The following is a 60,948-nucleotide window of genomic DNA, read 5'->3' as shown; positions in this document are numbered from 1 at the left end:
TAAAAATGGCAGCTAAGGAATGGTGCAGAGCAAAGTTTGACAGATTTAGATCATCATTCTATGAATGGTCTATTGAACCTAAACTATGTTTAAATGCCTTATAATGATTGGAATGCGGGATCCTTTTCCCTGTAAAGTGTAATGCACTACTTCTGGTGCTTTTTTATTAGCCTTGGATGTAATGTTGTTCATACTACATGTTGGTTCTACTTGAGGCTGAGATGCTATGCCTCGAGCTCTAAGAGGTATATATATATCTTACACCTCTTTTCATTAATAAAACTTGCCCTTTTTAAAGAATTATACCTTTGCAACGTCAAATAAGCACAGCAACATTCTTGCAAGTGAGCCTTAATTAGTTGGACATGAAAAAAGAGAATGTGTTGAGGCTGCGTTTAATCTACAATGGGGGTGCTTGACTTCATGATAGAAAACAAGAATTTGGCCACATGGTACATATATATATATATAGCCTCCAATGCTCAACAAAAGATCTATGAAGTGACGCACCATGCCTGATCCAAATATACTCATGCTGACCGAGAGATGAAGGGACCAATATTCCAGGTTTAGAGAAAGCAATAAGGTAATATTAATCCGATGACATCGATCTGCACACCGTGAAGAACTATAAACGTCACGGATATTTTTTTTTAGTTTCGACAATATTATTTCTTGCAATAAAATATAGGAAGGTTATTGTCAGATATTTAATAAAAAATATATTTTATTAATTTTATAATTAATTAAATATTTTATTTATATTTTCAAGAATAATTAAGATATATATATATATATATATATATATATATATTTGGTTAAATTATTTTTTCTGAAAATATATGTTATAATTACTAAAATATTTTATTATTATGTTAAACATATTTTTTTTCATAAAATAAAAAACTTTATTATAAGATCAATAAATGATAAATAAACTATACTTAAAATATTATATATCATGCTCTTGTGACAAAATTCCTCTTATTATTTCTTCAAAATTTATGAGATTAACAATAAATAAAAATTGACATAGAACATAAGTTTTGAGAATAACAAAAATAATTAGAGTGTAAATGATGAAGTGATCATTAATTAAGGAGTGTGATAGTGGGTAGGAAGAAAAAATGTGTATATTTATTCACAAAGAAGATTTTTATCTCATCAAAATAAATATTCGTTATCCCTTCGATTGGAGTTAAAAAATATATTTAAAATTAATTAATTTATTACTTCATAACAAATAAATAATTATTTTTAAAACTAAAAAATCTACCCATGAACCAAATACCCCTACTCAACCACTTGTGACTAATTGCCAGCATGCATGGCTGACAGGAAATTAGACTTAATCTTTCCAAAGCCACACCATGTTTGCCAGAACAAGGGCATATCATCATGATCCTTATTCAAGACAGAGAACCCCGTCAGAAGATGAATCGAGTCTTGTTTCGATATAAACATCTCTATACATGAATACTTAAAAGAAGAAACAAGAAGAAAAAATTAGATTTTTTTTAATATAAATTAAAATTAGTTTGTGTAAGTTAAAATCAGCTTTTTGCATAAATTAAAATTATAGTTTTTTTAAAAATAACTCATGTATAAACTAATTATAGGTTTAATTACTCTATGATTATAAATTTTACTTTTTAGTTCTTATATTTAAAAATCTTTCTCTTTTACCGTGTGTTTAAATTGTAGGTAGGACAATCCAAACTTTAGTCTCAAGAAGCAACATCATCCATGTTTACGGATTGAAGTGATCTTGAACTTCATGCTATCGCAAGTGCACCGCATAAATAAACACAAACTAAATTGATAGTTAATAATTATTTGATATTTGATATTTTTTTGGTTCTTGAATATAAGGAAAAAATATGTATATTGGTCCAAAATAAATATAAGCAAATTAATTAATTTATCATATTTAATATAATATTTTAAAATATATTTCTAATGACATTTTTATATCAAATTTCAATGCAGAACAATTTAGAAAAATGTTTATTTTATAAATAGAATTAATAAAATTAAATTATATTAACTATTTTTTTTTAATTAGCCTAAATCATTATTTTTTACTTATAGTTGAGACTCTAGTAAAAAAAAATTCTCCCATGCAATGTCAAGTGTTAGTTCTATTTCTAAATTATCCATTTACTTCTTTTTGAACTTGTCCATTTAGTTTTCTCAATCATTATACCACAACCATCAAATTAGTAAGTTTTTACAATTTAATTCTAAATAAGTGTCTCAAATAAAATAAACGAGGGACAATAATGAATCATCAACTACTCATTCTTTCTAGCACTAGTGTATATATCAATTGGTGTATGATTATTATCACTTAATTAGTAGTTGATTTTGAGTTTTGAGTATGTTTGGATCTTTTATAAATGAAAAAACGTAAATTAGAAAGAAGACTTTATTTAAAATAACTTGTTAATTTTGTGGCCAATATTTCACACAACGTAATGACAAAAAGCTAGAGTTATTGATTATGTGATAATATTAAATTTTAATTTTTCTTAAAAGAATTAATCTAGGTTTTGAATTTTGATTATTATTTTCCTGTGTATCTCTGGACTTTATTTTCGACCTTGACATGTGAGGCGTACTCTCTATATATATTGTGCATTTTTCACATGAGGGAACAAAAAACCATATGGCCAAATATGATAGCTAGCTATTATCTAAAATCCCCCCAAAAAAATCTATGAGAAAAGTGTAACAACACTACACTTCCATGGGTACATATTGTTCCACACCGGTAGCAGTCTTAGTCTATGTTATGAATTAATTAAGCCTAGCTAGTCAAATGCCACAAGGAGTGAACCAATTTAATCATTCATTACAAAATAAGAGAATATTTAGATTTCAAAAGATTGATGTGGAAATAAAACCCAATTCCCTCTACCCATTCGAGAGAAAGTTGTACCTGACGCTTGTCTTATGAATCTTATCAATAAATTACCTCCCCTCCCCCCCTTTGAAAATCATCCGTATACCACATTATATGGTTCTCAAGATTTGGGTTCTTGGTTCAAATTTATGGCTCGTGTGGTCTAAACTAGATAGGTTAGACTAGGTAGATATACCCCCAAAAAAGAAAGAGAATCCGTGCTTGGGCAGCTATAAGATAAAAATATAAAAGCAAGAGGGAATGAATGAGAATATGTTAAAAAAGAGAAGGGTTCTTTCATTCTTCAATAGTGGAAGAAAAGGGGGAAAACAGCTCTAATTATGCTTCTATAATTAATATACAAGTTGATAATAGGAATGAATGATAATTAATAAACATTTTTGCGCGCACTAAGCATCAAGAAACAAATTCTCCCAAGTCTTCCATGTTGACAAAGTAAACCCCACTGGACCCATTATGAATTATTATATTTTATCTCCAATAAGAAAAGATTAATTAATTAATTAATTATTTTTTTGGACAGAAATCGGAATCTGATGATAAATTCTACCTTTAATCATTCTTCCCTTATTCCTCTTTCTTCCATACTACAAATGTGAAAAAAAAAGGAGAGGAAGGGTGGAATAGTATACCTTGGCCGGTGTAGCATCTTATTTTCCCTTGCCTTTCGAATTTGGCCGACGGAAGGAATGTTGAAAATTGAATGCTATAATCAAATAGCACGTAACTAAAGGGGATATATATAAGAATCGCATATCTACATGAGGAAAAGCATCATTAAGTTCTCCTTCCAATTTTATTTAACTACATTTCAAAACTTTAATATATGATATAGACGGATCGAGGTATTACTTTGGTGTTGGAAAGTATTAATTTCTTAATAAATTTTTGGAGATAAAATTATTTATGTTGAGGATCAATTTGTTTAGACATGCGCTTTCAAGAATTAAAATAACATAAATTATCACTTTAAGGACCAAATTTTATATCAACTTAAAATGGAACTACTGTGTTAGACAAAGCTTGATCACCATATATCTCGCTTAGGTAAATTTTTCATGTGCCTTTTCTATGTTCTCAATCCTTTTGAATTTATTCTTGCTGTTTTATGGAAATGGGTGTTATCCTAATTTAAGATAGTAAAACTCTTTAGGGTCAAATTATACTTACAAATATATTCACATTTATTTATCCCAAGAAGACAAGTTAGTTTGAATTTGTGACATGTTGTATGTGAAGCTGTCACTTGTTCTACTCAACCAATCACCTTTGTAACTTATTACACTATTGATAACTTTATATGACAGAAGAATTTTATCAATTCAACCATTAATTATAACTATATATACTCCCTTTATTCTTTAAGTAAGATTTTGTTAAAATTAAATAAAAAATAATAATCAAATTATTTATATTTTTATATATTTTAAAAGTATATATTAATTGCATCGACGTTAGTGTATATGAATGAAAATTTTGTAGATATATTATATTTAAAACAAACATTCGATCCAATGATAGATTTTAAAATTAAATTATCCAATTAAAAAATATTGTATGATGTAGTTATTGTCAATTACACCAATTACGAGATGAAAGTGTGAGAAGAAAAAATTTAAAAGGCATAATTGAAATAAACTATTAAAGTTAAAACTAATGTCTAATATTTACTCTTCTTATCTCTTGTGCTGTATCAGATAAATTGATAGATAAATAAATGTCATACATTATAATTTTTTTAAAATGTGAGGCAGGACTGTGTATTAATTCGCTTGCATTATAAAACTTGACAATTGTTCAACAAAACTTGTCGGGAGAAGAGCAGGTCAATAGATAGGAATGAGGAATAGGAGATTGAGAAAGTGTGTCCGATCTCTGCTTTCTCTAAAACACCGCCATTAGCTATCTTTGATTTTGTAAAGTTTTGGTACCAAAAATATTTAGTAAAACTGTTTATTATTATTATTATTATTAACAGATACAGAGTAAAGAGGGAAAGAGAATATAATGCTTTTGGTTTGGCCTTAGATGGTTATTTTACTCACTCTTTGGCCATATTAACGCCCCAAAGCACAAATGAAAGACAAAAATCATGCTATGTAGTAAGACATAACGAATCATCACCACCATCATCACGAGGAGGTGTGTGGATAAAAAAGAAAATCTAATTTCTTAAGCGTTCATTTTTCAGAATAGGGGTTTAGTACTTTAGTTGCATTACTATTTATATGCAACTGTACTGCTGTAGTGGAAGATGACAAACCAACCACAGATGTCAGGGTCTCCATTCTCCATATTAAAAAAAAAATTTCGCTCTATTGTATATTCTAATCAATTCCATTCTATTTTCTACCACTAATCCAAATATAGCCTAAAAGATTCTAAAACTTCATAAAAAAGAAAGGGAAGGTGAATGCCAAAAAAGTGTTGATTGATTCAAAAGGGTTAACAAGAAAATTAGCCAAATATGAAGAGGGACAGAGATCCCGTATGGTTTGCATGCATGTCCCATTGTTGTTGAAATGGTTTCACTCTGCAGCAGCAGCCTAAAGCATTCAAATATTCAATTCCTTCCACTTCACATGCCCACAACATAGTATATATTCGCAGTGCATTCATGAAAACACACACACACACACACACATATATATATATATATATTCAATCGTTTCCAACAGACTTCTTAAGATCTCAAGGGCATGTCACTCAGCAGTAAAGACTAAGCAACTAATAGGGCGGTGCTAGAAGTTACCTTTTTTATTTCGTAAATCAAATCACAAACTAAGCAACTAACGGGTATAATGGGCATAACGTACGCTATTACGTAAGTCCTCACCATTTCACTAGAGAACCAAAACACGACCTGTTTTGTCTAAAATATTTGGTGAAACCGTGAAACACAAGAAGAAGGAATATTATATTGTTGATTTTTTTATGAAGGAAATATGGAAACTTCGAAATAATTAACAGTCGTATTTGTAGTTGTACAATACTCATATTCATGTCACATACTTCACAAGGGCATCGATTACACTGAGTTCTAGTTTACATTATTTTTTGTATTTGCTTTTTCAAACGCTTACTCCAAAATTGGAAACATCACAATAATTAGTTAAACTATAACAAATTGCACACATACAAAGAAGCCCATAGAAGCAATAGGAAGGAGAGTAAATTGTATAATCTCTAGTCTTGTGAAACTGAAGAGAGACCAAGAAGGATATTGGAAAAGTTATTACTTGTTAAGAGGAATGTCATCATAAATATATTTAAAGATTTGGTTTTTAATCAAATCGAATGACTTCATCATGTAATTTATGCAGCTAACCTTATGTGATTGGATAAAACTTTTGTTATTGTATAATATTTTATTTTATCATACCAGATAAAAATTTCCACTTATTTTTTAAAGCATAAATTCTTTTTCTTTTTATTTAGGATTTGTGTATATATTAAATTCTTTTTCTTTTTATTTAGGATTTGTGTATATATTGTGTTTAGTTTTGTAGTAAATGTGTGCATTGTATGATAACAATACTGCATCTAATAATATTTAAAATGTGTATTTTTTGTATTTCTATCATATTTTTCATGTATTATATGCATGCTTTTAAATCTTTAATAGTTGAGAAGATTGTTGTAGTCTATAAATTACTGTTTGTTTTGTCTGTATGCAAGACTGTTCCTTAGGCCACCTAGGTACTGTACAAATAAATGGTGTCTTTCTTTATATCAATGGAGCATGTTTATCGTGACAAAGTGCTTGTTATAATTCACTCATAGCGACCTGTCTTAATTTTAGATCAACTTCAGAAATATTTAATGCATCCTTGCTTATGCAAGGAAAGCAGATTAAAGGAAGACAATAAAGGTGATATGAGGAAAAACGAATGGTTATAGCTACACTCCCCCTCTTCTTTTTTTATTACTGTTATTTGTGAGGATTAATCCGTTTAGTTGATTATCAATTAATATCTATTAAAATATACATCTGATTACTTATTTTTAGTGAGATTTTTTTTAATTATATTCTTTTTTATTTTTACAGAATTTAAATCTGAGACTTTATTTAAAAAAAAAATTAAGTTTAGTATCACTATTCTCTTTAAAATAAAATTGAGAATTGTTGAGAATTTCTAGTTTTTAGGGGAGCATGGTTCTGTTAGAATAATTCCGAGTTATAAGAGATGGTGGAACCCACCATCCATGGGAGTCCTAAACAAATAGTACTTTGGTACACACAGTGAACATTTTAGTTTGTGCTATATATAGATCCATGTGTGCTCCTCCTCACTACACAACGAGAAGCAAAGATAAAAGGAACTTCTTAACTTCTCTCTACACCTCAATTGTCACTACTATCACACTACCACCAAAACACTACAAATCTCTCACTTTCTTTGGCCATGCCAGAAAACTGCATAGCACCCAAACCAGAACACAATAACAACAACACTACTCACCCTGAGGAAGGACCACCTGAGATGACTGAGACTGTCCTTCCCATAAAAACAAATGAGCAATCTTTTCCAAAACTAGCTATGTTCCCCATAACTTTGAAGGTCATTCCCTTATCATTACTTAGTATATTATATATACCATTACATTGATTCTAAAAAAACCACCATAATACATATTCATTCATGTGGGCTAATTATTGTTTACTTTTTTTTTTTGCTTATGTTCTGTTCTGTTTCCATTTGCAGTTTGAGGAATTGGTGTACAATGTTAAAATAGAGCATAAGGGTGGTCTATGTTGGGGTAGCACAAGGAGTTGCAAAGAGAAGACCATACTTAAAGGAGTCACAGGCATGGTTTCTCCAGGAGAAATAATGGCCATGTTGGGGCCATCAGGAAGTGGTAAAACCACACTTCTCACAGCACTTGGAGGAAGGCTCAGTGGCAAACTATCAGGAAAAGTCACTTACAATAACCAGCCTTTTTCAGGTGCCATGAAAAGAAGAACAGGCTTTGTGGCGCAGGATGATGTGCTATACCCTCATCTCACAGTCTTTGAAACCCTTCTTTTCACTGCACTTCTGAGGCTCCCCAACTCCTTGACAAAGGAAGAGAAAGTGCACCATGTGGAGCATGTGATCAGTGAGCTAGGGCTGAGTAGGTGCAGGGGTAGCATGATTGGAGGCCCTTTCTTCAGAGGGATTTCAGGAGGGGAGAGAAAGAGGGTCAGCATAGGCCAGGAAATGCTCATCAATCCAAGCCTCTTGCTGCTTGATGAGCCTACCTCAGGGTTGGACTCTACAACTGCTCAAAGGATCATAACGACAATCAAAGGCTTGGCTTGTGGGGGAAGAACTGTTGTCACCACCATTCATCAACCCTCTAGTCGCCTCTATCACATGTTTGATAAAGTGGTCTTGCTCTCTGAAGGATGCCCCATCTATTATGGCCCTGCTTCATCTGCAATGGACTACTTTTCTTCTGTTGGTTTTTCCACATCCATGATTGTCAATCCTGCTGATTTAATGCTTGATCTTGCCAATGGTAATAATATTTCTTTCTTTTCAATTTAAGCCACACACTACTTTTTTTCAATTTATTATGGATTAAATTATTAGAGTTGGCTATACACTGATCCTATAAAAAAGTTTTACACTGTCATCCAATAATAAATCATCGTTGGGATGATTTTTAAGATAACTATTATAAAAGTCAACACATGGTGATTTGTGATTGGATACAGTGTAAAACAGTTTTATACTGTTACTATGAATGCATAGTCTTTATTCTCAAATTATTATTATTATTATTATGGAATCATGGTCAGGCCTATTGGAATTATATTTCTACTGTTTTTAACTGAGATGAATTATAATGAGTCCCCACTCACTCAATTATCTTAGTTTACTGAAATAATGGCAAGCTAGTTTAAACAGAACCATATTTGTGTGTGTACAAAGTCTTGACAATGATGAAAAACTGCAGGAATTGCTCCAGACTCCTCCAAGCTTCCAACTGAACAAAGTGAGAGCCAGGAGGTAGAAAAGAAGTTGGTGAGGGAAGCTTTAGTCTCTGCTTATGATAAGAACATAGCTACTAGGCTGAAAGACGAACTATGCAGCTTGGAAGTGAATAACTTCAAAGCCATTAAGGATGCTTCCACAAGTAGGTGTTCTAAATGTTTAGTTATAAACATTCATACGCATATCCTTCAAAAGTTAATTTTTGTTTATTAAGTCTTGAAATACATTTGTTGCCTAATAGATGCAGGAAATCACATAAAACCAGAGCAATGGTGCACAAGTTGGTGGCATCAGTTCAAAGTGCTATTGCAAAGGGGTCTGAGGGAGAGAAGGTTTGAAGCCTTCAACAGGCTGAGAATATTCCAAGTCATAAGTGTCGCTTTCCTTGGTGGACTCCTGTGGTGGCACACTCCAGAATCACACATTGGAGATCGGGTAAGAGTTTCTTCAAGTTCATTAACTTGATAAGTATTGACCAGTAAGAACAGAACATCATCAAGTAACTCTAAAGTTCTGTTAAGATATCATTGGCTCTTACTTTGACAGTATTGTTTTCCACTTTTCCTTTTCACATTCATGTAATCTTGTATTCATGTCCAAATCACATCATTTCAAAGTTTCTGCCATATGAAGTTCAAAATATGATGCGTTATTTTGTATTCATATTCCACTTATTTTATTTAGAACAAAACTTCAATACAATTTTTATGTGTTTTTAGTAAATTTTACAAATTAAAAATAGAGTTTCACCACCTCAGTAATTTATGTTGACATTTAATTCATATCTTTACTACACCAATTATGAGGGCGAGCCCTGGTGCAGCGGTAAAGTTGTGCCTTGGTGACTTGTTGGTCATGGGTTCGAATCTGGAAACAGCCTCTTGGGCAATGGGGTACGAAGTTTTTTACTACACCAATTAACCACATGAAATTCTAATTTTGACTAGAAAACAAAAACAAAAGTACTTAAACTATTGCATCCAAGTTCTGTACTTTTATTTATTAAGAGTACTATTTTTTTTTGTTTTTTTGTTTTGCTTACCTAAGAGGGATTCGCTATTAAATAAGAATCTTATAAAAAATAATATTCTTTAAGAATTTGATCTATAACCGACTCCAATGCAGATAATTTGGTTTTATAGTAAATAATTTGTTTGTTAACATTGTGTGATCCATATATTCTACCTCATCTAGTGGGATAAGGCTTTTGTTGTTGTTATTGTTACCTAAAAGCATTAAGAGAACTAGGGTCTAGCTCGGTTGATTGAAAGTGGTGTATTAGTGTAGTAAACCTCCGGTATTGTGATTAATTTCTATGGATAAAAAAAACATGAAGAGAATCTCACATGGAGCTGGTTTTGTAATGCAGATAGCCCTGCTCTTCTTCTTCTCTGTTTTCTGGGGATTCTACCCTCTCTATAATGCTGTTTTCACATTTCCACAAGAGAGAAGAATGCTGATCAAGGAACGTTCGTCCGGAATGTACCGTCTTTCTTCCTACTTTCTAGCCAGAACAGTAGGAGACTTGCCAATAGAACTTGCACTTCCAACTGCATTTGTCATCATAATCTATTGGATGGGAGGGCTCAAGCCTCATCCAGTGACCTTTCTCCTTTCCCTCCTTGTGGTCCTCTACAGTGTCCTTGTCTCTCAAAGTCTTGGCTTAGCATTTGGTGCCATTTTGATGGAGGTCAAACAGGCCACAACTTTGGCTTCTGTGACAACCCTTGTGTTCCTCATTGCTGGAGGCTACTATATTCAACAAATTCCTCCCTTCATAGAGTGGCTCAAGTACTTGAGCTATAGCTACTATTGTTACAAGCTTCTTGTTGGTGTGCAGTACAATGATGATGATCATTATGAGTGCTCAAAAGGGGTCTTGTGCAAAGTTGGAGAGTTTCCTCCAATCAAATCAGTGGGTTTGAATCACTTGTGGGTTGATGTGGCTATTATGGCCTTGATGTTGGTAGGTTACCGACTAATTGCATATTTAGCACTACAGAGAATGAGGTAGAGCTAGCTAAGATGTGTACACTAGCTACAGAACTTGGAAGAGTTTTGTACTAATTCAACTGAGTGAGGAATAATACTAGACTAGCTAGAATATTGTACTTCTGATGCAAATTATGTAATGAAATTTTGATCATCTCTCTCTCTATCAGTTCGATTTTTTTTTTCTTTAGTTTAATTTATATGTAGTAAAATGTTTTATAATATTAATTAATAAAAAATATGGTAAATATGACTTTTATTATACATGCTATTTAGTGATTGAACGATAAAAATTATTTACTTTTATCCTTTTAGCAATTTTATAAACACACCAGCTAAGTTCTAAGAGTGCTACTGTTCACATAGCATGAGAACTTGAAAGAAATTGTCCTAAATTCAACTGAGTGAGAAATAATACTATAATGTAAAAATTTTATAATATCGCCTGATGACAAGTTATGATAGGTATTACTTTTGTTATACATGACAACAATTTGTAATTGTACAAATATTTATAATACACCAACTTTTAAGTTTTATATTTTTTTCTGAAAAAAATATAAATAAGATAGATATGCTCAATACTATCGCATAGGATGTCAATGACATGTCAGGACAGTCAACAGAGACACACTTAGATTATTTTTGTATAGGTTCAAACCGTAAACAATTTTACCTAGTTATAACTATTTAATTAGTCCCTACACATAAAAGAACCCAAGGGATGCCCACCAAATGGAAAAAGTAACTTTAGACCGAAGTTGACCTATAAGAAAGATAAAAGTTTGTTCTAAATTTTTAACCACTTATGTCAACCCACAAATAACACTTCTAAGTTCTTTAGAATAAAACTTAGTGCCTGAAGACAAGGGATAAGCCACAGGATAAGAGGTAAAGATAAGAACTTATGCATTTAATCTGCAAGATAGGTCAAGGATTGCGACTAGACGCTAAGGCTCAGTAAATCAACTATTGATCATTATCAGGCCTTTGAAACCAAATTGTTGTTTCATATTTTCCTGCATAGGTTACACAAGAGGATAATTATGAGAATAATATCTTGCCCCCGAAAGGCACTAGTGACTTGACAAACAGATATTTCTAATGGAATGAAAGCCATCAAATAGTACTATGCTCCATATTCTGCTCAAAACTATGTCCTGAGAAAGTTGGAAGCATGAGTATATCTACGAAAATTGACCCAACCAATCCAAATATGTGGAAATGATATCAAGATTAGGAGCCTGATCATTGTTATGATTAACCATAGTTAATGCACATAAAGAGAAGTCAAATTAAAATAATTGGCGATTAAGTCTGATAGTGGGTGCATGACAAAGTGTTTTAAAAATCTAAATACAGAAGCACTTTCCACTCTAATTGATAGCTCTTTGATCATATTAATGTCCTTTCACAATATAATTAACAAAAAATAATAATGTTAAAGATAATTTTTTTTTATTTGAAATTCATTTTGTCACATTAATTATGCAAGTCTGCGTCGCGCTTCATTATGCTCGCATGCCACGATGACTTATGTCATTGATAAAGAAAAAAGAAAGTCTAATAATTCATTTGGTTCTTGTAGCTACAAAAATAGAAAAAGAAAATCTTTTAATTTCTATATGTAAAATTTTTATTTTAGTTTTGTTACATATTTTTAGTCTATTTTTTATTATTAATTATTAGAAAAAATAAATAAAATTGATAAAAATAAAAAAGAAATTATAATTTTTTTTATCAAATCATTTCATTATATTGATAATTCCAAAAAAACTGTTCATACTATCAACTTAGTATAACGAAGGTCGGGCAAATATACCCATTGTCTAGTGGTTGCATAACTTAATTTTTTACTAAGAAATTTTTTGATTTTACATTTAAATTAAAATAATTTCTTAAATTAAAGAATATTTAATAATATCAAAGTATATTGTCTCTTAATTTGATTAAAAAAATTAAGAGAAGCTAAAACAATTTGAAATGATATGTATAAAAAATAAAATTAATTAAAATTTATATTTATAAAAATAAAAATATGATATTTTAAGTATAAAGATTAAAATATATTATTTTATAATTATAAAGAACAAATTAAACCAAAATAATTTAATGGACAGCAATATCATGAAACAATTTTGGTGGAGTGCTATAAGTCCAAGTTGAGCCACTGGAAGCAGTTTATGACACAGCGTGCAAGCTGTCTCTCTCTCCAAAGCAATATCATATTTAAAAGAAAAATATCGTATTTCAAATATTAAACCATAAATGCAGAAAACCAAACAAATACGTAGTACTACATTAGCAAAATATCATATAATCATATGGAATAAAAATTAGAATAATATTATGTGAAAAATAATATATTTATCAATTAAATATTCAAAGCATCTATCATTTTAAAATATTAAATAATGTAGCATATGAAAAAAAGTAATATATTAAAGTGTAAATAAATAATATGATGATATTATTTTGATAAGGAAACAATAATTAGTGAATTGAAATATTACAAATCGTTAATTATTTCGTAATAAACTCACAATTTACAAGTTGAAAGAAAGTATATACAAATTAATATTTAGCTTTTTAAAAGTACATAAATTAAATACAATTTGTTTTTATTTTAAAATAAAATAAAATAAACTGTAGAAATACTAAAAAAATAAATAAAACGTTAAATTTCACTGCTAAGGTATAAAAATATAATAATGTGTTACGAAAGTTGGAAGCATGATTAAAACTACTAGTAAGTTGTGTTAAGAAAGTTGGAAGCATAATTATTTGTATGAAAATTGAGCCTACGAATCCAATGATGTGAAGAAGATGGCAGTTGGAAGCCTAACCATCATTATTATTATGATTAAGCTTAGTTAATGCACATAATAAAAGTCAAACCCAAATAATTAGTGAATAAGTTTTAAAGTGGGTGCTATCTAAAAAAAAGTTGTAAAGTGGGTGGATGCCCTATATGTAATTCTAAGAATCTAAGTACGGAAGCATGGTACATTTTCCACTATAAATTTTAAAAAATATGAGAGATCAGATTAAAAGGGTTGAATAATTTGTTAGACAAATGTGATATCTTTTTGTAAAAAAATGATTTTTACAAACAAATATGCAAAGACAAAGATATTGATTGTATAGTTTCAGTGAGTGAAAAACAATTATAATGAAAATAAATGATTATCGTTCAATGTTAGATAAGACAGAGTTTTCATAAAGGTTATCAAATAAACATGGGTGTGTCAAAGGCTTAAGAGAATATTAATCAAATAACTTAAGAGAGAAATAATAACACTTAGTTTATACTGATTTACTCAAATAGAGTTACATCCATTTCTCATTCACAAATTTGTAAAGGCTTTTACTAATCAAAGCTTGATTAAAAACAAATATTTTATCATGTCACTCCTAGTTACAATAATATTCTCTAGGCTACTACCGACACACTTTTAGACTTTCCCTGAATTTAAGACATTCCAGTATTGTTTAACACTAAGTTACTCCTGGCTTTCGTAAACAAATAATGTTTGAATGAATAAGTAGATTCAAATAACTCAACAGAGTGAATAAACAATTAAGTTCGAATACAATGAATAACTTTGCTAGGCAGATGATGAACTATTTAAGCATTGTTTTGTATTGTCAGATGACTTAACAGATTTTGCTTCAAATTGCTCTTGTTTGTTTTTCTCTTGATTTTTAGTTTGCTTGTAGCAGAACTGGTAGTTGCCTTTTATAGACTTCTGGGAAGAGATTCCTTATGGGATATGATCGTTGTCTCACAGTTAGAGACAATGTAACGTGTCACATTTTGGTTGGAGACAAAAAGAATAAAATATAGACAATAACATGTGCTTCTCTCCTTAGTGAAAATGACCCTTGAGGAATATTCTCTTGAATCCTTCTATTCCTTTCTATTTTGTTCTTAATTTCATATGAGAAATTCAAATGTTAGCATTTCAAAATAAAAGCGACAAAAATGAAATTGTGAAAGTTGTGTTCATGCACTTCCATTTTCGTCTAACATTGTTAAGTCTAAAGATATTCATGTCTTAAAGAGGAATCAAGACTTTTAATTATTATTTTGATTAAATAAAAATAAATACAAATGATAAAATTTATGTCTAATATGTTATCAAATCATGGTTTGTATTTCTACGTCTAAGTTTTCAAACGATACATCCGTATAAGACGATTTAACATAATATTAAGTAGTACATTTAAGATTTTTATTTAATATTATGTATGAGATTCTATCTAGCATAAGAAATTCTCTTAGGATCTATCAAAGTCCTATGAAGAATAAATGAAGCCCATAGTTTAGAACTATTGATCCTTATCAAAAAGCACCCTCTAGTGTATACTTGGTATGATGAAAGAAGTGACTTTCCTGCTAAAGTATAAGACATGTTAACCTATTAACATGGACTTTACATGAAGAAGGGACATGCATTTAATGCAATCATTAAATGCTCCAACGATCTTAAAACTTCAAATGAAGAACGGCGTAAGGTATCCAACCGTTGGGAGACAACAAACACTTGAAGATGAAGACTATAAATAGAAAAAGCTTTGAAGAAACAAGATACAAATTATCTTGCACAAAATATTCTTGCATTCTTTCTTGTAAAGCTTTCTGTAAATCACTGGATAGATACTAAGCTCTCAAAACACCTTGTAAACCTTGAGAGAAAAGACTAGAGTGTTGAGTGATTTATCTATCTATAAGATGATCACATATTAGTCATTGCGCAATCTTCCAACAAATTTTGTTGATTTTTTTAGAGCCAGCAGTGGTTAGGTAGGATAAAGAATATTGAGCTAAAGTTAAGTTTGGGTAGAGCTTGCAAGTGCAAGAGCCAGAAGTGGTAGTGAAAAATACTTGTAACTTTGTGATAAGTTAGTGGAAACTTGGTGGGTTGTCAAGAAATGGACGTAGTCCATCATTGAGGAAGCATCTCTCACAAGGCCACCAGGCTTCGCTGGAGAAGACTACCCTTATTGGAAGGACAAAATGGAGAAGTACATCAAGTCCACCTAGTATAGAATCTGGCTTATCATGACCAATGGGATATCCCTATTCCCAGACCTGAAGCTGAATAGACAAATGACGATCTAGCCATTATGGAGCTCAACACAAAAGCCATATGTACTTTGACATGTGCCCTACCAAAGAATGAGTGCAACAAGATCTGCAGACTAAGAACTACAAAAGAGACTTGGGATTCATTGAGCATAAATTATGAATGCACTAAAGATGTCAGACTAAGGAAGGCCACGACTCTAACCAAACACTATGAAAGCTTCATCATAAAGGATGAAGAGTTCGTGGATGATATGTTTAGAAGAATTTAAGTTCTTCTAAACAATCTGGAAGCTCTTATATAGACGTACTCCAAGGCCTAGATAAACTTGAAGGTGCTGGATAACTCCCCCAAAGTGTGGGAACTAAAGAGCACAACTTTTCAAGAAACAAGAGATCTGAAAAATCTTGCATGAGATAAGCTGCTAGGCATCTTAAGACTCTATGAAGTTCACCTTAAAATATGGAACATCTACAAAAGAAGAATTTTGTCGCCCTTAAATCTAAAGAGACAAGCTTTAGAAGAAAAGAAAATAAGAGCTTGTCTAAAGCTTTAAAAGTGTAGATGTAGGAATCTGATGGATCCATAAATGATGAAGTGACCCTTATGTCCAGAAAGTTCAAAAAGATGATGAAGAAGAAAGGAAAGTTCCAACACTCCTCTAGACATACAGATTCAAGATTTATAAAGAAAAACGAGGAAAGCAAAGAGATTATCCAATTTGATTGTCGAAAGCTTGGACATATTAAGGCTTAATGTCCCAGTTGAAAAAAAAAAGATACTCTGGGGACAAGAAAAAGAAAAGTTTGATGGTCACCTGGGATGACTTAGATAGTGAGAAGAGTAGCAGTTCAGATGATGAATAAGCCAACATTTATCTCATGGCAGATATAGATGATAAGGTTAAGGTAAAAACTTGTTCTGAATCTAATATTTCTTCAGAATTGTCATATAATTTCCCTTTAGTGCAAAAAATTTAAAGAAAAATTCAATGCTTTTACTTCTAAAAACATTGAGCTAAGGAAATCAAATGAAGATCTGAAAAAGATGATCCAAACTCTAAAAGAGTGTTTGAGTTTAGCTAGTAAGACCAATAAAACTTCCATTATTGAAAAACTAAGGAAAGAAGTAGCATGTCTTACTAAAGATTTTGGGAAGTTCTTGGAAAGTTCATAGACTCTCACCACTCTTTTGAAATTCCATCAACATCCTCGTGATAAGTCTGGTCTAGGCTTTCAAAAGGAAACAACATCCTTCAAGTCATAGTCTGTTTCAGACAAATGTGACTTTTGTGGTAAGTTTGGACACTCTAACTTCAAATGCATCCATAAGAAGAAACAAATGTCTAAGAGTACTAACTATATTGGATCCAAAAATATATGGGTACCAAAATCTCAAATAGTACTTATTATAGATATCCTTGGTAGTTGGACTGTGGATGCTCACGACATATGATAGGGGAAAGATCTATGTTCATAGACCTAAAGCCACATGAGGGAGGAGCATTTTCCTTTATAGGCATAGGTAAGGAAAAGATCTCTGGTATAGTTAAAATTGGTATTCCTTCTCTAGCTCTCATATACAATATATTATATGTTGAAGGTCTGAAGTATAATTTGCTTAATATAAGTCAATTTTGTGATAGTGATTATATTGTTTCTTTCAACAAAGACAAGTGCAAAGTCAAGACAGAAGATGACAAGTCTTTCTTTACTTCCAAGCAACACAATAGTCTATATGAAATTGATCTGATAGATCTTAGTCAACAAAACATAACATGTATGTTATCCAAAGAAGATGAAAGATGACTTTGGCATAAAAGACTTGGGCATGCCAACTTAAAAGCAAATTTCAAAACTATCCAAAAAGGATTTAGCTAAATTAAGGCCTAAGATCTATTGGAAAACTCATTTTCCTGGTGAAGCATGTCAGCAAAGGAAACAAATCAAAACTTCTTTCAAATCTAAAAATATTGTTTCCACTTCCAAATAGTACACCTGTTGCACATGTAACTATTTAGACCAACTAGAATGTTGTTTAAGAGGAAAGAAGTATGGCTTTGTCATGGTTAATAACTATTCAAGATATGCTTGGGTATACTTCCTTGCTCATAAGCACAAGTCTTTCAAGGTCTTTACTGTAAAAGAGTTCAAAATGAAAATGGCTTTTGTATCCCTTTTATTAGAAGTGACCATGGAACTAAGTTTGAAAATACTAAGTTCAGATCATTATGTGAAAGTAATGGTATTTTCCATAACTTTTCTTCACCGAGAACACGTCAAGAAAATGTGGTAGTAGAAAGGAAAAATAGAACTTTACAAGAGATGGCTTTGCTCTATGAAAATCCACTTCCTAAGCACTTTTGAGCAAAAGCAGTTAATATAACTTGCTATGTTCAAAATAGAATATTGATTAGACCATTGATAAAGACTCCCTATGAACTTTGGATATGAAGAAGACCCAATATTTCATACGTTCATCCATTTGGATGTGTGTGTTTTATACTGAACACTAAAGATCAACTTGATAAGTTTGATTCCAAAGTGGATAAAGGGTTTTTCTTGGCTTTTCTGATACATCTAAAGCATACAAAGTTTTTAATACCAGAACTTTAGCTATAAAGGAATCCACCCATGTTAAATTCAATGAAGGACTAACATCTGATAAGAAGTTATCAAGTCTTGAGGATGATTTTGTAGATATGCAAATATGATCATCTGTAACCCCTAAGGAAAGAGAGATCAAACAGTCTGATGAAAATTTTCCTCAAATTGAAGGATCCTTAGATCATCAGCCACAGACGAAGGACTAAAAATTTGTCCATTATCATCCACAAGATCAGATCATTAAAGATCAGACTGAAGGAGTCAAGACCAAATCATCATTCAAAGATCTTGCTTCATGTGCTCTTGTGTCTGAAATAAAGCACAAGAACATAGAAGAAAGACTTACAGATGATGACTGGATCATTGCCATGGAAGAAGAACTTCACTAGTTTACGAGGAACAACGTCTTGACTCTTTTTCCTAAGCCTCAAAGCAAAAACATCGTTAGAACAAGATGGATATTTAAAAATAAACTAGATGAACAAGGAAAGGTGGTAAGAACACAAAGCTAGGTTAGTAGCTTAAGGCTATAACCAACAAGAACTGGAACCTTTGCTCTTGTTGCTAGACTTAAAGGTATAAGAATTATGGTTTCCTTTATTGCTCATAAAAACATAAAGTTTTTTCAAATGGATGCCAAAAGTGCTTTTTTAAATAGCTTTATTGAAGAAGAAATGTAAGTCAAACAACCTCATGGCTTTGAAGATCATATATTTCTAGACCATGTTTTCAAACTTCAAAAAATTCTATATGGTCTGAAATAGGCCCCTTGTGCTTGGTATAACAGACTGAGCTCTTTTCTTTTAGAAAATGGTTTTATGAGAGACGAACTAGATACAACTTTTTTTAGAAGAGAAGTTGACAAGGATTTCATTATAATTTAGATATATGTTGATGATATTATATTTGGAGCTACTAATGAATCTTCATGCAAGGATTTCTCTGATATTATAAAAAATGAGTTTGAAATGAGCATGATGGGAGAACTTAAGTTCTTTCTAGGGCTTCAGATCAAGCGAGACAACAAAGGTATCTATATTCACCAACAAAAATACATTAAGAAACTTCTGAAGAATTTTAAAATGGAAGATGCAAAGCCCATGAAAACTCTGATGCATGCTTTCAATCCTTTGAGCAAAGAGAAATCAGGTAAACTAGTAGATCAAACGATCTACAGAGGTATGATTGACTCTCTTTTGTATATGACCTTTTTAGGCTTGATATTATGCAAGGTGTATGTCTGTGTGCTAGAGTTCAGTCTGATCCTTGTGAATCACATATGAAAGTTGTGAAAAGGATCTTACATTATCTAATGGATACCACTAACCAATGTCTGTTTTATAAGAAAAAACAAGATTTCAGGTTAGTAGGATACTATGATGCAAACAATGCAGGAGATAAAGTAGAAAGGAAGAGCAAATGTAGAGGATGTCACTATATTGGACCTTTTTTGATATCTTGGGCAAGCAAGAAACATAACTCCATTGCTCTTTATACAGTTGAAGTTGAATACGTGTTTGTTGCAAGTTGTTGTTCACAACTATTATGGGTAAAGTATCAACTAGAAGATTACTCTAGATTTGAAAATAATATCCCAGCATATTGTGACAACACTAGTGCAATCAACCTATCGAAAAATCTCATACAACATTCAAAGGCTAAGCATATTGAGATAAGATACAATTTCATTCGTGATTATGTGCTAAAAAGTGTTTTTGATATAAAATTTGTAGAAATAGATCAACAATGGGTTGATATCTTCACTAAGTCTTTGTCTAAAGAATGCTTGGTTTGTATAAGGGAACATTTAAATATGACTAGATTATGAGATTAATGAAAACTTTTTCTTGTAACGATATAATCGTCTTATTCTCTTATCATTAATATGTTGGGACTAATGTTTGTTGAAGTGTACAAAAATGGAACATTTTTCAAAGACATAGTGTGTATATATATATATATATATATATATATATATATATATATATATATATATATATATATATATTATAACTTTCAACTCGATAATACTTTCTTAAAATTTATTGTTGAATTGAAAATTCCTTTCACATAGATTGTATATGTAAAATTTCATTTAATCCAAAATCATTTGTTACTTTTTTCATATAAATTAAAATCAACGTAATATAAAAATTTCAAAATGTATTAAAATATGAATCATTTGATTAATTTCTCGTTGTTGTTCAATTGTGATAAACATAAATATAATTTAACGGTTAGATCAATAAAAATTATACTTTAAATAAAGTTATAAAAATAATATAATAATTATAAAAATTACACCATTGTAATTATATTAAGTTTATACCAACAAAAGCTTAGGACTTGCTCATGTTGACCCCGTGGCAGCCCCGGGTCTTCTAATTGTCCTTCCACGATGTGGAGAATTTCTTCTAGAAGACATTTTGGCTCCTCGTCTAGTTGAAGGAGTGTGATGTATGGTTTGTCTTTTGGAATAGGCTCCTCCACGGAACTTATACTCCACCCAAAACTAGACGAATCTGGAACCATATCGGAAGTATAAGTAAACCCATTCAGGATGGGTGGATTCCTTGCTCAGTGAGTAAGCAAGTCTCCAAACCAGAGTATAGAACATTTCTGAAAAGCACTCTACATGAGACAAAGATAATAAAACATACCAAGTAAAGGAATAATTATTAGGAATGAACAGAGAAATTGTTGGAACCTAGGAAGATGAGGAGATAACGGTCGAAATCTTCTAACCAAAATAATCTTAATCTGTTCATTCGATCTGCACCCCTTAAAAAATACAAACGAGAAAAAACTTGTTTGTTGTAAATCGATGGTTGGGTTTACTAATCAAGAAAGACATGTGGGATTGGGGGACATCTATAACTAATAAAGACGAACTACAATTAAATAAATCACTACACACTATCTATCCATCTGTTTCCATCTAATCAAAGACAGTTCCATTCGATCTTAACCAATCTTTGAGAGAGGAAGTTTCATATAATCGAAAACTACAAAGAAAAGAAGCCTTAGACTCGAAAGCCTTTGTTGGCAATCCTTATTATATATTATATATTATAAATGAAAGTATTCAATTTTGACTTTCATTTATAATATAATAAGCAAAGCATGACTTGTTCTTTCTTATCAAGTTACAGCTGATAGGGAATACAAGTTTAAATGCCATTAATTAAAATTCCAGGTTTTAGGTTCCTTTTAACGATGCACAAAATTCACAATTAAATTGCATTAACGACACTCATATAACCAATCAAAGTACTAAGAGAAGAATCCCCAAGACACAAACGCATACAAAATCAAATTGAAGCAATAAACCACGTTGTCGTTGCGCGAATCGAACTGTGGCTGAGACATGGAAACAAACGTCGACCTCAGACTCTCGATCCCCTTCCCATTTCTCCCTCTTCCGTCTCCCTTATCCTCTCATCTTCGTTGACTGTCCAACCACTCCCGACTTGTCACTTTCGGCGTTGACGAGGTAACATATCTCACCTTATTTGTTTTTCTTTGTTCAAGTGAAATTTTATTTTCTGTGTCTAGAAACATATACACAGCACAAACAAGTTTTTGGTGTGTATTTTTTAAAATTTCATACTCGATAAGGTGGACCACATGAGCAATTTTGTACCAGGGAGGACAAAGTGGGTCCATCACATGATGTTGAATAAGTGTCGCCCACAACTTTTTCTCATAGGTAAGAGAGCTTTAGCGGCTGCGGAAAAGCTAACAAATGCACTGGCTGAGGATGACAAGCCTCTTATTGCTGACCCCACTTTTTTTGTTGTTGTTGAGGTTGACGAGTCGTAAGATGATGCAGCATGGATGGACCACGGTCTTTGGAATACTAGACCACCTTATGAAGAAGGTCTTGCTGACCAATTTATGTTGGCATCCTATGCGGATCACATTGCTCCATGATTGTGGGAAGGACTGAACATGCTACCACTTAAGCTTCTCAGTAATGATTCAAAGATTATTGACACATCGACCGCTCTAAAGGTTCTAAGGTATGTTCAAGAGCCTTTGGCACATGCACAATATGGCATAGTACATAAAGCCATATTGTCTACCTTTTTTTAACGATGGCACAGGGACACATGCTCATTTCACCTTCTTGTAGGGGAAATGCTCGTTACACTAGATGGTGTGTCATGTCTTCTACACTTAGCTTCCTATTGTTAGGAAGGCTTGTTGTCATGCTCCTTTGAATCTGGATAAATTTTTGTTTCCAATGAATTGGGGATAAAAATTTATGACTATAACTGTGAATTGCAATTTTGGTATAAAAATAATCTTTTGCCAACATGAGATTGACGTTTGAGTAACTCAGAATTCCGAACATTTTTAAGATATTAATTTGTTCTACGAATTTCTCTTTTAAACGATTTTATTTATTTTAATAGTCATGGATCAAGTTTTCAAAGTCATGAATCTCAATTTCGATTGTTTAAATAGTGGAGATCCAAGTTGAAATTTCTAGACACGAGGCAAAGTCTTTTTGGGAACGTGTTAGCCCATATTTTTGATGAGCTAAAAATATGCTCTAAATACGAATTTTGCCAGATTATGTTCGAATCGAAAAGAAGGAAGAGTCTATTGAAAGGGATTCACAGGTTCGAGGAAGTATTTACGAAGTATAAGGCTAAGACAAGAAAGAGGGCTTCGAACCATTGGGCGAATCGAGCTGGCATATGGTCGAATCGAAGTCAAGGCAACAAGATTTCTGGACTTAGCGCAATTTCTGACAAAACTTCACAAAATTAGTTCGACTTCGAGCGAAATGGATAACCGTTCTAAGGAGCAGTTATGTGCATGAAAGGTGTACGTAGCAGGACACTTGGCATTAGGATAGTGTTCGACCGTTAGGGCAGTTTATTTTCGAATGTCTATATATAGCAGTTTTTAGTCAGATTTCGGGGTCGCAAATCATTTCTACAAAATCCTTATATACTCAAAGTATCCAGCGCAGAGAGAAACGAGTACGCAAGGAAAATGTATGATTGTGAACCATTTTAAGTTTCTGTAAACTTTACATTTCGAATGCAATGCAATTTACGCTTCGCATTTATAATTTCTGTCTTTTAAATGGTTCATTCGATCGAATGAACTCGTTGAGCCTTTTAATTCTGCAATTTACCTTTCCCTTGTCAATTTACTTCCAGCATTTCGATTCTTTCAAAGAATTTTACTTCCTGTAAGTCTCAAACCAGTGAATGTTTGTTGCAATGATGAACATTAAAGGCTTTACATTTAAAGCAAACACATAAATGACATGCTCCTGAGATTCACTAGTTGGTCTCGCAAGCAATTAACTTAGACTAGCGGTTGTTTACCAAATTACAGCGTAAACAAATTGGCACGCCCAGTGGGACCGGTCAATCGTGTGTTTTGGCTTTAAATTATTATTAAAGTTTTATTTAGTGCAGTTGGTTTATTGCATTCTTAATTGTTTTGATCTTGTATGCATTTAAGAAGTGGGAAATCTGTTCCACACTTAACAGAATTCAAAACTCGTACAAGGATGGCTAGACCACCCCCAAGTAATCGAAACAATGACCTTCCAAATATGGAGGGGCAACCAACGCAGACATCTGTCAGTAATGCCAATATAAATTCCGGCATAGGAGCAATTCCTGACCAAACTGTTGGCACGATAAGTTCGACTGCTTCGACGGTTATGAATCAGACAGGGGTAACTTCTCCCATGACCAACATGACGTTGGCAAGTTCGACCACGTCAGCGTCTGCTTTTGCCCCATGGAATAACCCTAGTTTAGGGAATCCCAGTGGAAGTCCCTTTCGACCGCTTCAAAACCCTCTATATGGCATGCCTACATCTTTGATGGCAGGGTTGCAAAACTCTCAACCAAATATAGAGAATCTTAATATGTCCTCTCCATCAGGGTCTGTAGCGGGCAATCAAGGTAGGATAATTCCTCAACATTTAACCAATACATCCGTTTTGTCACTCAGACAACAAATGGATGAAAGTAACCATGATATGGTTAACATGTTAACACAACAAATAGGAACTGTTATTAACCCCTTAATTCAAAATACAAATGACAGTTACCAAATGTTAACAAATCAAATAAGTCGAATTGCTGACTTTTTTGGGGCACCACCCATACAGCAACCACTAATTCGACAGATCCAAATACAGACGCCTGTCCAAGAGATACAAATGCCTAACAATCCAGGGATGCAAATGGCTCAAGCACCACAACCATTGGCTCGCATAGAGCCACCAGCCCAACAGGTCGAACCAAACCCTGGTATAGTATTGGTAAATAGAAACCAAAATGCTGATGAAGTAATAGGGAATGTTCAACAAAACCGTTTCGATAGGCAGAATAACCTGGCCCAAATGGTCGAAACAATTCTAGTACAAAATGGTTTGAACTTGGGCTTACACAGGCCCAATTTTGTGTCCGCATTATCTGAATATGTGTTACAGACAGAATTACCAAGGGGTGTGAAAATCCCTAAGTTTACTAAGTTTGCAGGAGAGACAAATGAGTCCACTGTCGAACACATTGCTAGATATTTGGTCGAGGCAGGGGACTTGGCTAATAATGAAAATTTAAGAATGAAATATTTCCCTAATTCCTTAACTAAAAATGCTTTCACATGGTTTACAACCCTTTCTCCTCATTCCATACATAATTGGAACCAATTGGAGAGGATTTTCCATGAGCAATTTTATATGGGACAGTCTAAGATATTAAAGAGTTAGCCAGCGTTCGACGCAAGGCACCTGAATCAATTGATGATTATTTGAACAGATTCAGACTCTTAAAGGCAAGGTGTTTCACCCAAGTCCCTGAACATGAATTAGTCGAAATGGCTGCTGGTGGCCTAGACTATTCGATTAGAAAGAAATTAGATACCCAGTATTTAAGGGATATGGCTCAATTGGCTGATAGAGTTCGACAACTCGAACGATTGAAGGTTGAAAAGGCTAGAAATTCTAAATTCCACAAGAAGGAAAAGGTTGCATATGTCGAAACCAATGACAGTGACCAGGAGTTCGATATTATTTATGAAGATATCGAAGACAATGAGGTTGATTTAGCAGAATTAAAACCTGGACCTCCTTATGTTTGTAAACTCCTTAGACCTTCCAATGGAAAAAACCCTGTTGAACCTAAAAATGATAAATTTGTGTCTAAAACTTATACATTTGACATAACTAAATGTGATGAAATATTTGATTTATTAGTCACAGATGGCCAGATTGTTGTTCCTAAGGGCTTGAAAGTACCCCCAATCGAACAACAGAAGAAAAGGGGTTATTGTAAATTTCATAATTTCCTTGGCCATAAAACCTCACGTTGTGTTCTTTTCAGGGATTTGGTTCAAAAGGCTCTCGACGAAGGAAGGCTCAAATTTGGTGAGAAACCAAAGGTTGTTCAGGCAAATGCTGAAACATCCAAAGCTGCTGAAACTCTCTATGCAGAACCCCAAGAAATAATGATGGTCGAAACAATGGAGTTGTCTCAGGTGCAAGTTCAGGGCATGTCTGAAGAGGATTACAACGAACAAATGAAGGTTGTGTATCCTCAGGCTGAGGAGGATTTAATTGATTTCTTGAACAGATGCAAACTCGAAAACAAGATTGTGATGCTCTGCCCTCGCTGCAGTGCAGTATGTGATAGGGAGGCTACTGAGGGCCTCAAAGAATACCAAGTTGTTAACAAGGGGGCAAGGCAGAACCAACGTTTCGATAAAGGCAAAGGAGTTATGGTGCAGTCGAACACTAATCAGAAGTCTGGTCGAAGGAATACTTTCTCTCCTCCTGGTTCAGTTCCAGTCGAAAAATGGATGCACCAGGGACTCATAAGGTTCAACAAAAGGGCCATGGAAGTAGGTGGTTCGAGTGGAACGAAGCAAATTGGCCCACAGGAGGCTAATAGGTACTCTTATAGGAACAATTACAGAGGAAAGAATCCTATGACGAGGACCCAATGGCGTAGGTTCCAGCGTCAGAAGAAATTGGCCCAACAGAATCTGCAAACGGGCCAGTATAAAGAAGTATCTAGGAGGCCAGTAAAAGAGAGACTCCTGCCTCCAGTGGATGAAGATAAGATGGAGGATGAGGATTTACTAGATTCTGAACCAGACTTTGATGTCATTTGTGTGGTATCTATCTTGCCATCTGAATATGATGTCCAGTCTGAAGTTACTGAGATCGAAAGTGAGTTCGATCATTTTGATATGGCTGACCCAAAGCCAGTATGTTACTATGTTATGAACAATGGCTGTGTGGAAGAACAATTAGCTTATTTCGAAAAGCCAGATTTTCAGATGAAAAGTCATCTCAAACCTCTTTTCATCAGAGCAAAAGTTGAGAATATTAGAATCAACAAAGTGCTCATAGATGGAGGAGCGGCTGTTAACTTAATGCCTCGATCTATGCTCCACAAGATCGGGAAACATGACACTGATCTATCTGCCCACAACATTGTGCTTTCGAATTATGAGGGTAAAACTGGCTATTCTTTGGGAGCCATTCAAGTAGATGTTGCTGTAGGCAGTATAGTTCGACCAACTCTATTCCTGGTGATACAGTCTAAGGCTAATTTTAACTTGCTATTAGGAAGGGAATGGATTCATGGAGTTGGGGTTGTGCCATCTACCCTCCACCAGAAACTCATTATCTGGAGGGAGGATGGGATTGTTGAAAATATAGAGGCAGATCAAAGCTTCTATAAGTCAGAGGTTGATAATGTTACTGCACAAACCTTTGACAAAAAGTTGGCTAACATAGCACCTTGTGGTGACAAGGAGGCTGTTGTCGAATCAAGTGACAATGTTATCCACTCTGTCAAACTCCATCCTACCTATGGGTTTATATGGGAGAGGGAGGAAATTGATGCTGTTCCCTCTGAAGATGGAGTCATTCCACCAACTGGGTAGAATATATATGAAGATTAATATGACTGAGGCCACTGCATGGGCCAGAATTACGGCTTATATGGCCGAAAATAGACTAAATACGGCCTTTGAGGCTGAATCTCAACAAAATATGGCAGTTGAAGCCAAGATCGAAGATCATGAAAACAAAGAAACAAAGGATCGAAGACTGGATTGTATTTATGATGATGAGCCGCTGGGTTTTGAGAAAAATCCCATAAGTAAGGTGCCAAAGATGCAGGCTCAAGATCCTTTGGAGGAAATCGACATTGGAGATGGCTCGATAAAAAGGCCAACCTATATCAGTGCCAATATCACCTCAAGTCTAAAAGAAAAGCTGGTGCTTCTTCTTAGAGAATTTAAAGACTGTTTTGCTTGGGATTACCACGAAATGCCTGGGTTAAGCAGAGAAATGGTCGAAATGAAATTACCGATTAAGGAGGGAAAAAGACCAGTAAAACAACTACCAAGAAGATTCGCACCAGAAATTATGTTCAAAATTAAGGAAGAGATCGAAAGGCTGCTGAGGTGTAAATTCATCAGATCTGCCAGGTATGTCGAATGGTTAGCAAATATAGTCCCTGTCATTAAAAAGAATGGAACTCTTAGAGTATGCATAGATTTTAGGGATTTAAATAATGCTACACCTAAAGATGAATATGCGATGCCAGTAGCGGAAATGTTGGTAGATTCAGCAGCTGGCTTCGAATTTTTAAGCATGTTAGATGGTTATTCTGGTTATAACCAAATATTTATTGCTGAAAGTGATGTGTCAAAAACAGCATTTCGATGCCCTGGTGCTTTAGGCACTTATGAATGGGTGGTTATGCCCTTTGGGTTGAAAAATGCTGGGGCCACTTATCAAAGGGCCATGAATTCCATGTTTCATGATTTTATTGACACATTTATGCAAGTTTATATTGATGATATAATCATCAAATCCTCCTCAGAAGATAGCCATTTGGATTACCTTAGGCAATCTTTCGAACGAATGAGGAAACATGGATTAAAAATGAATCCATTAAAGTGTGCTTTTTGTGTGCGTGCAGGAGACTTCCTTGGTTTTGTGGTGCATAAAAAAGGCATTGAGATAAATCAAAACAAGACAAAGGCTATTCTTGAGACGAAGCCCCCTTCGACCAAAAAACAGCTTCAGTCTTTGCTAGGAAAAATTAACTTCTTGAGGCGATTCATTTCGAATCTAAGTGGCAAAGCTCAAATTTTTTCGCCATTACTTCGACTCAAGAAAGATGAACCATTCAAATGGGGTGAAGAGCATCAAAAGGCTTTCGATGAAATTAAAGAATATCTGATCAAGCCTCCTGTGTTAATGCCTCCTAGTCGAAATAAGACTATGAAGTTGTATATTGCTGCGTCTGACAAGACCATTGGTAGCATGTTGGCTCAGGAAGATGATGATGGCATAGAACATGCAATTTATTATCTTAGTCGTGTACTAAATGATGCAAAAACTAGATATACTGCCATAGAAAAACTTTGTCTTTGTTTGTATTTCTCTTGTGCAAAACTTAAGCAATATATAAAGCCTGTTGATGTTTATGTGTATTCTCATTATGATATTATTAAGCACATGTTGTCAAAACCTATTTTACACAGTAGAATTGGAAAATGGGCTTTAGCATTAACAGAATATTCTTTAACGTACAAGCCTTTGAAATCTGTTAAGGGTCAAATTGTGGCTGATTTTATTGTAGATCACTCAGTGATCGAAATGCCGCAAGACTATGTAGATATAGAGCCTTGGATTTTGTATTTCGATGGTTCGAAACACAAACATGGAACTGGAATTGGAGTTTTAATAATATCCCCCAATAAAGTTCCAACTAAATTCAAATATAAAATCAAAGGGCTTTGTTCTAATAATGAGGCTGAGTATGAGGCTCTAATTACAGGCCTTGAAATTTTAATTCGCCTGGGGGCAAGAAATGTTAACATAAGGGGTGATTCAGAGTTAGTGTTGAGACAATTAACACAAGAATACAAATGTGTTAATGAACATTTAGCAAAATATTTTCTTATAGCAAGTTCTCTTCTGAATCATTTCGATTACATTAACATTGAGCATATACCTCGACAAGAAAACCAAGAAGCAAATGATTTAGCCCAAATAGCTTCAGGGTACAAAATGTCGAAGGAAAAGTTAACTCAGTTGATCGAAATAAAAGATAAACTGGTGTTACTGGAGCCATTAAGCACTAAGTTGCCAATGCCAAAACTTGTGGGGGCAAGTACACCACAAAATAATGAAGATGAAAGCATGGATGATCTCCAGGGAAAAATTCAAATTTTGGCCATTGACAATATGTTAGATAATGATTGGAGAAAGTCCATTGTTGAATATTTGGAAAATCCAATAGGTAATGTGGCTCGAAAGATCAAATATAGGGCTTTAAATTACGTGATTGTGGGAAATGATTTGTTTAAAAAGACTGCAGAAGGAGTGTTGCTGAAATGTCTAAGTGAATCAGAAGCATACTTGGCAGTTTCCCATGTTCACAGTGGGGCTTGTGGATCACATCAAGCAGGCCATAAAATGAAATGGCTTTTATTTCGACAAGGTTTGTATTGGCCTTCGATGTTAAAAGACTGCATAGAATTTGCTAAAGGCTGTCAGGAATGCCAAAAGCATGCAGGGATACAGCATGTACCTGCTAGTGAGTTACACTCCATAATCAAACCTTGGCCTTTCAGAGGATGGGCTTTGGACCTAATTGGTGAAATTAAGCCTGCTTCTTCTAAGAACCAGCGTTATATTGTAGTTGGTATCGATTACTTTACAAAATGGATCAAAGCAGTCCCTTTGCCAAATGTTGATCAGGAAGCAGTAATTAGTTTCATTCAAAATTATATTATTTATAGGTTTGGTATTCCCGAAACAATTACCACTGATCAAGGTTCAGTTTTTACTGGACGAAAAATGAAAGAATTTGCCCAAAAAACTGGCTTTCGATTATTAACCTCAACACCATATTACGCGCAAGCAAATGGTCAGGTCGAAGCAGCCAATAAGATTGTAATTAACTTGATTAAAAAACACATTGCCCAAAAGCCAAGAAATTGGAATAAAACGTTAGATCAAGTTTTATGGGCATGTAGAAATTCTCCTAAGGAATCAACTAATACTACCCCATTTCGACTGACTTATGGGCACGATGCTGTACTTCCGGTCGAAATACATTTGCAATCAGCTAGGGTACAAAAACAAATGGACATTCCAATCGACCATTATTGGAAAATGATGTCAGATGAGTTAGTTGATTTAGATGAGGAGAGATTAAGAGCATTAGAAGTTTTGACTAAACAAAAAGAAAGAGTTGCTAAAGCTTATAATAAGAAAGTGAAGTCAAAAACTTTTAATGTTGGAGATTTAGTTTGGAAGGTTATCCTGCCCATGGATAGTAAGGATCGAGCCTTGGGCAAATGGTCCCCAAATTGGGAAGGACCGTTTAAAATAATTCAGATCTATTCGAATGGTGCTTATGAATTAGAGGAATTAACCCCTCAGAAACGTACTTTGAGTATAAATGGTAAATATTTGAAAAAATATAAACCAACACTGCTCGAAGTTAAAATAAGCATAGAATGAGAGAAATACTGGAAACATAAAAATGGCGATAACAGTAAATTGCCACAAAAGGGCATGTGTCAGTATTACATCAAAAGTAGAATCGAAATACAGAATTCGAAATAAAGAAATTATAAGTTCTACTAATGCATGACCAAGTCCTCATATAGTTTCTTCAAGGTGGCCATCTCTTTAGTTAAGACCTGGTCAGCACTCTCCATAACTCTCGCCTCATCTGCTACAGCTTGAGATGCGCTAAAGGCCTTCAGGCCTTCCCTCCCTTTTTCAGCAACCAGTTTCTGAATCGAGTTAGCGGCCTTCTCCTGGAGTTCCTTGCGTGTGGCCTGCTCTGTCACAATTTTTTGCCTTAGATCATCGACCTGAGACAGCAAATCCGTAATAGTTGCCTCCCAGGAGGAGATGTTATCATCACAGGCTTTGATCTCAGAAGATCCTTCTTTCGCCTCTTTGGTGAGACGTTCGACTTCATGTTGAGCAGCTCGGGCTTTCTCGAGCAGAAGGATATGTGCCTGTTTCTGGGCATCTAGTCTGGCGCCATTTTCGCGTTTTTTCTGCACAGTACTTGCAAATTGGTCAATGATGGCTTCGATTTGGATAACTTTGCCTAGAATCTCATCAGAGGTAAGGGGGTTGTGCAATTTCTTCAAAAAGTTCAGGTGCCCAAAGGCAGCAGAGGGGTTCTCTTCAATGGATTTAAGCACATCTTCCCGTGCGTATTCCATGGATAACTTCAAGAGCAGAGAATCTTGGCGTACTGAAGAGTTTATTTCAGCATCAGATGAGGACGAAGCACCAGGAATCTTTTCACTTGAGGAGTTGGCTTGACTTGTGTTCAGCAGGAGTCGAAAGGCTGCAGCAGGGTCTTCGTCTTGCATTTGAATGAATGTATCTTCTGCGATCCCTATGCTAGCGGAAAGCTTAGATGTTGAAGACGCCGGGTAAATGTCCGAACCTCCAGCTTCAGCCTCTTTTATGGCCTCTTCATCGAAAAAGTTTTCTTCGGATGAACTTTTCTGACTCGATCCATGAGGATTACTGGATCCAATGCCTTGACCTTCACCCTGTTCCTCAACATTCACTGCATCCGTCTCAGGAGCGGGAGATGTTCGAGCACGTGAGGGTATTTCTTCTACAGAAACATTTTGTTGTACCTGATTCGAATTGTCATGGAAAAAGGTTAACAAATAGTTTCGTATAAGCTATGATTAAAATCACATTAAGAGGATGATACCTCGACGGCAGGTTGTTCTTGTGGTGAGTTCGGTTGCTCGACAGGGTTGCCCATCTCAGCAATAGAAGGAGTAGCCTCTACTTCAGTGCCGTCAACATCGGTCGAAGGTGGTTGGACGTCAACAGGTTGATTGTCACCTTGTTCTTTTGAGGACTTGGTCTTTTTCTTTTTCTTCTTGATTGGCTCACCACCCTCGACAGCCACAGGAGGTTCAGGCTCGACCTGCTTTACCTTCTTTTTCTTCTTAGGCATTTGAGCCTGGGAATTGCCTGTCTCTGTTTGGTCAGCAGATTTGGTCGAAGTCGCAGGTAACTTTCTTTTTCTTATAAGAGGTCTTTCCTCTTCTTCCTGTGTTATGAGGGTAAAGAAATGTCAGAATATAGACTTGAAAGAGAGTTATAATATTGACATTAGAAATAAAACTTGCATCTTTCTCTTCGTCTAATTCGACGACCGCATGCTTCGAGCGTTTTGAAGTCGTGGTAGTCTCAGTGCTATCATCTTTCTTTTGACTCTGAAAAAATAAAGAAATATGAGGCAAAGACGTTAAGAGTAAAAGATAAGTTCAGAAGAGTTACCTTCTCTTCTTGTTTCCCTTCTTGGATCTTCACCCCAGTGGGTTTCTTGGGTCTCACATCAGCTCGAGACGTTTCAGTGCTTTTCTTCGTCATGATTGTTTTGCCTGAAAGTAAGAATATTAGAAAAGGCAAAAATACATATCAATTTAGAAAGTCAAAAGTAATTTAATACCTCGAGCTTGAAGGTTTGAGCGAATATTCTCGACCGTTGGTTGTGTAAAACCACTCTCAAGCCTGGAGATCATGATAGTAGTGTCTCCAATTGAACGGGTCGAATAATATTTCTCCCACCAGGTAACAAACCCCATGGTGCAGAAGTGGGAATGGTTGAACTCAAAAGGATGCAGGTTATAGTTTTCATCAAGAGAAATCTTCAAAAACTTCTTGAAAGTCTTTTCCGAAAGATTGGCCCCTCTTATGACGTCTCGAGGATCTTCGAACAAGCTTTTAGGGCGGATTTGCGAGAGGCCAAATTGTCTTGAAACCAAATTAGGCTGGTATCCAACCAGGCCTAAATAGTTCGATTGAACACCTGTACGACAAGACAGGATCTGTGGATTCAAGTAAAATGACCATATTTCGTTCACTTCTTCTTCATTGTCCGGATCGACAGCTGGGAAATAGTCAGTGAACCAGGCCGGGCCAACCTCTCGACTAATGAATGGAGCATGTTGGGGAAGAAACTTGTCAAAGCTCAGAAAAATCCTCATGTACTTTAGGAACAGCTTTTGTGAGTTTTGATCTAAGGTCTTGGGTGTTAATCGAAGTGCTCTCTGGCCTTCGATCGAGCGATTTGCAACTTCTTCAGCATAATCTTGTGGGATTATTAATCCCATTTCTTGTTCGAAAGTGGCATTAAGCCACAACTGGAGAAGCCACATAGGCCCAGATACTAAGAAGGAAGACCCATCCTTCGATTTCTTCAGATCATCGCATGCCTCACCAAGCGATTCGTATAGCACTGCTAACAAGAGGCGTCCAAATCCAAAGTTCTGACCTTCATGAATTTGTAATGCCATTGGAATAAATCTTTTGGCTACTTGCAAGGATTTCGTGCAAAAAACATAGTGAGATAGCCACAGGGTTAAGAAGGCTACGTGCTCTTCATCAGAAACCTCCTCTTCGACGGGTCCTTTGTGTTCAACTATATATTTGGAAAAGGTGTTCTCCTTATATACTAGCTTGATATTGTCACTAGAATTAGTGGGGTCATAAGTTTCTCCGCTAGGCCTAAGGCCTGTGAGGGCGGCTACATCTAAGAGAGTGGGGGTCATCATACCACATTTAAATTGAAAGGTGTTGGTAGAAGACTCGAAAAAGTGCATAGCTGCTATCAGCATTTCTGGTCGATATTCAGGACCAGATCGAGAGAATTGTATCAAATCAAAGATGCCATATGTCTTCCAGAAATCCTCATACGCTTGTTCGACTCGATCAAGCCAAGGTAGGTAATCCCTATGGGCTATTGACGGGGCGGATCGAAAGAGTTTGTGGGGTTTGCTTAAACAATTAAAGTTGTAAGGCTCACTATCAAAAATCCTAGGTTCGCAAGTTGGGTAGCAGGGAAATACCTTGTTCATTTTACTCGAAAGTGATGCTTGGTCTGGCAGGGGTCCACCGAAAGCGTAAACTGTTCTTTCCACTGCGAAAGGGATCATCACCTCCGATTCCCAGGTTTCTGTGTGTTCGGCGTCACCATGTGGTTCTGGAACCACCTTTTCTCCATCAGTCCTGACTGTAAAATGGTGTCATTTCCCAGCAAACGGAACTGCTTGTCCTTGCGACATTGTAAGAAATCTGAAAAGGGATGATTTTCTCGTGAAGGGTTTGGTAGCTGTTGGAATCAGTAAGTAAGAACTTGGATTCGCAAAGAACAGTGGCAAAGTTCAGGGATACGGTGAGGTTGATGAAGAAAGGAATAATAGTTATCTGAAAATAAGAAAGCTTCGCCGGAGATAATGGATACGAATTAGAAGAAGAAGGGTCTCGGAAGCAAAGAAGAAGAAAGGTTTTTTAAGCAGAGAAGCTGAAGGGTTTTTGTCTGGAGTTCTGGCGCTATTTATGGAGTTTCACTTTAAAAAAGGGAAAAACAATATAATAAGAATCAAGGGTCAAAAATCAATCACATCAGATTTCCCTTCCGACTCCCCAGCGTGACACGTGTCCCACTCTGCCTAGAAAGGTGGAATTAATGATGGGTAGTGGGAGATCGAGGCGACGGTTACCAGTAAACGTGCCATCGTGTCACCGTTTCAGGAAAATTGGTAGAAGAAGAGAAAAAATGTCAACTTCTCATCTTCCTTCGATCTCGAATCGAAGCAGACATTTTTTGGGGGCAATTTGTTAGCCCATATTTTTGATGAGCTAAAAATATGCTCTAAATACGAATTTTGCCAGATTATGTTCGAATCGAAAAGAAGGAAGAGTCTATTGAAAGGGATTCACAGGTTCGAGGAAGTATTTACGAAGTATAAGGCTAAGACAAGAAAGAGGGCTTCGAACCATTGGGCGAATCGAGCTGGCATATGGTCGAATCGAAGTCAAGGCAACAAGATTTCTGGACTTAGCGCAATTTCTGACAAAACTTCACAAAATTAGTTCGACTTCGAGCGAAATGGATAACCGTTCTAAGGAGCAGTTATGTGCATGAAAGGTGTACGTAGCAGGACACTTGGCATTAGGATAGTGTTCGACCGTTAGGGCAGTTTATTTTCGAATGTCTATATATAGCAGTTTTTAGTCAGATTTCGGGGTCGCAAATCATTTCTACAAAATCCTTATATACTCAAAGTATCCAGCGCAGAGAGAAACGAGTACGCAAGGAAAATGTATGATTGTGAACCATTTTAAGTTTCTGTAAACTTTACATTTCGAATGCAATGCAATTTACGCTTCGCATTTATAATTTCTGTCTTTTAAATGGTTCATTCGATCGAATGAACTCGTTGAGCCTTTTAATTCTGCAATTTACCTTTCCCTTGTCAATTTACTTCCAGCATTTCGATTCTTTCAAAGAATTTTACTTCCTGTAAGTCTCAAACCAGTGAATGTTTGTTGCAATGATGAACATTAAAGGCTTTACATTTAAAGCAAACACATAAATGACATGCTCCTGAGATTCACTAGTTGGTCTCGCAAGCAATTAACTTAGACTAGCGGTTGTTTACCAAATTACAGCGTAAACAGAACGATACTCTACTTATCCTTGTACAACTTGGTATATTTATCAAAGGGTTAACACCGATGCTGACATGCATTGAAGGTTGAGCCCACTAGGAAGATCCTGGATGCACTACAATTGGATCTGGTCATCTAGGCATCATACGATGATCATAAAGAGGTCCAACTACTTCACGAGATTTTATTCTTAGCTAGCCTCCTTCCATTTGACACCATATTCAATGCCTATCTTCCTAAGAAGGTCTTACTCTAATTCGACCATGTCTAATTTTCTAGGGGATTCCCCATGCACCTCGTCTTACATGCCATATTCCTTCTTGCAGTGATGCATACCAACATTATCAATGGTGGGCAGATAATGTCTTTTCTAGCTATTAAGCTTCGGGGATTATGTGTGGTTGTTGATGCTCTATGGATGTGCACTAATGACTATATGGACTAGTTTTACACTTTCTCATCCATACATCTCGCCTCAACCAGAGACCCTCCCCATATACCTCACCAACATACTACACCAGACAGACACCTAGGTAGAGGATTAACTTATTATTTTTAAGTATGTATCAAGAATGAAAGATATCATATTAAGAATGAAAGAAATGAACGATAGTTTTCGAATTCATTCACCAAAGTATTACAAAGGTGATTTATTTATATAAATATAGAGAATAACCAACTTCTAGTAACTCTTACTAACTAACTTCAATAATTTCTAATAACATAACTAAGTAACTATTCACTTAACTTCTAATAATTCATAGTAATTAACTTCAACCGTTGCTTAATCGTGATAGTATGTTTATATCTTTGTCTCTTCTATTATATAACTGTATTGTAGTTGTAGTTTTTTTCTTTTGTACATGTTTTTTCTAGGCATCAGTTAGGATCTTCAGACCATATTAAATTTGAGGTCAGTGACCGCTGACGTTGAGGCATATGAGGATATTCAACGAGCATTGAGGAAGGCACAAGACCAAAGCATTTTTGGAGCATGCACACAGCAAAGGAGGAATACTCGCCCTTGACTTCCTATTTTGTATTTAGTTCTAGATTATATTTATTTTATATTTTGTATTTCTCTTTCTTATTATCTGTGAAAATTTTAGAATGATTTCTACTACATTCTCATATCCATCAATATTTATCAAGCTCGCATCAATCTAGATTCAACTCTTTTAAAAACAAAAGAAATAACAAATAATAAAAATAAAATTATACTTAAGTACGCAAAGGAAATAAGTTTTTAGTTTGTATGTCCATTACCTATATAATCAAAATTTATTTTCTTTGTGTAGTTGAGGAAATAAGATTCAACTCTTTCATTATGTTGTCGTGGATGTGAAAAATTACTATACAATAAAAACTTATTTGCATTGTATATTTTTACTCAACTACCTAATAAAAATAAGTTTTCGTTGTACAGATGGTCGACATAATGAATCAGATTCTCTGCATGTCAAAGTAAAAGAAATTGCATGGTCTTCGAAAGATATATTTCTTAAATAAGTTTTCTTCTACATAATTAAAAAAAAAATCAAATTGAGACTCCGTAACCTCAGAAAAACATCTTTCGTGAAGTAACCAAGAAGTCGAGGAATACATCGAGCACTTAGCATCTTCCACGTGGCACTCTGTGCAATTGACAATTGCCCGCGGCAATGACGCGTAAGGATGCGTTACGCATTTATTTTATTCTTGTTCTTGTTCATGTTCCTTATCTTACGAGTCAATACAAAAGCACACTATTTATACAAGATCCCCAATTTCTCTATTTTTCCTCCGTTTCTATTGCAATTTCTCAATTACTACGTCGTATTCTGCAAATTCAAACTGGTGAGTTCCCTAGTTGTTGTTCATCATGATCACTTGTGTTGCTTCCTTAATTTTTTTACATGTAACTCTTTTGAACATATCAAATCATGGAATTATGTTACGGTTGTTACATAGTTCTCTAATTGTTCACTATGATCAATTCATCATAGATTGTGAGTGTTTTCAATTTTCGTGTTTGATCAGTGGTCAACAAACACTTTGACCACTGATTTTTTTTTTCTTTTACATGCATGCAACATTGATTTCATTATTGACATGAATTTATCAAAGTTTTTGCAACTTTAGTACTGAATTGGAGATTTCCTGTTTTGTGATTTTGTGTTTTCACAATTTTACCTGACTCTGTTAACATGATTCCTAATCATCATGATCAGGGTCTTGGTTTTCTGAAAGATGGGAGGTGGCAAGGACAAGCACCATGATGAATCTGACAAAGGAATTTTTTCACAGCTTGCTCATGGGGTAGCTGGTGCAGCACATGGTGGACATGGGTACCCACCTGGGGCTTACCCACCACCACCTGGGGCATACCCTCCGCACCAAGGGTACCCTCCACAACATGGGTATCCTCCGGCTGGGTACCCTCCACATCAAGGTTACCCTCCTGCTGGTTACCCACCAGCTGGTTATCCTGGTTCATCTCATGCACCAGGTATATAAATATATATATATATATATATATATATATATATATAATTTTTCTTTTCATTGTTTTTGCTTTATTACATCTTTGGGTTACTCATTATTAGTCATTACTTATTACAAATTTACAATCACTTGACTGATTGAGTTCTGAATTCTCTTGTAGTTGTAAAATTTGTGATGCTGCATACTTGGAAGCATTGCTAATTAACTAAACAGTGGCGTCTTTGTAAATTACATATAACATATTTCACCAACAAACTGCAGTGAAAAGGGATATATATTTACTGTTGATTTAAAGTGTCTCCTAAATTTAACTTGCTTTTAATCAAGGGTAGATACATTCTTTTTTCTTACTTTAATATATGTTCACTCTAAGGAAGGAGACAAATCCATAATGCAATTACATACAAAGATAGGGATTGTTTGGCTACAAAAACAAATTCATGGGATGAGAAAGATTGACTTTAATTTGAATCTTTGATGGTGGTAATTAGAATTGAGTTTCTTGTAGAGACATTGTTGTCTTCTTGTTTGCATTTATCGACAATCTCTTAAGTAACTTTTCTTTTTTAAAGTAATGTATGATATGGCGTTTTTTTTTTTTAACTGCGTTTGAAACTTGTTTGTGCTTGTTGAAGTTCTCTTAACTATTAGTTTGATTTATGCATTGGCTATTGGAAAAGTTTTGTGCTGCTGGCTATGACAATGTGTTGTCCTTGGAAGTTTTTAAACCAAGTTTTCTGTTTTCCCCACCAGGTTCTCATGGGCACGGCGGCATGGGAGCAATGCTCACCGGGGGTGCTGCCGCGGCTGCTGCTGCTTATGGTGCTCACCATGTCTCTCATGGCTCCCATGGCTCCTATGGCCAATATGCTGCACATGGTGCTCACATGCCCCATGGAAAATTCAAGCAGCATGGAAAGCACGGCAAGTTCAAGCATGGAAAGCATGGCAAGTTTGGCAAGCATGGAAAGCATGGCAAATTCGGCAAGCATGGTGGTGGGTTCAAGAAGTGGAAGTGAAGAATGTGTATCTAACTATGATTCTAAAATGCAGCTCTGTGTAGAGCTTAAATCTTTATAATAAACCATACTTTGGATGATGAAATCAATCGATCTATGAGATTATGATACTTGACCCCTTGTTTTCTTTTTTGTTTTCTGTTACTTCGATACTTTTGGGCTTTGGCATTAGCAAAGATAAACGGTTCTGTTTAGATGGTAGAAGTTTTGAACAGCAAAACACACGGGCACTGGATCAAGAGCAAGTCTCAAAGAACCATAGGGATATTATGGACTGCAATTGCACATCTGGAAACCGAATCGTTCTCTTTTTCACATATACAGTTTCATGGAGTTCATATGAACAAAGATAGTTGAACAGAACAAATGTAGAACTCTCAGGACAAGTATTTAACCATTTGTCTAACTTTTTGACCAATTGCAATCAACAACAAATCCTTTTATATATAAGTTTAAGGGTCATACACTTTTTAACGGTGTAAAATTATTTTATATGGTAATCTAATTATTGTGATTAGATGATAGTGTAAGATTTATATTGTCATTGTATAATTTTTTTCTCTTTATATATTACATGAAATTAATTAATATGAAATTTGTTATACAAGATTTTTTTTTTTAATGGAAAATTTGCTATACTGATGGGAAATATCAAATGATTCCTATCAGTTTGATAGGTTAAATACGTTTTAGGAAGAAAAAAAATACAATTTAATCGTTGAATGAATTTCAACCAATTCAACTGTTGATAAATGTGCCAATTTTATGTGTTATGTGACTTAAAATTGGATAGTCTTCTTTGTATTAAGAGTTCTTCGAAGTCAAAACTAAAGTAAAAAAAAAAGGGAAAAAGTCATGCATGAAAAGGAAAATACCTCAGCTTTCCAAACAATTTGGTAAAAAGCCTTAAAAAAACTTATTTTTCTAACATGCAATGCATTGGAAATTCACTACACCATGGTTGTCTCCTCCCAAAGGCAACCTTGGGGGCTGAGTTCATAAAAAAGAACCCCTTTACCACAAGATTCAGTGCACACATGAAAAAGAGAGAAGAGGAAAGCACACTCCCAAGCTTTGCAAAACACAAAACAAGGCGAGTGTAGAATTTTTTAGTTGGCTCTTCCTTCCTTCTTTGATGCTCACAATTTTGGTGTGTTTAAGGGAGGAAGATGAGTGGCATTTGCTTTCTCTTGGGTCGGCTGAAGGGTGAGGTGAAAGAAGAGACCAACTTGTGCACTAAGTAGAATTGAAACATAAAAAAAAAGTGGAGTGGGCGGGGGAGTGAGGTTGAGTGTTCAAGTGGATAGAATTAATTTACACGGTGTAACAATGTGAAATTATTTTTTCTAGTGATAAAAAATATTTTTTTACTAACTTTAAGAATTAAATCTAAACAAATAATTTTTTTAAACTTAACACTAGAGGAATTTATTATTTATGTAATTAAATAGATTTAAAAGATCATATATATATATATATATATATATATATATATATATATATATATATATATATATATATATATATTATTTTTCTTAAAAGGAATTAAATCAACAACCAAATATCATAGACAAAAATAATTTGCGGGAAACACTTATAGACTATTAATCACAAAAAAAAACCAATTATTTAAAACATTCTACTCGTAGTAAAATTAACTTAACACTATGATTCTAATTACAGTCCATAATCAATCCAATCAAAGACAATTACTCATAAACAATAAATGCACACAAACATTAAGTTGTAATTTTTATGGTGTTATAATGTGATTCAACTCCATGATATCCAAAAACCTTAGAAAGACAAGCTTGAAGCAAAGCTTGATGCAAAGAAGGTTGTTGAAAATGTTGAAGCTAAAAAGAAGCAAGACAATACAGTCCAGGCTGAAGGAACTGCAAAGGTTGTGGATGATGCTATTGTTAATGATGTCCTGATTGATCTCACATGTCAACATGATCATGCGTGCAATGGTATCCAATGCAGACAACGCTAATGAGGTTGTGCACACAAGTCAACATGATCATGCGTGCAAGTAAGTTGACACCTCAAATGAAGCTACTTTAGTGGAGGAAGGCTTGCATGATGTAGTGGTAGTTTACTCCATCAATTTTGGTGCTACTCCTATCAACTACACACACTGCTCCAACTTCCTTAAGTGAAGATTGAGTACAAGAGATGAAAAGTCACACCATCGATAATTTTGTCGAGAAACAAAGACGGGAGAATAAGTAAGTCGTTTAGGCAATCTATGCATAACACTATCAATGCTCAGTTCAACAATCTTGGAATTCTGTTATTACACGATCTTCAACAAGCTCAGTTTAATATGTTGGGAGTTATTGCGACACCTATCGTCCAACCCCCTCCACCTATCCAACAGTCACCTGCCATTGAACAACCTCCACCAGCAAGTATTTAACCTGCCCATGTTGAACCAACACCCACTACTCCAAAAAAGACATTTAACGACGGTTAAAAATAACTTTCAACGACGGTTAAGAATCATTTTTATAGTCAACATTGTTGAAAGTCGATATCATTAACGACGGTTCTAACAAAAATCGTTGTTGAAAAATTGACCTTTTTAAGACGGTTTTTACATCAAAACTGTCTTAGAAAATATTTATTATAAGATGGTTTTATAGCAAAACTGTCTTAGAAAATATGTTTTTTAAGACGATTCTATTGTAAGAACTGTCTTAAAAACATATATTCTAAAACGATTTTTATATCAAAATCGTCTTAGAAAGTAGGCATTTTAAGATAGTTCTTAAATCAGAGTCGTCAAAACCGTCTTAGAAAGCATACAACAGATTTTGACACTAGCCTTTTGAATGCATTTCAACCTAAATAAGCATCCCCTCAATAATCAACCTAAATATACTAAATGACTACGAAATTACAATAATCAAACATTAACCAAAGCATCCCCTCAATAATTCCATCATTAGTTTTTTCAATTTCAGGACGTTGTTGTCAAAGAAATGGAGAAAAGAGTTATTAAGCCAAAATGACACGCATTTGATGATGGATCAATGACCTACCTAAATTCACCAGTAGAATCTTAAATAATAACCAATCATTTATTTTTCATTAGTCAGTAGTCATATAAGGGGGTGTTTGGTTTGCCTGTTTTCTGTTTTCATTTTCACTGAAAACAGAAAATGGTAATGAAAATGTGTTTGGTTGGATTTTTGAAAATATTTTCAGTGAAAATGAAAACATAAAACAATCAGAAAATGAAAACAATAAAAATTCATTTTCAGTATTTTCAGTTGAAAAAAGGAACCTCATTTTGGATAAAATGAAAATGAGATGACAATGAATCTAATTTTAAGCAAATTTAAAAATACAAAAAATACAAGAAGTCAATATCATAAATTTTCAGTGTTTTTATTTCCTAAAAACAGAAATCAAGAAGTCAAACAAAACATATTTTCAGAATTCTAATCTTTTGAAAATGAAAACAAGAAATGAAAATGCAAACCAAACACACCCTAAGGGTGGCGAAGTCATAAAATGTGGGATTTAGTCTCTGCTACCTTGGATGATTCCATTTATTTTTCATTTATTCTTGTTTTTTCACTAATTGGTGTGTCATTAACTCATTATGTGTGTCACGGATGGTTCAATTTATGATTAAAATAGATTTTTCATCTTTATAAATAAATATGCAAATGATCAAAATTTGTATTTCTAAAATTTTCAGTACGTTTTTCGTCCTTATAAGATTGAAATGTATCTTTTTTTTACCTGAACTAAGTTTGGGTAAATCCAAACCTATGATGATAACTTTTACATTGATTATGTATATAACCAATATAAACATGACATTTTTTACATTTATATATGTAACAGATGTAAAAAAGACATTCAAGTAGGTTTGAATTTTCGAACCTTGCTCCAAACAAAAAAAAAAATAATACATTTTAATTTTATAAGAACGAAAAATATACTAAAAATTTTATAGGGATAAATTTCGAGTATTTTGATATTTATGAAAAAAAAAACATATTTTAACCTCCATTTATTCTTCACGATATTTTCCACGTGGAAGCTTAATTCTTATATAAACATGGGGCATCTATCCTATTCTTCTTCACTGGCTATATCATTTCACAAGGATGACTTGAACTTAATTATTTTATTGTATATTGCCATATTCTTCTGGAACCAGCAATGTCATGCAAAATGTCGTTTCTTTCCATGATCAAAGCATGTATATATACTATCACATTTATTAATGTTGTCTAAAACAAATAAAGAATTTTGTTTCCTCATGAACTCTTGATACAATCTTTTTCTTTTCTCACCAATTATATCAAGAAGAATAGGAATGACGTTGAAAAAAAAATTCGTGGATTCCACTAAATATTAAATGCCTTGAATATATTTTAGGTCCATATAAATTATCTAATTTTGTTTTGAGCCTCTAATTATTATTTTTATTGTGTTAAGTCCCTAATCAAACAAAAAATTGTTTTTAGCTCTTGTTAGTTTGTTTTAGTCCTTCTAATATAGCTATTTTTTTTTTTGATTCCTGATAAATTAACGAATTTTATTTTGGATTTCTATTAAATATTTTTTAAGAAAACCAATGCAAAATGAATAAAATTTTATAAGGATGAAAATAATATATATATATATATATATATATATATATATATATATATATATATATATATATATATTGGAATGACTAAACAAAATAACAAGAATTAAAAAAATTATTTTATTAGGGTCTCAACACCAGAAAATTTTTATTAGGAACACAGAAACATATCTAACTCATTAAATTCTATTCGCTAAATAGGAGATGGAAGTTGCATTCATAGTTGTACAACTTGGTTCGTCCTGGTCGGTCGAATCGGTCCAACCGGGATTTGATGACCTAATCGAATCGGTTCTACTATTGGATCGGTCACACAATTTAGTGACCAAACCCATCCAGTTAGGTACCAGATCTCGGTTGGACCGGTCTAAAAAATAAATAAATCACCTCTACGAAGTCGTTTTGATGTTTTATTATTATTAATTGTTATTTTGGATTTTAAAGTATGAATGAATTTTTTTTAATTAAATAATATTAATTATATATTTATATATAATAGATACATATATAATTTTAAATTTTTAATATATATAGAATCAAATCGGACTAATTAATGATCTATGATTCACTATTTTAACCGGATTGGATTTCACAACTATACATTCATTATATAATGAAATTTAATGCTGTCTAGTACACTGGCGTGTGAAAGGGGAAAGTAGTTTTGCACCATGCGAAAGTTTATATGGACCGTCCGATAACTACTCAATATTTGGATGGCTAGGATTTTGTTGCCTGAACCGGGTGACATGGATTTCATGAAAATAACAATAACTTGATATTAAATTGTTTTCTATTTAACTTTCTTACTTGGTAGACCTTTTGTATTGGCTATTTCAATTTTATGGAGTTTTTTTTATTTATTTTATATACATTTGTCACCAAATAACTAGTCTGCACTAAAACCAGGGCGCATTGCTTGGTGGAGATGCTGCTACTACCTCTGTTCAGGGTCGGTCCAACAATAAACAAGATCTAAAATAAATTCAATAAAAATTATTTAAATATGTTAGGCCTTTTTTCTAACATATATGATATATGACTTTTATTTTATTCATGTATAAGACATTTTTTTACTTTATAGATATTAATGACATTTTTTTGTTGATGAACCTCAAGTATAAGTTTTAATTGTTTTATCCTTAAGTCGTTCTGTCTCTCCTATTGCTGTATAAGTGCATATGCTGCTCACCATTTGTACCATGACCACTATACTCGTGCTCCTTACATACCACATTAAAAATTCAATCAGCAACTCAAACCAACCTCAAGCATGGAAAGTTTAGCAAACATGTATGTAGAGCAACCATGACCCTAAATGCTACTGCCTATTTTTCTATAAAAATTAACCATTTTTTTATGTTAGATAATCATTTATCAATACTTTGCTTGACACCTATATTGTTATGCATCGAAGGATTCTAGAAATTAATCCTCAAAACATGGAGCCACAGATAAATTTACTGGATCATGTGTTCACATCTAAAGTTGCTGCTAACAGCAAAAATGCGATGACTAATGTTTAAAGATAAGTTAATGAGAAGAATATAAATTAACATAAACAAAATCAATAGACGGTGCAGCCAATCAGATAACTAAAGCACATGTCAATGGACAGCAGAAAATCAAACACCATTTATTTTCTGTTCAAAATAAAATATGGAAGAAAAGAGTGATACAATTGAATGTCTCCAGTATTTAATTACAGTCAAATAAAAGATCTACTAAGACATCAAAGACCAAAAAGTGCATCCTCTTAAGAAATTCCCGGCCTCCATTTCTCTTGACTGCAATATATTGATAACATGATACAAAGCCAAAAAAAAATTCTAAATTGTTACAAAAGAACCAATTGTCTAATCTCTATGAATATCTTACATCCTCAATATGGATACAGATTCTTCACTTGTGAAAGTTTACAATCTTTGTGTTGACAATTAGTTGGAAATTAAATCTCCTTTGGATTTATGTCTCTTATTCCCCTATCCATCAATGTTTTAACAAACACAAATCTAAGTTGATTTCAATACGGTGGATGATCATCCTCAGAAGTTTGAGGAGGAACTGCTTTCCATCCTGGTTTCTCATCCCAGTACATATCATAATATATATGACCAGGACTGTGATCTGGCACACAGCACCATATGCCCACATACCGCTTAACACGATTTCTGAATTTTTCTTCCCTTTCCTGGAAAATAAATGCATGGCATCAGCACATAGTAACATTTTTTTTTCTTTGTAGTTGGATGCTAACTCAACAAAGTAAAACTTCAAATGAAAAAAAGCAAAATGTCCCTGCCTTGTCAGTAAAACCTGTGAATGCATCTTGCACTGTAGAGAACTTGATCACTTTTACATCCTTGAGTGACGAGAATACTTTCATAAACTGCAAATACAGGTAGAAACAACAGTGTTAAATGGACAGACATGATTAATACCATCAAGTTTACCAGAATTTCATTTATTGTTTTGTTCCGAGTTTCATTTCTGGTTTATTGGTTCTCTGGTTCCTATCAAGGACATTCTGTATAATCATGGCAGTGTACTTTATAGGTTGATTTAGAAAAATTTAAACAGAAATTAGTATTAAATAGATAGGCATGATAATAGATATAATGATATATAATTAAATACCATTTCTTCATTGCTGTGCTTGGGAAATTTAAGTACTCCCCCAACAGTGGTATCATTTGATGCTGATGCATCACAATCTTGGGTTCCATCTTTACAGAGCTGAACATCAAGCCAAGACTTTTTTACCTGAACTCAAGAACCAAAGGCAAATAAGTTTATTTTAACTGACATAAATCAAAGCAAGAACCATGATTTAAAATGGATGTAAAAGACATTTATTACCTCTGATGGAAGAGAAGGATTATCAAGTATTGAGTACTCTCTAAAATCTATTTGAGGACCAAACTCTTCTTCAGGGAGCTTTTTCAACATGACATTCACCTACAGTAGAGTGCATTTCCATAGCAGCATAAGGAAGTGACTGATAAAATGTTATAATTATGTAAACAAGGGAGAGGTGGGGAGAAAGAAAAGATGGGGAACACATTAAATATTGCAACAAGAATTGAAGAAAACACAAAATTCAAACACCATATAGAAATAAATAAATTAAAAAACATCTAATTTAATTTTAAGTACACTCTTGAGGTAGCAGCAAGTTTAAACATGAATCAAACACCCAAAATAAATTATCTGATTTATTGAAGTAATGGAATGGGATATATAGAGCAAACAAAAATTCATATGGATAAATTTCTGCACTTTGAGCCCATTCAAGGTTTTCTTTTGAGCTTCATGAAATGGTATGGGCATAAATCAATATAAAGAGAAATGTTTTGATTTTGAACACACATTCCACTCCCATCAGAGGCTATTCACTTTTATTCAATATCATACAGCAGTCACGGACGCTAATTTATATATCATCGTGAATTGAATTTCAATGAATTTTAGGTTCAATTATTCTTCTAAAGTTACTTTTCAAAATTTACTTGTGCATTTTGTGGGTTACTTTCAGAGCATTAGAAGATGGAAAATTAGAGAAAAGATTTTCCACAAAATTGCGGTGAAATACCTTTGAAATACTAGTTTTAACTCCAATCATTAACTTTCAGTTCTGCCCATGTTTATGTTTTCCACAGCTACAATTATGACAAAAAATCTTCAATTATCTCTCATTGACCTACAGACCAACGGTGGCTAGACGCATTCCTGATTGATTAACCTTTTTTGAATGGTTTCCCTTATTCACTGATTAAAGATCAGAGCTCGAAGCCTGAAAAAGGTCTGAGGCCATGATTGAAACCGCTGTCCAAATACAAACCATAGGTGCCAGAGCTGCTACAATTGCTTCACCAGTAGCTGCTGTAGGTATTGGAAATATATGCCTTTTCGTCTTGACTTTCCATGTTCTTCTTAGGTTCATTCTCCCTTTGGATTTAGAAGTGAAAGTCTTTTGCTTCTATCTAACAAGGCCCAAGTTACAGCAGGCTCTTTCTATTATGAAATGGTTCATCTGTATCTATTTATTGGATAGTTAAGTATATAGGATTTGTACCTTCTTTGATTTGATTTTACTTCATTCCCCCTTGACTATGCTTCCGCTCGACCCAAGCAGCTCTGGAGTCAGCTCAAGACGGACATAACAGTCCATAAACCTATGAAACTTTCTATTTTTTTATTTACTTTTTTGGTTAGGAAGTCTATTGGTACCTATCCCCATATCCCAACAGTTTTGAGGCCTCAATAATAAGAAACATATTGCTCATTGAGTACAACATAAAAGTATTGTTACTTATGGCATAGACTATTTGGTAATTGGACCCAAAGGTATCAATATGATTATTTAACCTTCCAGTTCCAAATGATCCAATTGATAAATGAACAATAAAAATAATAAGGAATCACTTAAATACCTCAAATACGTGGTCCAAAGGACAGAGAAAAGGTTGTCTAGTCATGGACCCTTCCAAAATACCAGGATGGGGATACCATAGCCTATCAATCCTGCACCATAGTGGCGGCATGACCTAAACACACAAAGAATCTACTTCAAGATAAAAATAGAGAATTTATTAAAAGTTAAAATGGAAAAAAAATGAAGCCATCAATCATAAAAACCAAGCATACCCACAATAGCTAAATCACCTGCCAGATGTATGTTTCAACTAAAACTGTCATACCAGAAAACATTTTCAACTAAAACTGAAATTTGAAACCAGTTATATAAACCATTTCAACATGTTAGCACATAGAATAATGTATTTCAGTATATTTTGGATAGTAAGGAACCTTGCAGCTTTAGGCAGGAATGATATTTATTAGAAGGGGGAAGGGGGGGAATGAAGAATCAAGAAACCAGTACCAGAATTGTGCGAGCAGTTATTTTCCACTCACTGAATAATTGGAAAGCAACAAGGGAAGGAAAAGCAACAAGGGAAGAAAAGCACCAAGGAACGAGTAACAGCTGTAATACTTATAATGACAACTTAACCAAAAATGGTGAATACAATGAGAATCAAGAATCTTCAATTCAACCATAGCTTTTTATTATGTGACAAAAAACAACCATAATCTAAGTTGAGGACTAGATTTTGGTGAAATGCTTGAGTGAAGAAGCACTCAGCAGCATCTTGATTTATAATCATTCATATTCATATTGAATTACATTTAAGAGCAATAATTAGAAAATGTAACTCCCTAGGATAATGATAAGACACTATACATGAATCTGCCTCTTTAACTAGCCTAGACATTATTTCCCTAGGAATACAAACAGTTTTCAACAATCTAGTACCCTAATACATATCAATACCGATGAATGCAAAAAGAATATGGGACAACTAAAACAGCTAAGTAAAAACTATGGCTTATCACTAATGAAAATATGTGACATGAATGTGTGCTTTCAATATGTAACACAACATAAATTTATGGAAGCATACAACCACTTCTCTTCTGCCAAAACAAAATTCTGATGTACATGCTTTTGGTTTACATTAAGCATTAAGCAAACAACATAATTACACTGCACAACTGCATAGCAAATTAAACAACCTAGTTCTTTAGTTTCATATAGAGGATTCTATTAGAATTTTAAACATATTTATTAAGAAGTACTGAGCCAAAATAAAATAAAAGTGTAGTCCATTTTCATCTAAATGTTAATGGTTTATCACTTAACAGGATTCATAAAAAAAAATGTTATAACAGTAGATATTGACCATGACACTTTGCAATTCTTATTCAGCATGTAATACAATAAGCATGTATGATCCCAAAAATTAGTTCTTACCAGTGTTCTGTTTAAAAGGGAAGCAATTGCAAGTGCTGCCCTAATCTGTTTAATCTGAAAGAAAAAAATGTGCAACAAGTATTACAACATGCAACATAATTTTGCTTAAAGTGTAGACATGGACAAGATCAGGTTGATACATACATACTTGGTAATTAACAAGAGTAAAATGTGATTCAACATTATGCTCCCCACTTAGCAATAAGTTTTTTGGAATATGTGGCTTAAATGACAAGAAACCCCCTGCAAAAGTTTATCTAAAAATTAGGTTGCAGTAATTCATGAAACAGAGTAGACTAATCAATCAGAAGAGGAAACTGTAACCAATCCATTCATATGCTTAAGTGAAAAAAAATTAGAAATCAGCATCACAGTCTAATGCAGATAGAGTAGAAACCACTCAGTACAAGATTTAAGTAACAGGCAAAGACAAATAATGAGATGAGTGTATTTACACAAGTGCGTTAAAATAATAAAATTAAGAGAATGTCTGCACACCCAAATTGAGTGAGGAACAGCAACTAATTTACCAAGAGGATTATAGTATTCTGGTGGATCGAGGAAGTGCATGGCTTCTCGCAGTCGATGGCGCTTTCCTTCAGTGCCTCCATATTGAAATGTTGTGTGCACTGCATATGGCTCCAACCTTAGTTGCTGGTACATAGCCTGCAATCATAAATTCAGAATATATAAATAAACATTCTTACATCAAACAGCTACACAAATTCTCTAATCCGATCAACATTCCTCCAGATAGTTTATTGCATGAAAGAAAACAAAGGTATAGCAAATAAAAATCAGAAGAAAGAAATATTTCAAACAGTTGAAAATTCTTAATTGAATAAAACCTACCTGGATAAAATATGTATGTCCACTACAGAAGATACTTGCCGGCAAAATCCCCAGCTTCAGTTTTCCATCAAAAACAAAAACAAGCCCACTTTCATCATCAACAGATGGACCTAACTGTCTGTGAACAATATCATTAAACCCATTTTGATCCCATATCTGGTCATCAGCTAGGAGCATTTCTTTCCATTGCTTTGCCAATTTTTTTGCAGACTCTGTAGGTCTCCAATGGAAAATTCCTATGTTGTATGCGCCACTAACTATTCAAGGTGATAGACAAGATCATCAATATACAGTCAAAATAACATGAAACAATATGCATAATAAATGAAAGATGAAGAGAAACAATAGGTAAGAGAAATGATTTGGTTACTGTGACTCTAAAGCAATATAACCAGGGAGAGAAAAACTTGCTTCAGTATTATGCCATTTAATTTCATAAGTTGGTTGTGCTGAAGAATGTGCTACAAGATGTGAACTTCCATAAGATTAATTTTACTTTTATGAACTGGGAAGACCAATAATAGAATAAGAAAACCTTCAGGCATCTGTCAAAGGTTGCATTGAAGATCAATTTGCTAGCTTCTAATCTAAAGCCATGCCAAACAGGGTAACAAGGCACTCTAAAGTGATGTCTCAAAACTGTTTTTATGAATTAACATATAAAAGATGACTATCATTCAAAGAAATAATTTTCATGCCCGTAGATGTCCTTTGACTGGAACTTGACTGGGTTACATGTTCTATATAATTCATAAATATGGTTCATGGCAAAAATAAATATGCTAGCAGAACCTACATAAGCACAGTAAAAATAATGACAAAAAGTTAATATTCACCTTCAGGCCAATTTTCCAAACTATCATCAACAACAGTTGGTATAACTTGATCACTTGAAGTTAAAACATCTGCTTCTGGATAACGAGCAAGATACGGAAGCGGGTTCTGTTTAACAATTATTTATTCAATAATTAGGAATAACATATAACAATCAGATTATTGGTTTCGAGACATTGTAAAAGATGATAGTGCATAATGAATTTAAAAGAAAAGATCATAATAAATCATAATAATTGCATGGAAAAATATAGAGTTAGATGATAAAAACAAATAATACTATAGGGGATAGGGGAATAGCAAACAGAACAAGAAAATGAACAGAATCTCTGATAACTATATTGCATTCACTGTAGAGAAAGAAAATATCCTAATCAATAGAATTTCACTGATTCTTTCAGATCATTAATCAAAATCTAACCAAGCCTATGAACCATCCTAATAATTCAAACAAATTGGCTCAAGAAAGCATGTGCAAAAATGAATATCACCTTCAACCAAACCATGTCAGTATCACACATCAACAGCTCGAAACCAAAAGGCAGTATTGAGTCTATCAGAATAACTTTTTCTCTCCCCATTTTATGAAATGTTGGAGAACCCCAGCCAACATCAACTGTGCTCATATGGCTGCCCATGTCAAAAACTGGTATCCCTTTCCAATACAGTGCCTCCAATAATTTGGTGTCCATTGCACCTAAAAGTTAGGTTTCAAAATTCAAACAACAAAATACTGGATATGCATTTCTAGTAAGGCATCACTACTGCATATATATGACAGATAAAACAAGACTTAAACAGAGATGCTCACCAACAAGGAAATTAGAAACCCCCAGATCTGTCAATTGTTTAACCCACGTAAGAATAAAATCCATGAACGCGTAGTTACCAAAGGTCACTATTATAGCATTATCCTTCACCCTTTGCCGAACCAATTCTTTGGTCAGCCTGAAATCCTTCAAAGGTGGCATCTTTTTATTGGGTGGTGGATCATCCCATATAGACCTTGGTGATTCATTTCGTGGCCTTGGGGAAGGAGGGGGCACAGTATGCACCGCTGCTGACTGAGAAACATTTAGTGTCTGATCCGTAACATGAGTTGCATCACCTGCAAAACCATGTTCAACTAAGGTTTAAAATCCAACTCATACATATTGTAAGAAAACAAAGGCTTTAAATGCATAAAAATTGTCCTACATAGGCACTACCACCATTAAATTGTCAATAGAGTTAACATCTCTCTCTCAAACACACAAAAAAGAAAACATATATCTCAACTTTCCTTTTCCAACAAGAATTAAATAAGCCCAGCAGAAAAACAAGACAAAATTTAAGGATTTAGCTAATGCTCCAAAACTCAAACACCTTCAAACATTACCCCCCATCTACCACTCCGATGACATAAGAAAAGCAAGTACCATTATCTAAGCAATAATAACAACAATGATTGAAATGGGTATTTAAAAATGAAGCTAAAACTAATGAGGAACAAAAAAAGGCACGATTTTTAACGGAAACACATACTCGAAATGGAAGAGAGCCATGCAGAAGATTGAGCAGAAGGAGGGTTGGCTGAGTATATAGCAGAGAAGACGTAGAAAGAAGAAACCACGATGCCAATGATGACAACAGTGTAGATCGTGAGGAACAGAGGCTTCGAATTAGCCACTTCCTCAAACCCTTTTCTCCACGCCATCTTTACCAAATCAATGTTTTCACAAATCACCAACACCAAAAAACCATTCTCATCTTTCAATGCTTCAGAAACAAGAGACGTAGAAGATGGTGAAATGAAAAACCAAGATTTGATTAACCTTGAGAGTAGCTTGTTTGGTTCAGATTGCCACTTCCAGATTCTCTGGATGTGTAATGGTCAACTCAAATGCTTGTCCTGCTTGACATGACAGCATTAGTTTTGTATTTGTCTAACATGACCAAAATACTAACCAATAAACAATCTTTTTTTAATTACTCTATAATTACATTGATCTTGATTTTGGATCTGTTGACCTTTTTTTATTTTTCCTTTTCGATGACGGCTTTTAAACCGTTTCTCTTTCAGGAAATCACAAAGGGGAATAGGGGATACAGACAAAAATTTGCACTAGAAAGATTGTTTTTTAGAATGTAATTTTGATTTAAAGCCTTTTGCTTTAATGTCAAATTAGTATTTTAGGTGGTGGTTTTTTTTTGGTGAATTTTTCGGTGGTGGTTTAAATAAGATAAATATTTATTTTATATAATTAATTATATTTTATACTAAATAATTTTTAAATATAAATTATACTTTAGATTTATAATAATTAATTTAAGTTATGATATACAATTATTTTTAATTATTGATGGTAAGATAATGGTTTGCAGTGTTCATCTTTAATTAATTAAGTATATGCAATTAATTAATTAATTATTAGATAATGGTTTGTAGTGTTTATATTTATGTTTATACTTAAACATGTTGCATGCGTGATGAGTTAGCTTTTAGAGTGTTTGAACCTACCTAAGTGAGGTTTGAGTTTTATGAGAATAGGATTGCCAATTTTGTGAGTTGTGGAGTGTAAAGAGACGGAATAAGAGTCATAAAATCTTCCAAAAATTCTTGTCCTTAATTTACTTTGTTCAAGAAGAGTACATTTTTTACTCTTTTTTGTTGTTGGGGCTATGTAAAATGGTAAGAATCATCTTCTCCTTTCATTTGAAGTTCCATTTTTATTTTTCTTCATAGGTTGTGGGTGGTGACTTGTTGTGTGGTAGTTGAGTGGTAATAGGAAAACTCTCATCTTGGACCCAAAGTCCTCTCCTTTTTCTTTCTTCCTCTCAAAGTTTTTTTTCTTGGTTTATAGAGATAAGTGAAGCTCGCCTCTTTCTTGTTTTGGATGTTTTTGAATTTGTAATGTTAGAAAATGCTTTGTTGAAGCTTAATTGTGTTGTTGAATATTTTGGGTTGAAATGAATGATTTTTTTTATAAAAGATCATGCCTTGGCATAAAAATTATAACTTTTTACAGTTTTTAATCATTTTAATCAATTATATCATATGGTAATCGATTAAAATGAGCTCCAAAGGTTGATTTTGAGTTTATCGTGAGTTGTAATCGATTTACATAAGCTATAATTGATTCATTCGACCCGAGGGATTGTTTTGTTGACTCGAGCTTTGTTGTAATCAACTACAATAAATTGTAATTGATTACAATGGCCAAAACTTAGTTATAGAGCCGAATTTGGAAAAGTAGTATTCATGAAAGTTGTAGCCATGGATGTTATATAACTAATGGCTTTTGTTTTACTTTAAAATGTGTATAACTCTAGAAATGATCCAATTAGTGGACAAAGGTCAAGTTATCGATAATAAGTAAAAGTTTCATAGATTGTAATTTTAGGCATAGTATGCTTTCAAAATAGGTCGTTGGGTAAACAAAAAAGTTGAAGATAATCTTCTTAGATTTCAAATGACATAAAAATCAACTTGATTGAGTTAGTATATCTTTAATTTTCATGTTTATAAGTTATGAAGGTCATAGGCACATGATAGAAAATGAAGGAGATGATAAGCCAAAACTTATGAGATGTTTTGATAACCTTAAACATGAAGTGAAAAGTTGTTATAAAGATATAGTGATACATATTTATATTGATTTGATTGGTCTATGATATTATTGTTTAGAATATTATATTGATGATGAGATAATTATATTAATTGATAAATGTCTTGAATTGTGTTGGTTGATTTCTTGATGTTGATATGAGACGTGGTTGAGATGATGTTATTTTATTATTAGAATTGATTTTATGTGAGATCATGATATTCACATTCTTATGAGTTTTTTTTAGTTGTTTGTAAGAATTCAAGGTGTTGAAATGTCTTATTATGCTTATTGAACTATAAGTGAGTTCATGCGCATGATGAACATATGAATGATGAATCTATGATATTATAACCTTTTATGATGTTAATTTGAATGATCATAACAAACATGCATTGATGAATTAAATTGCATATAAATAAGAATGGAACTAGACAAAATTATCAAGGGAGACAAAATTTTAATACACATTAAACAAAATTAGTAATGACTAAATTTACTATTAATAATTATTGAAAATTTAAGTTTAATAAAAAAAAAGTTATAATATTATATGAAAATAAACATAACTACCTTAATGTCAGTTTATAGTAAAAAAATTAAATTTATGATAAAGGAATAGTGTGAGATACATCAAAATCATTGCCTTTCTTTTTTTCTTAAAGAATGGAAAAAGTTTTGAGTTGTCTTACTTCAATTGTAATTCCAAAATATTAATAAAAAAATAATGATTTTAGATTTGAGAGATTAAAAAATATTTATAAAACTAATTAAAAGAAATCCAGAATTATAACCATAGCATATTCTTTCTATCAATTACTATTGTTATAAATAAAACTATTTATAAATTTAATTGGAAAAATTAAATTCTGAAATAAAAAATATTGCCTACAGGAAAAAAAAAACTCAATATTTGATATCATTATACCGTCTGTATTTACAAAGTTTATAACATACGCCTAAATATGTTTAATAGATAAAATTTATTATTTTTTAAATTTTAACTTTAGAAAATTTTTCTATATGAAAATAGTAATTGATAGAAAGAATATAATACCATTCTTATATGTGATTGTAGCAGAAAAATAGGAGATGGGAATTTAGGAGTTTTGATGTTAAATATGGGAATTTAGCTGGGATAAGAAAAGAGGGGACATTTGTGACGTGAAAAGTTTATTAGTATTTTTATAAATAAATTAATTGAAATTTTTTAAATGAATTAAAATAAAAAAAAATAAGCTAGTTTCTAATTTTATTAGTATTTTTTGTTATATTGATCTTAAAAAAATTTGAAATCTTTATCTTTGTATATATAAAAGGAAATAGGTGGGATAGTTTGGAAAAAGATAATTTTATAATAATGAGCTGTAAAAAAAGAGTTGTGCAACGATGAGTTGAAAAAAAAACATTTTAAAATTAATGGTATGATCGATATTAGCGTTAAAAGTTGAATGAAATAAATGTTTTCAATTATTTTCCGTTACCCTACTCCAAAGGTATTATCACTTGGATGAAGTTCCTAACAGGTAATCTGTGTATTGAAGTTTCTAACAGTGTCCTATATATTTTAATCAACTGTTTCATATGATTTTTTTATTGTTCTATACAATACCTGAGGATATTTTTTATTATTATCTCTATTGTTCTGTGATCTTGTTTCCTAGTTTACATTGATTCAAATCCGTTCTTTTGTTTTTTATACCTTCTATTGTTTTCATGGTTGTTTACAATTTTATTAATTTAAAGTGTCATATATTAAATTTAAGTACAATCATATTAAAATATTTATAACAAGATTCTACCAAGCTGCATGTTTTTTTTTTGGGGTCGGCCAAAAAGTAGTTAGTTAAAAAAATGGATATAAGAAGTACCTAGGTAAATACAAACTGAAAGTATAAATAGTAAAGTGATGGTTATTAAATATTTGGTCAAAGATGTATACAAAATATCAAATAACCACCCTACTCTTACAAAGCCAAATACCCAAGACAATTAAATCCAATATTGATGAGACCCCAACAAATACTAATAGCTCCCCCATCCATTAATGGACACCGAAATTAACTTTCAATACAATTCACAAATTTGCAGCATGTACCTAATGGCCAATTGGACGCTTCTTCTATCTTACCTCATGCATACTCGATCAATATTCTTATCCATTGCATAATACTCGACCAATATTCTTATCCATTGCATAATACTCGACTAATGCATTCAACTGGGACTATCAACCATGCATTGAAATTCTTATCCTTGCCCCGTAACCATGCCTAAGACGTGAAGGAGATTCTGTTCAGCAGTGCTTATGCAACAAAATATCCCCCTTTAAATATGCATTCATTCCTTAAACCCATATGTTCGAAACAGCTGCCACCCACACCACTTGCCACATATCTTGCTCTAGTTTTGTTTGAACAAAATGTGCATGTTGCCAAAAGTGTTGTTCTGAGGAATTTGGTATAATCTTTGACACATGAAGCCAAACATAACAAGCTTTCCAAATCTCCATCACTTTATCACAAGAGAGGAAACAATGATTTATAGACTCTACAACATTATCACAAAAAATACATCTCAATTCCTCTTCATCAACAAGAATATTCCTTGCTCTAAGGTTGATCTTGGTTGGCAATCTATTCAACATAATCTTCCACACTAGGAAGGCTGTTGGTTGTGACGCCAAATTCCTAATCATTTGCATCATCTGGAGATGATATACCTGGGCCGTGAACTGGGCTTAGAGGGCCAGAACCTCCGAGAAGAAAGAGAGCAGGGAGAAGAGAAACAGAGTAAGGCAGGCAAGTATATTTTTTATTATTATTCCTTGCTTGGGTCATTACATGATTATATAGTGCCTACTACTGACATAATTGTAATTTCCTAATTTCCTAATGATCAAGGAATATTCTCAATAACAGAAATCCGTTAGAGATGTGCCCCTAGCAGCAGACAACCAAAATCCTGCAAATCCCCTTTGCCAACTCACCATCTTCTTCTTCAGATATAATTTTTGAGGTACGTGGGTCTGCAAATCCTTCTCTTGGTCTTTTCTCCTTGCACCCCTCTTTTTGCTATTTGACCCTCTTGTTCTGTTTCCGCGTTTCCTATCTTTGGTTTGCTATCATCTTCCTGTGGCCCTTGAAGAATCACCTTGTCCTCAAGGTGATGGTCCTGCTTCAATTGATTCCAATCCTCCCAAGTTGCTTCATCGGGTGACAATCCGCGCCATTGAACCAAAACTTCCCAAAGGGCACGAGGTTCTAGTGAAGAACGTCGATAGTCCAATATGGCTAAGGGGGGGTGTACGGGTTGATCATTGATGAACTGGTCCGGAAAGGAGGCGATATCAGCTTGTTCTGGGATCCCCTTGAATGGTTTTAACAAGGAGCAATGGAATACTGGGTGTATTCGGGCACCTTCAGGCAATTGGAGACGATATGCTGCAGGCCCAACACGAGTCAACACCTGAAAAGGCCCATAAAAGCGTTTGGCCAATTTGCCAGCCACTGTTTGCACCCCTTTAACAGACTTCTGCCGGAAAGGTCTGAGTTTCACAAGCACCCAATCACCGATTTGATATTCGATTTCCCTGCGTTTGTTGTCCGCGTTATGCTTCATTGTTGCCTAGGCTTTGAGGAGCTTTTTTCGAATGGTAGCAAACACTTCATCCCTGGTCTGCAGCATATCATCCACGGCATCGACATTGGAGGACCCTGATAGATAATCTGGGAAATTAAAGGGCTTCCGGCCAAATGTCACCTCGTATGGGGTTGACCCAGTGCCCATGTTCCAAGACATGTTGTGGGACCATTCCACCCACGGCAGGAACTTGCCCCACGTGCCGGGACGGCGATGCACGAATGACCGGAGATACTGCTCGATGATCTTATTCATTACTTCGGTTTGACCGTCGCTTTGAGGATGATACGCAGAGCTCATCCTCAACTTGGTACCACTGAGCTGGAAAAGGTCTTGCCAAAAACGGCTAACGAACAAGGGGTCCCTGTCGGAGACCAAACTCCGAGGGATGCCTTGCAGTTTAACCACGATATCAACAAATAAGGTGGCCACCATATAAGCAGTGTGGGCGGAAGGAAGAGTGCCAAGGTGAATTCCCTTGGAGAAGTGGTCAACAACGACTAAAATGACTATCTTGCCTTGGTACGGTGGTAGGCCGGTGATAAAATCTAACGAAAGGTCTTCCCAAGGTCGCAAGGGCACAGGTAATGGGCACAAGAGGCCCGCAAGCTTCTTTGTTTCATACTTGGTGTACTGATATTCAACACAGTTAGCTACAAACCTTGCAACATCTTCACGAAGTCCCTGCCACTGAAAGTTTTCTGAAATCCGAGCAACGGTCTTGGCCACACCCATGTGACCACCAATTGTAGAAGCATGATACTCAGTCAACAATGTCTGGATCAGGGGAAGGTCTCGCGGTAACCATATTCGACCTTCCTTCATAATCAGGTCGTTCGCGATGGTAAAACCGGGGTGGTCTGCCGGAGATTGTGTGAGAAGCTGGTGTTTATGGATGTATTGTGGATGTTGGCGGAGTTGTTGACGAAGTTCTTCGAGAAAAGTCAACCAAGGAACGGAGAGGATGAGAGTCAAAGAGGCAGAGTGGTCTGGTCGTCGTGACAACGCGTCAGCAGCCTGGTTATGGGACCCAGAGCGATAATGAATGACATAGTCATAACCGAGGAGGCGCACGAGATATGTGTGTTGTTCTGGGGTCTGGATGACCTGAGTAAGTAATTCCTTTAAGCTCCGATGGTCGGTGATTATCGTGAAAGGGCGGCCCAGCAAGTACTGCCGCCATTTCTTCACGGCGGACGTAATAGCAAAGAGTTCGCGGACATAGGTAGAAGCACGCAGAAGCTTCGGGGGAAATGGTTTACTGAAGTACGCGAAGGGATGACCTTGCTGCGATAACATTGCTCCGACGCCGATGCCGGAAGCGTCTGTCTCTACAGTAAAAGGTAGCTGAAAATTAGGCAAGACGAGAACCGGAGCGGTTGAAAGGGCTTGTTTGAGGTGATCGAAGGCTGCTTGAGCATCAGGGGTCCACCGGAAGGGGTCCATCGTAGTTGCTTTGACCAGTGTGTCAGCTATCATGGCATATCCTTTGATAAATCTCCGGTAAAAGCCAGCTAGCCCGAGAAAGCTGCGCAACACCTTTGTCAAACGGGGTATCGGCCACTGGGATACGGCAGCCACCTTGGCCGCGACTGGTTCGACCCCACGAGCTGACACTAAGTGGCCCAAGTACTCCACCTGCGATTGGGTAAAGAAGCACTTAGAGAGCTTGAGAACAAAATGATTATCGAGCAATACCTGGAAACACCATAAAACAAAACAAGTTTAAAATTTAGGAGTAAAATAGACAAATAATAATATTATTAACTTCACAATATTAATTTACTTAATTGATAGTTGAAATAATTGATAAAATACTTATTGAATTTGTCTATTGAATAATCAAATTAATTTTGAAATATAATAGTGTAGATAGATATAGATTTTTTAATATACAAAAAGTGACATATATTTGAATCTATAATTTATATATTTATTTCACAAAAATATTCCACAAAATTATATGATTTATATATTTATTTTC

The 60,948-nt window shown here is 34.1% G+C and overlaps 6 protein-coding genes across 6 annotated transcripts; 4 read left to right on the top strand and 2 right to left on the bottom strand.

The window, feature by feature from the left end:
• Window positions 1-7,238: 7,238 nt before the first annotated feature.
• LOC114389437 (ABC transporter G family member 14-like) lies at window positions 7,239-11,068 on the top strand. Its single transcript, XM_028350110.1, has 5 exons — window positions 7,239-7,488; window positions 7,633-8,428; window positions 8,870-9,049; window positions 9,149-9,342; window positions 10,277-11,068. The coding sequence occupies exons 1-5, from the start codon at window positions 7,333-7,335 to the stop codon at window positions 10,919-10,921; spliced, it is 1,971 nt and encodes a 656-aa protein (XP_028205911.1). The 5' UTR covers window positions 7,239-7,332; the 3' UTR covers window positions 10,922-11,068.
• Window positions 11,069-24,794: 13,726 nt separating this feature from the next.
• LOC114391142 lies at window positions 24,795-25,346 on the top strand. Its single transcript, XM_028352146.1, has one exon. It carries the CDS (start codon window positions 24,795-24,797, stop codon window positions 25,344-25,346), a length of 552 nt encoding a protein of 183 aa, XP_028207947.1.
• Window positions 25,347-25,453: 107 nt separating this feature from the next.
• LOC114391141 lies at window positions 25,454-27,529 on the top strand. Its single transcript, XM_028352145.1, has 2 exons — window positions 25,454-25,715; window positions 25,833-27,529. Exons 1-2 carry the CDS (start codon window positions 25,454-25,456, stop codon window positions 27,527-27,529), a joined length of 1,959 nt encoding a protein of 652 aa, XP_028207946.1.
• A 10,271-nt stretch (window positions 27,530-37,800) lies between these two features.
• Window positions 37,801-39,749, top strand: LOC114391234 (glycine-rich protein A3-like). Its single transcript, XM_028352287.1, has 3 exons — window positions 37,801-37,955; window positions 38,330-38,607; window positions 39,357-39,749. Exons 2-3 carry the CDS (start codon window positions 38,349-38,351, stop codon window positions 39,620-39,622), a joined length of 525 nt encoding a protein of 174 aa, XP_028208088.1. The 5' UTR covers window positions 37,801-37,955; window positions 38,330-38,348; the 3' UTR covers window positions 39,623-39,749.
• Window positions 39,750-45,848: 6,099 nt separating this feature from the next.
• LOC114390578 (arabinosyltransferase XEG113-like) lies at window positions 45,849-53,651 on the bottom strand. Its single transcript, XM_028351359.1, has 13 exons — window positions 53,260-53,651; window positions 52,547-52,843; window positions 52,227-52,432; window positions 51,738-51,843; window positions 50,902-51,158; window positions 50,580-50,715; window positions 50,198-50,292; window positions 50,050-50,103; window positions 48,671-48,784; window positions 47,097-47,195; window positions 46,875-47,000; window positions 46,540-46,626; window positions 45,849-46,428 (listed from the first exon to the last, which is right to left on the bottom strand). The coding sequence occupies exons 1-13, from the start codon at window positions 53,429-53,431 to the stop codon at window positions 46,261-46,263; spliced, it is 1,917 nt and encodes a 638-aa protein (XP_028207160.1). The 5' UTR covers window positions 53,432-53,651; the 3' UTR covers window positions 45,849-46,260.
• A 4,671-nt stretch (window positions 53,652-58,322) lies between these two features.
• LOC114391140 lies at window positions 58,323-58,943 on the bottom strand. The gene has a single exon (XM_028352144.1). It carries the CDS (start codon window positions 58,941-58,943, stop codon window positions 58,323-58,325), a length of 621 nt encoding a protein of 206 aa, XP_028207945.1.
• Between the last annotated feature and the right edge of the window lie 2,005 nt (window positions 58,944-60,948).

This window comes from Glycine soja, chromosome 16 (assembly GCF_004193775.1).
Source record: "Glycine soja cultivar W05 chromosome 16, ASM419377v2, whole genome shotgun sequence".
Classification (NCBI taxonomy): domain Eukaryota; kingdom Viridiplantae; phylum Streptophyta; class Magnoliopsida; order Fabales; family Fabaceae; genus Glycine; species Glycine soja.
This window is presented reverse-complemented; position numbering and strand designations above follow the sequence as displayed.

Excerpts from the sequence above, each read along its gene's own strand:
- LOC114389437 (XM_028350110.1), top strand. The coding sequence starts at position 7,333 with ATGCCAGAAAACTGCATAGCACCCAAACCAGAACACAATAACAACAAC. Across the intron at positions 7,489-7,632 it reads TGTTCCCCATAACTTTGAAG|TTTGAGGAATTGGTGTACAA; the intron begins GTCATTCCCTTA and ends TTCCATTTGCAG. Across the intron at positions 9,343-10,276 it reads AATCACACATTGGAGATCGG|ATAGCCCTGCTCTTCTTCTT; the intron begins GTAAGAGTTTCT and ends TTTGTAATGCAG.
- LOC114391142 (XM_028352146.1), top strand. The coding sequence starts at position 24,795 with ATGCCTAACAATCCAGGGATGCAAATGGCTCAAGCACCACAACCATTG.
- LOC114391141 (XM_028352145.1), top strand. The coding sequence starts at position 25,454 with ATGGCTGCTGGTGGCCTAGACTATTCGATTAGAAAGAAATTAGATACC. Across the intron at positions 25,716-25,832 it reads ACCTGGACCTCCTTATGTTT|TCACAGATGGCCAGATTGTT; the intron begins GTAAACTCCTTA and ends TTGATTTATTAG.
- LOC114391234 (XM_028352287.1), top strand. The coding sequence starts at position 38,349 with ATGGGAGGTGGCAAGGACAAGCACCATGATGAATCTGACAAAGGAATT. Across the intron at positions 38,608-39,356 it reads TGGTTCATCTCATGCACCAG|GTTCTCATGGGCACGGCGGC; the intron begins GTATATAAATAT and ends TTTCCCCACCAG.
- LOC114390578 (XM_028351359.1), bottom strand. The coding sequence starts at position 53,431 with ATGGCGTGGAGAAAAGGGTTTGAGGAAGTGGCTAATTCGAAGCCTCTG. Across the intron at positions 52,433-52,546 it reads GGTTTCTAATTTCCTTGTTG|GTGCAATGGACACCAAATTA; the intron begins GTGAGCATCTCT and ends CCTAACTTTTAG. Across the intron at positions 47,001-47,096 it reads ATCCTTCTCTTCCATCAGAG|GTAAAAAAGTCTTGGCTTGA; the intron begins GTAATAAATGTC and ends TCTTGAGTTCAG.
- LOC114391140 (XM_028352144.1), bottom strand. The coding sequence starts at position 58,943 with ATGAAGCATAACGCGGACAACAAACGCAGGGAAATCGAATATCAAATC.